At 34.5% G+C, this 69584-nt stretch overlaps 6 protein-coding genes, 2 long non-coding RNA genes and 1 pseudogene across 17 annotated transcripts in view; 2 read left to right on the top strand and 7 right to left on the bottom strand.

The window, feature by feature from the left end:
* Window positions 1-3431, bottom strand: part of LOC116023773 (probable leucine-rich repeat receptor-like serine/threonine-protein kinase At3g14840) — an 8488-nt gene extending 5057 nt beyond the window's left edge. For both annotated transcript variants that reach the window (XR_004099421.1, XM_031264786.1), the window contains exons 1-6: window positions 3241-3431; window positions 2919-3096; window positions 434-505; window positions 274-342; window positions 122-193; window positions 1-24 (exon numbers count right to left, since the gene is read on the bottom strand). The exon at window positions 1-24 is cut by the window's left edge and continues 48 nt beyond it. Coding sequence is in view for 1 of the 2 variants with exons in the window: in XM_031264786.1 (XP_031120646.1) it covers window positions 1-24; window positions 122-193; window positions 274-342; window positions 434-505; window positions 2919-3096; window positions 3241-3343 (518 nt within the window). In the remaining variant the exon portion in view is untranslated. The remainder of the gene's footprint in view (window positions 25-121; window positions 194-273; window positions 343-433; window positions 506-2918; window positions 3097-3240) is intronic.
* Window positions 3432-11076: 7645 nt separating this feature from the next.
* Window positions 11077-17274, top strand: LOC116023834 (probable leucine-rich repeat receptor-like serine/threonine-protein kinase At3g14840). Of its 3 annotated transcripts, XM_031264858.1 has the most exons (24): window positions 11077-11237; window positions 11350-11530; window positions 11954-12025; window positions 12110-12178; window positions 12266-12337; window positions 12444-12515; window positions 12615-12686; window positions 12814-12882; window positions 12960-13031; window positions 13163-13237; window positions 13330-13398; window positions 13592-13660; window positions 13768-13833; window positions 13956-14024; window positions 14110-14145; window positions 14248-14273; window positions 14359-14735; window positions 14821-15016; window positions 15146-15280; window positions 15454-15572; window positions 15696-15906; window positions 16098-16335; window positions 16599-16749; window positions 16853-17274. In XM_031264858.1, the coding sequence occupies exons 1-24, from the start codon at window positions 11138-11140 to the stop codon at window positions 17126-17128; spliced, it is 2892 nt and encodes a 963-aa protein (XP_031120718.1). In that variant the 5' UTR covers window positions 11077-11137; the 3' UTR covers window positions 17129-17274. The 3 variants fall into 3 exon arrangements, with proteins under 3 accessions (XP_031120718.1, XP_031120720.1, XP_031120721.1); XM_031264860.1 differs by lacking the exon at window positions 13163-13237; XM_031264861.1 differs by lacking the exons at window positions 11077-11237; window positions 11350-11530; window positions 11954-12025 and having other exon boundaries at window positions 12641-12686.
* Window positions 17275-17716: 442 nt separating this feature from the next.
* LOC116023799 (probable leucine-rich repeat receptor-like serine/threonine-protein kinase At3g14840) lies at window positions 17717-23749 on the bottom strand. The gene is made up of 24 exons (XM_031264820.1): window positions 23574-23749; window positions 23251-23428; window positions 23089-23160; window positions 22896-22964; window positions 22741-22812; window positions 22551-22622; window positions 22381-22452; window positions 22204-22272; window positions 22055-22126; window positions 21884-21952; window positions 21716-21784; window positions 21487-21555; window positions 21295-21360; window positions 21016-21084; window positions 20895-20930; window positions 20757-20791; window positions 20239-20612; window positions 19949-20144; window positions 19612-19746; window positions 19350-19468; window positions 19048-19258; window positions 18735-18972; window positions 18202-18352; window positions 17717-18085 (listed from the first exon to the last, which is right to left on the bottom strand). The coding sequence occupies exons 1-24, from the start codon at window positions 23668-23670 to the stop codon at window positions 17780-17782; spliced, it is 2916 nt and encodes a 971-aa protein (XP_031120680.1). The 5' UTR covers window positions 23671-23749; the 3' UTR covers window positions 17717-17779.
* Window positions 23750-27638: 3889 nt separating this feature from the next.
* LOC116023785 (probable leucine-rich repeat receptor-like serine/threonine-protein kinase At3g14840) lies at window positions 27639-34852 on the bottom strand. 2 transcript variants are annotated; one of them, XM_031264802.1, is made up of 24 exons: window positions 34708-34852; window positions 34436-34613; window positions 33370-33441; window positions 33214-33282; window positions 33060-33131; window positions 32863-32934; window positions 32698-32769; window positions 32542-32610; window positions 32390-32461; window positions 32217-32291; window positions 32051-32119; window positions 31775-31843; window positions 31585-31650; window positions 31415-31480; window positions 31290-31325; window positions 31143-31177; window positions 30691-31067; window positions 30409-30604; window positions 30119-30253; window positions 29565-29683; window positions 29219-29429; window positions 28820-29057; window positions 28243-28393; window positions 27639-28114 (listed from the first exon to the last, which is right to left on the bottom strand). In XM_031264802.1, exons 1-24 carry the CDS (start codon window positions 34808-34810, stop codon window positions 27818-27820), a joined length of 2919 nt encoding a protein of 972 aa, XP_031120662.1. In that variant the 5' UTR covers window positions 34811-34852; the 3' UTR covers window positions 27639-27817. The 2 variants fall into 2 exon arrangements, with proteins under 2 accessions (XP_031120662.1, XP_031120669.1); XM_031264809.1 differs by having other exon boundaries at window positions 32542-32607.
* A 3803-nt stretch (window positions 34853-38655) lies between these two features.
* LOC116023933 lies at window positions 38656-40230 on the top strand. Of its 2 annotated transcripts, XR_004099464.1 has the most exons (3): window positions 38656-38772; window positions 38854-38908; window positions 39976-40230. It is a non-coding gene; the product is annotated as an uncharacterized LOC116023933 (long non-coding RNA). The 2 variants fall into 2 exon arrangements; XR_004099463.1 differs by lacking the exon at window positions 38854-38908.
* A 13241-nt stretch (window positions 40231-53471) lies between these two features.
* On the bottom strand, window positions 53472-54741 carry LOC116016826 (annotated as a pseudogene).
* Window positions 54742-55275: 534 nt separating this feature from the next.
* Window positions 55276-57521, bottom strand: LOC116023912. Of its 3 annotated transcripts, none has more exons than XR_004099460.1 (5): window positions 57031-57521; window positions 56404-56463; window positions 56075-56125; window positions 55519-55944; window positions 55276-55412 (listed from the first exon to the last, which is right to left on the bottom strand). It is a non-coding gene; the product is annotated as an uncharacterized LOC116023912 (long non-coding RNA). The 3 variants fall into 3 exon arrangements; XR_004099462.1 differs by having other exon boundaries at window positions 55277-55415; XR_004099461.1 differs by having other exon boundaries at window positions 55284-55418.
* Window positions 57522-58230: 709 nt separating this feature from the next.
* On the bottom strand, window positions 58231-64695 carry LOC116023645 (probable LRR receptor-like serine/threonine-protein kinase At1g07650). Its single transcript, XM_031264648.1, has 25 exons — window positions 64544-64695; window positions 64223-64427; window positions 63939-64010; window positions 63746-63814; window positions 63587-63658; window positions 63407-63478; window positions 63180-63251; window positions 63001-63069; window positions 62846-62917; window positions 62661-62732; window positions 62490-62558; window positions 62041-62145; window positions 61765-61830; window positions 61560-61628; window positions 61434-61472; window positions 61289-61323; window positions 60782-61149; window positions 60500-60698; window positions 60266-60412; window positions 59982-60100; window positions 59662-59872; window positions 59455-59523; window positions 59286-59352; window positions 58844-58994; window positions 58231-58743 (listed from the first exon to the last, which is right to left on the bottom strand). Exons 1-25 carry the CDS (start codon window positions 64638-64640, stop codon window positions 58429-58431), a joined length of 2901 nt encoding a protein of 966 aa, XP_031120508.1. The 5' UTR covers window positions 64641-64695; the 3' UTR covers window positions 58231-58428.
* A 3633-nt stretch (window positions 64696-68328) lies between these two features.
* Window positions 68329-69584, bottom strand: part of LOC116023753 (probable leucine-rich repeat receptor-like serine/threonine-protein kinase At3g14840) — a 10762-nt gene continuing 9506 nt past the window's right edge. For all 3 annotated transcript variants that reach the window (XM_031264763.1, XM_031264767.1, XM_031264771.1), the window contains 3 exons: window positions 69419-69584; window positions 68897-69047; window positions 68329-68779 (listed from right to left, as the gene is read on the bottom strand). The exon at window positions 69419-69584 is cut by the window's right edge and continues 69 nt beyond it. In XM_031264763.1, the coding sequence (XP_031120623.1) occupies window positions 68483-68779; window positions 68897-69047; window positions 69419-69584 (614 nt within the window). In that variant the 3' untranslated portion in view covers window positions 68329-68482. The remainder of the gene's footprint in view (window positions 68780-68896; window positions 69048-69418) is intronic.

The raw sequence follows: 69584 nt of genomic DNA, 5'->3' as shown, positions 1-69584 counted from the left end.
TTGAACATATTGTTCTCCAAGTTTCTGAAAATTCATTTGTTAGAAAAAAAAATTCCTCAAAAGAAAAAGTTAAACAAAGTTTTACTTTTCTAAGTAGAGGGAGAGGAGCAAAGGAACATACAAATATACAAGAGTTGTTATATTTCCCAAGTATTTCGGAATTGGTCCCGACAATCGATTCACAGTAACAGATCTGCAAATTTTCGCTTCTTTACAATGGACACGCAGATGGCTTACACTTGTATAGCTTAGGTAACATACAGCACCACTTACATATATTCCAATTTCATAGAAGCCCATTCAGGGGGGATTGTACCACTTAAGTAGCTGCGACTGATATCACTACAGAAAATAACATTAATAATCAATAAAGCAGAGAATATGAATAAGAAGAGGTGATTATTGCATAAATGTGGAAAGTGTAGGTTGGTACATTATCTTAAGAAAGGGTAACTTCACCAAGGCAGGAGGAAGAACACCTTGCAGATCCTGTCCCTTCAAAATTCTGCTTACACAACAATACAGACTTAAATCTTTCTTTGTATATTGACCTTTCTTAATTTTGTCTTTCAACTTTTAATGGGAAAGTTGTAATTTTTGCCTCTCCATAATATGTATTATTAGTGCGTACGGAAGCCTGTGACCCTAGCCGGTACATATATTGCTCTTCCCGTACGCACTAATAATACATATATGTATTTTGTCTTTCAACTTTTAATGGGAAAGTTGTAATTTTTGCCTCTCCATAATATGTATTATTAGTGCGTACAGAAGCCTGTGACCCTAGCCGGGCCTCTCCATAATATGTATTATTAGTGCGTACAGAAGCCTGTGACCCTAGCCGGTACATATATTGCTCTTCCCGTACGGACAGAGAGGCAATATTCCTTTTAACGAGGTTTTCTCCTCGCCCTGTGACCCTAGCCGGTACATATATTGCTTTGGTTACCTATAGCTGACCGGCTCAAACCCAAAGGTTTGAGGATCGAACCTCCAACCTCTCGGCTGTAAGTAGAGCACTCTTACCACTTGGGCTGTCCTTACGGACGACAGAGAGGCAATATTTATACCATGGGAGGGGCAATATATGTACTGTTTTTTAAAATTGAGGGGCAATATTTATACCACTAATAATTCAGGAGTGACATTGATAATTGACATATTATTGAAGGGCATAAATTACAATTTTCCCACTTTTAATTTGATCTAGACTAGTCATTTGAATATTAAATTTTCAACCAATTTGGTAATCCTTTAGGGTAGCAATGAAACTAGTGTTAAACGTGAGGGCAACACTAGAATACTACAAGAAAATAACAAAATATCAACAGATTTAGGAACAAATTAAAAAAATTACAACTTAAATATATATTGATTTCTGCATTTTACCTACAGAAATCCATTGGTAAAGTAATTATATTTTGAAAAGTAGAGCTATAAGAAATATCTGTTCTAATACTACGGCCAATTTAATCATTTAATTACTAACGCTAACAATCTATCCAAATAAACGTATTTTTTAAGGTAAAAACTTGTGTGAGACGTCTCACATGTCTCTATACATGAGGCAGGTCGGATCTTTGATTAATGAAACCAAAGATCCGAACCATTAATCAAAGATCTGACCCGTCTCACGGACTTGAGACCCGTGAGGAGACGGTCCCACACAAGTGTTACCACTTTTTTTAAATCCAAGCCTTTAAAATGTAATTATTAAGATGGAAAAATGAAATGCGAAAAAAAAATTTAGTTGTCCACAAGGGAAGAATGTGTTTGTAACTAGAATATAAATAGTTACACACTCTCTCTCATTTTACCTATAGTTACTATTTTCTTATTATTTTTAAATTTAATTTTTTTGTACTTAATAATACTTTTAATGTAATTTTTAAGTATATAAATTTTATGTATTAATTCTAAACTTAATATTATGACAAAATTAAATAGTAAATAACTTAAATCAAACCTCATCACTAACCAAACCAGACACATAAAATAAGATGGGTGTATTGCATTTTTTTTAATCAATTGTAGCTAATTATAAATAATCTCTACTAAACACTTCTAAAATTTTATTAGTTAACTTTTTTTTTTTTGAAAGTTAAGGCTAAATTAAATTATGGTGATATAATAAATTTAAAATTCTACATTACTTTTTTTTACAAATTATTGTTTTAAATTTATTATTGGGTCACACTTGTGTGAGACCATCTCACGGATCCTTATCCGTAAGATAGATCGGGTCAATATGAAAATATAATACGTAATTATACTGAAAAATGTAATATTAATTAATAAATAAAGTATCCCTTACTTATAAGTGAAAATGTAATACTTTTACATTTTGATGTAAAAGTATTACATTTTCACTTATAAGTAATGTTGGCAAGTGTTTGTTACTTATAAGTAGTGAAAATGTACTTCTTTTAAATCAAAATGTAAAAATATTTTATTTTTCTTTAAAAGTATTACATTTTCTCATATAAGTAATAAACATTTTATTCGTTATTAGTATTACATTTTCAAGTATAAATATTACATTTGATCTTACATGACTCTGACTTATCTCACAAACAAGGATATATGAAACGGTCTCACATAATTTTTTGTTTTTATTACCAAACATTCACATGCAACAATACAATACTTGGAGCAACTGCAAATTGGGTCAAAACTTGAAATCCCAATTTTACCCTCACGTCATTTAATACAAGTTTCATGACTACTTTATCCGATAAACAAATTGAGTAAATATTTAATATTGGGTCAAATTAAAGCTGTGAGACAAAATTGAGGAATGGCAATAATAGATAGACCATTTTGGTAATTAATTTAGGAATTAAAAAAAGAAAAAAAAAAGGAATTGAAAAAGACAGTAATATAATATAATGAGAGAGGTGGGTAAAGGAAAAGCTTACATGCTTTGAACATGGCAAATTCCAGCAGGGAAGGTACAATTGCAGGTGAGAGTATTATTGTACGCAGGCATATCTTTCCTCTCTGGTGTCAACCAGTTTGAGTTGTTTTCACAAGGATTTAGTCTAAAATCCCAATCTTTCTTCCCCACTTCATCTGCTATTTCCTTAAGTGCGTTTACTTCAATTCCATATACATGAAACAAAATTAAGCTAGCTGTTAATTAATAAATATGTAATTCCTAGTTAATTTGCATGTAATGACAGAGAACTATAGAAAATTCATAATCTCCAGGAGAATAACAGAGAGCTAATTAAGGCTTACATTCATCTTGAGGAAGATGCCCACTCTGTGCTTCAAGAAATATGGGATAGAAGAAGAAGGAGAGTATAATTGGTATGAGGATTATGAACATGGAGGCTGACATGGTTGAATACTGGGGATTGGAAGATGATGAAGATCTGCTGCATTATTTTGCTTCCATTGAACAGTCCAAGCTATTTTTTTTATGTTTGTCAATTGTCATTGTGTGGGACTGTGTGTTTACAGTTTTTTATTATTGTACATAAAAGTTGACAATGACTTGTGGACAAGGGGACCCATAATGAGATAATTATGGATTTATTGTTTGGTTGGCAATGAGCTTTGAAAAAGTGGCTGCTTTTTGTTAAGTGACAATATATCGGGAGTATAATTTATGGGAAATAGTTAGTGGACTCTAATTTTATATTTAGGGTGGATCTAGTATGGGGCACTAGGGCGGATCTGATGCAATATTCTGTTATGGAGATTTTTGAATTAATTTGAACTTCGTTCCCACTCAAGAAAAATTCTTTATCCACTCTTGTTGATTCACAAGTTTCTAATATAGATATTTTTCTTTGAATCCACATAATGAAATAACATATTTTTGTTTATCATATTATAAAATAGAATTTGGCCCTTTCAAAAAAAAAAAAAAAGAATTTAGGAATATATATAGTAGAAGTCATGCATAATTTATATACGATGGTAATTATTCTTGAGTTTTATTGTGCAGTCACCTGATAAACATAGCCTGTGAGTCTGTGACTCCAATCCTTACAAGTCAACAAGTTCATAATTTATTATATTGTACACTAACCTAATCACCTTTCTTTTCATTTTAATCTTTGCCAAGCACCTTGTGCTCAGATGGCATATAGTGACTCTTTCATATGGGAAGTCATGAGATCGAGCTTAAGTATGTGGGGGCGTGGGGGTAAATGGACTATTTGTGCTTCATTAGGTTGAAAAAGTATGAACAAATATTACAATGTAATAGAGTCAATTTTATTAAAAAATAATAATAATAGTGAACAAAAGTAGCATAAACTTACAAGGATATAACAAATTATAGGAAATGGTATAAAGACTCTCGTTGAGCAAGTTCGCATCCAATTGTTGATGTTAATATTTTTAGGAATAAGGGTCAGGCCACTGAACTACACACTAAATTGCAATTAGGCCATCAAACTCGAAAACAATGCAATTGGGTCCCTCAACTACACAAATTTATACAATTTCATCCAAAATGACTTGTTTTACCTGATGTGCTGGTTATCAACTTTAAAAATAATATTTTAAAATAACTTTAAATAAAATAATTAATTAAAAATTAAAAATTAAAAAAAAAAACACTTCAGGCCATTCGTCCCCGGCCGGCTTTGTCTCCATGGCCAGGAGACGAAGGAACCTTCGTCTCCTGGCTATGGAGACGAAGTCGGCCGGAGACGATTCGTCTCTGGCCGGCCGCTCTTGTTTTAGAATGAAATTGCATGAATTTGTGTAGTTCAGGCCTTCAGGGACCCAATTGCATTGTTTTTTAGTTCGATGGCCTAATTGCATTTTGGACTCCCAAACTCTACTCCCTTGTAGTTACTCCCTTACTTGGCAAATATTGATAGGCTATCTTCATTATGTGGGTCTCAATAAAGATGCCTACATCAAAAAATTTGTGTGAAAGAGTTGATACTCGTAGTAAATGATGGATGGAAAGTAGGTTGAATTGGGAAAGGTGAAACTTCCCCGAGATGTCGTTCTTTAAAGATGGCGAATGAGAATTCAACAATGTGCAATGGCTAAGCACAAGTGCGTAAGAGCTGTAGAAAGCTAGGTCTCAAGACTTTAACAACGAGCATTATCAAAGTAACAAATGAAAGTAAAGCAACAAGTAGTTGTAAAGAAGCAAGTAAGCAAACACAAGTGTAATCAAGTGAATGGAGAGGAACTTGGACTAGGTGTTCCGTTGTCAATCCACTCTCATGGAATCTACATCTTCTTCTGAGCTCTACCTCTCGGTGCAAGGTGGGAAGAACTCTACCTCTCAGTGCAAGGTGGGATCGTGGAGTCTACATCTTCTTCTGAGCTCTACCTCTCGGTGCAAGGTGGGAATTGCAAATAGAGTAGACTATAGGGTACCTCTCGGTGCAAGGTGGGAATTGCAAATAGAGTAGACTATAGGGTACCTCTCGGTGCAAGGTGGGAATTGCAAATAGAGTAAGATTATAGGGTAGTTCTAATTTCTTGGCAGCTACATGCCTCCTAAACCTCTTGTGTAATTTGGCCTTCAATGCATCAAGTCACATTCTAGCATCCCAATTGCCTCCAATGAGGCTCGAACCCACTCCCTATCATATACAAGAGTCTACACAAGGTACAAGAATTCATATCAATGCATCAAGTCACATTCTAGCATCCCAGTTGCCTCCAATGAGGCTCGAACCCACTCCTTATCATATGGAAGTGCAACCGGGTGCCACTAGACCACAAGGCTTGGCAGTAAACTTAATCCTAATTCCTTATGAATTAGTGATAAGTGCATTTATGTCCATATTTTTACCCCATGTATAAACCTATTTTGAGTGATAAATACTTTGATTTTATGCAAAAAGTGCCTTAATTAGTTCCTTTGTTTATACCTTTAGGTGCATAAATTGTTGTGTTCAAAACAATTGTGCGTTTTTTGAGCATTTTGGATGCATTAGAAGTTAATGAAAGCCAAGGAGATGCTAAGAGGCCAGGATGTCTAAAATACTTCCAATGAGTCAAAGAGTGGTACATTCAATGAATTTGATCACAAGGACAAAGCAAGGCAAAAGTTGAGCAAAAGATCATAGAGTTGTAAGTTTCGCTCAATATGTCGGCATCTTAGTATTTTGATTATATCTCAGCCTAGAAATGTCCGAACCAAGTGATTCTTACGCCACTGAAGATTCGAAGGGATACAACTCTTATGAAGATCGAAAAGCCTAATTTTGAAGTCAAAAGGGTCAAAATCAGCCAACAAACTGAAATTGAGTTGCAGAGAGATTTTCGACAAGTTGAGAATTATTTTCGATGCGTCGAGGCTTGGCAGAAAGATTCAGTTTTCTTTTTGTAAATGCTCGATGAGTTGAGCCCCCCAGCTTTGCAATTTCCAACTACAAACTTGCTTCTTATTTAAGCATGAAATGAGCTCTATTTTCATGATTTTGACCCATGGTTGAACCCTAGCTATTCTCCTTCATTTACTTTCATATTTTTAGTTTAGATTATGCTTAGATTTAGGTTCTTTAACATTTTAGATGCTTGTAATCAAGATTTGAAGCTTGGATTCCAACATTTCGAGATTGTTCTTTCATTTTAGTAGATAAATTTTTATTTCTTTCTATCTCCTTCCTTTATGCCATTTATGCTTTATTATTGCGTTTTGGCAATGTTTATGTTTAATATATATGTGTGAGTAATTAGTTTATGAACTTGAGTTAGAGTTTCATTATCTATCTTGATGCTATATTATATTCTTGATTATTGCATGAAGAGAATATTTGCCTACCTAGAGTTCTTGAGTTTACGTTTATGAAAGATTTGTGTTTGTATCTTGTTAATGATTGGTATACAACATTCATTAGCATGCTTTTGGAGGAATATTTTGCTACAATGAGAGTTGAATCAAGATTCCAAGTCACTCCTTGCATAAATCCAATTTCTCTCTATAAAAATAAGAGAAATTGGGGGCTTTGATACTTTGTGTGCTTGTAGAACTTGGAGTTAATGCATCACGAAAGTGGGACAATTATTTGTTCTTTTTGTTTTTTTGTTTTTTTGGAAGAATCATTGTTTATTGATCACGAGAGTGGCGTATAGACTAGGATTCCTTTGTGCATCCCCTCAATTACTTGGTTGTGTGATTTTCCCCCAATCCTTAGGTTGTGTTATGCATCTTAGCATCTAGAAGATAATATTTCCTAGCTTAATTCTTATTTCCTTGTTCTTGTTCATCTCTTTTTTATATGTGTTTACTCTATCTTGTTTGATATTGCTTAGCTTCTTGTTAATTTCCTAAGATTTGTGACTAGTTGCTTGTGATTGCATACTACGTGTCGTAACTCCCAATTGCAGAGAATGAACAACATAATACCCATACTCGCCGTGATCGAAAATATCATGCATCAATGAGCTACACATTGTCACAATTGAATAGCTAAGATGAAGAATCAATAGAAGCATGTGAAATGAAAGTAAATTGCAATTAATTGAAATAAACAAATTTAGTTTCAAAAACAATCTTCAATCTCCAAAGAAATCTTCAATCATTTGTAGTTGGAATCCCCCTAGAATCTTTAGATCATTGTGTAAAGTTTCTCTAAGAACCCTAGGGAGGATCCTCTCTCTAAAACTTAAAGTAAAAGTCTGAACAAAGTGTAAAAATCTAAATATCTTCTAATTAATCAAGCCAACAAACTATTTCTACTCTACTAATCTGACGCTGGTACTATTGAAGTATGGCCGTACTTGGCTCGTAACAGAACTTCCTTTGCGAATCAAGCTCCCGTACGCGCGTACTCTGGGTCGTAGAACATACGGCCTGCTGCGCCCGTACCAGGGTGGGTCTTCATGCCTTTGCCACTTTTCACCTTTTCCTTGCCTCCGATCCTCTTGTAAGCACTTAGATTCCTTGAAAACACACAATTGTCCCATAGTCCTCATATGTATCTTTATCCAAAATAAGACAATTAAACCCACAAAGTAACTCCAAAAGGACTCAAACAAGACACCAATGGACACAAAAATACTCCACAAACAAAACATCTTTAGCACTTATCAAGAGTAAAAATTGAGAATAAATTTTAAGAGTCCAAATAGTATTTTGCATTTCGTAATTGCCTCGAATTTCAGACATGTTGATAGTTTTATATTATTTCAAAAAGACAGGACTTGTGACATTGGAACTTTCCTTTTGAAAATGATGTGACTTCACGGTTTGTTGTATTCTTGTATGTAAGTTGCCAAGTTGGCTCTCAAATAATTGATCATCAATTAAATTACTTTTAATTTTTAATTTTGGGAGTATATTCAAAATATGCTCCATCTTTTTTTTTTTTTTTTTTTTGAAAACATAATATTCTCCATCTTTTGATTAAGTCTATTGCATAGAATTTTCTTAGGGTGTGTTTGGTTCGCACATGGAAATCGGAATCGGAATGGATATCAAATACTTGGTATTGGTAATGGTAAGTGGAAGTATTTTGCATGTTTAGTAATAGGCCAGAGTGAAATAAAAATGATTATCAATATTGTTGTTTGGTTATGTATGATCCTATAGTGGGAATACATATTTTAAAAATAGAACAAAAAATCAAGACAATTGGTTTTAATATAAAGACATCCAAAGCACCAATATGGAAAAAAAATCTAAATAGTTATGAGAAGTGGCTGAGGAGGAATAATGGAATGAAACCCTTATTTTATTAATGAATGCATTTTTCAATTGAGGAGGTAATCAAAATCCATAATAGTATTCTAAAAACCTGTCAACCAAACAATAATAATAACTTTGATATTCATTCTTGATAGCTAAACCTGTCAACCAAACACACCCTTAGTGTGATTTACTTATTCTATATGATTTACAACTATTACAAATGAACGATACTTACCAAGTGCATATCCTCATATACGGGTTGTATGTTTCCTGCTCACCCAAAAAAAATATTCTTAGATGTAATATGACTAAGTTTAGTGATTTTTTTTTGGAAAAGAAATCAGTAAAATCTTTTAAAAACTGAGAATACTAACTAAATGTAAAAATATTTTTAAATTTAAATTTGAAAATTAAAGTTGAAATAAATCAAAAATAAAAATAAATTATAATTAGGTAATTGTAAGTGAAATATCCCAATATTTCACTGCAAAAACTCCGATGACACGGGGTAGAATTTTCATAATTATTATATTTTCCTCTTAAATATTATAGTTTATCTCGTAAGTAAACTTTCAACCCTTAAATATTATATTTTTATTTAAAAATATTACATTTTAATTCAAAATTATCATATTTTTCCTAATAAGTATATATTACACTTTCCTATTTAAATAATAATCAAATTATCAATGATAAGTATTACACTTTTTCTCATAAGTATAAAATATTATGTTTTCCGATCCCTCATATATAATCATCAATTAATTTATTCCTAATTATCATTACATTTTTTTTCACATAAATAATTCTTCAAACTTTAAATATTACATTTTTATTTTAAAAGTATTGCATTTTTTCTCAAAAAGTATCACACTTTAATTTTATTTATAAATAATAATCAATTTATCATTAATTAGTATTATACTTTTTTTATCGTAATTATCAATACACTTATTTAGACTTGACCCGCTTTACAGGGGAAAAACGGTGACATTGTCATTAAATGAGACTTATCCATGCTTCACTGAATTTTATTACATGTACTCTCGAATTTTACTCCATCATTTCTATTTCATGATATGACAACCAAAGATATAATACTTTTATTATGTGGGTCTCAAGAAAAATATCTACATCAAGAATTCGTGAGAGAAAGTAAATGTTGAGAATATTTTTCTATTTCACTATAGTTTAATATCTAGTGGTGATATGAATAGTTATGCTGTCAGACTGTCATAGTCAATGCCCTCCCCAATCCACATCTTATCGTATTTGAGATTTATTAATGGGTCATTCGAATGAAGAAAAAACAAAAAGATAAGAAATGTGATAGTACAATAAATAATTGTGGATTTCTTGACTGGAAGACTTGGATTCACATTCATCCAAAATTCTCAATTAACGTCGGCAAATTATACCGTAGATTAACTGTCCGAAATCACGTTTCTTCCTGTGTATTCTAGACAACCGTTCTGTGTAGCATTCGAATGGAGAATTAAAGCATGTGCTCCATCTAATGCTTGATTCGAACCTATAATCTTTTGCATGGCTTTGATACCAAATTAAAGCATGTGTTCCATCTCAACTAAAAGCCTAAACTAATAGTTGGACTGCACATATTATATTTATATGCTCATAAGGAGGTTGAATTCTGTGTATTTTGTGTCAATATTCTGTGTATTCTGGGCAAACATTCTGTGTATTCTAGGCAAACGTTCTGTGTATTCTAGATAATGATTATGTGTATTATAGATAATAAATTTCCTGGAGTCATTGGCGTCCGCGTCCGCGTCCACTAACATCTGTATATTTTGTGTCAATATTCTGTGTATTCTGGGCAAACATTTTGTGTATTCTAGGCAAACGTTTTGTGTATTCTAGATAATGATTATGTGTATTATAGATAATGAATTTTTTGGAGTCATTCGCGTCCGCGTCCACTAACACGTCGCAGCGGATTGGATTCCATAGGATGATTATGATTCGATTCGAATTGAATCAGAGACGTGGTAAAAATTGAGCTGAAATAGAACTATATAGATAATTTAGATTCCAATTTATTAAAATCAAAACCGGTTTTGAACCACACAAAAAGAAAAAAGAAAAAAGAAAAAATTTGATCGGAACAGTCAGTTCTGAATTATCATTTTCTACACATCAATCACTTATAGTCTATTAAAAAAAAAAAAAAGAGAGAAAAGTTCTCTTTCTTTATACTAGTAAACGAACAACAAACGCAACTTGCTCAAACAAAATCATTTTAAACCTAAGTACCTAAAAATAAAGCCATGCAAATCACATTCTGTATCCACTTGCCCTGAACTTTTTGACTCATCATTGTCAACTCCTGTTTTCTTCTTCCTATGATTCTATCTCTATTTATTATTTTATTATTATTTTTTTGGGGGGAACTATATCTATTTATTTGTTTTTTTTGGGAACTATCTCTATTTATTATGCACAATAAATGTATCAAATGACACATTCATAGCAGCAGATCTTCCCCAGAGTTCAACCATGTCAGCCTCCATGTTCATAATCCTCATACCAATTATTCTACTCTCCTTCAATGCAAGATTCCTTGAAGCTGAGAGTGGGCATCTTCCTCTAGATGAATGTGAGCCCCCTCAGCTCTCTGGTGTTTTCTTCATTATTATGAATTTTCTATACTGCTCTGTCATTACATATTTATTAACAGCTAGCTTTTGTTGAATTAATGTACATGGAAGTGAATGCACTTAAGGAAATAGCTGATCAGGTGGGCAAGAAGGATTGGGATTTTGGACTAAATCCTTGTGATACCAATAACTCAAATTGGCTGACACCAACAGATTGGGATAATCCTCTGTACACTAATAATCTCACTTGTGATTGCGCCTTCCCTGGTGGTATTTGCCATGTGCAAAGCATGTAAGCTTTCCTCCATTGAAACTTAATTTTTCAATACAGTTAGATAGTTTAACGAGAATTTGAATTGAATTTTATTGATTTCGAAAAGATGAAGGTCTAAAAGTGATTGAATTGATAGTGAATGACGAAATACAAGTTCGGGGATGACATATCACACATGGTTCTTGCCCACAAAAGGCAGAATTACCTCGCCCCTAGGGGCCCACATAGTGGAGGGTAAATGTGACTTAGCGGCCCATTAAGCGGGAGTGCCAGTTCCTGGTGCCCATAAACAGTTTACCACACTGGTGTAACTCCCATCTTGTTTCTGCCAGACTCCATCCTGTGTACTTGCCCACAGTTTACCAAATCAACTGAGTTGCCCGTACGAGCAACATCACCCATCACACATGGTTCTAATAGTCTCTACTGTTGTGTAAACAGAAATTTGAAAGGACAAGATATGCAAGGTGTCCTTCCTCCTGCCTTGGTGAAGTTACCCTTTCTCAAGATAATGTACCAACCTACACTTTCTACATTTATGCATTAATCACCTCTTGTTGATATTCTTTGCTTGATTATTAGTATTATTTTGTGCAGTGATCTCACCCGCAACTACTTAAGTGGTACAATTCCCCCTGGATGGGCTTCTATGAAACTGGAACTTATGTAAGTTGTGTTGTGTATTATAACCTAAAGTTATACAAGTGTATGGCATCTACTTGCCCATTCTAAAGAAGTGAAAATAATTTACAGATCGCTTACTGTGAATCGATTGTCTGGACCAATTCCAAAATACTTGGGAAATATAACAACTCTTACATATTTGTATGTTCTCTTGCTCCTCTCACTCTACTTACACAGCTAAAACTTTTGCTTAACTTTTTCTGAGGAAATTGTCTGTATTTTGTTGTATCGACAAATGGATTTTCAGAAGTCTGGAGAATAATATGTTCAATGGAAGTGTTCCACCTGAGCTTGGGAAACTTGTCAACTTACAATCTCTGTAAGCCTTTGTTAATCACCAGCTCAATATATGATTAGGCTGAATTTTTATTCTCTGTTCTCATATGCTTGATGCTATCTTCATTTTCGTTTTCTGTAGCTATCTTACCGCTAATTATCTCACAGGCGAATTGCCAAAAGAACTTAATGCTCTCACAAATTTAACAGTACTGTAAGTGCATTATCCATCATATATATGCATATCTCTGCTAATTTATGCACTGCCAAATTTCTCTTGTTTCTTCCTCACTTTAGGCTGATTTCTAACGTGTCCTTGCCTCTTGGGGAAATCAATGCAGTAAGCTCAGTAGTAATAATTTCACGGGAAAACTGCCTAGCTTTCAAAGTTTCAAAAACCTTCAAAAACTGTAAGCATTCAAATCTAACACTTCAAAATTGAAATTTCTTGATGGAATCATTTTTTATTGACACACATTATTGGCAGAGAACTTCAAGCAAGTGGTTTTGAAGGACCCATACCTGAAAATATTGCTGCATCAACAAGCTTGATAGAACTGTGAGTTAAGATTTCCTTTTATTTGACGATTTAATTAATACTCACTTTTTTGTTATAGCAGAAATTTTTATGGTTAAGACTTAAATCAATTCAACAAACTAAATGTAATTGCCAACATCATGAATCTGCAGTAGAATAAGTGAACTGAATGGAGGTGGTGTCTCCAGATTTCCTACATTAAACAACATGACAGGATTGAAAAAGTTGTGAGTAATGCGTTTTCTTTCCAAAAATATAAACTTAAGTTTCATAACTCCTCAATGACGGGTATTTACGCAAAAAATAATTTTGGGTGCAGGATGTTGAGGAGGTGTAATCTTTCTGGGAGGATACCTGATATATCTCATTTGACAACCTTGCAACAACTGTAATATCTGCAACTTCAAATTTCTTTTGATCCTTCTCTGCTGTTAACTAATGAACTATTAGATCTTCTGCTTCTTCAACTTATTAATATCACATACTAGCTTAATTAAGGTTGTTTTTTCTTATTGTCGGTGAAATATGAGATATCTAGTAATTCTTAAGTTGATATACTTCTTGCTTTACTGAATTTGCAGAGATTTGAGTTTTAATAATTTGGAAGGAGGGATTGATGTTCTTCAAGGTCTTGATAAAGTGCAGTACATGTGAGTAACAAATCAATTTTGATGTTAACAACAAAGCATAAGAAACATCCTTTCTATTTGGGCATCTTGATCTTTGATATACAAAACTAAATTTTGTGTTTTCTTAGGTTTCTAACGAACAACTCGCTGAATGGGCAAATACCACAATGGGTTCTAAATCGAGAGTCCAAATAGTAAGTTTAGTCTTATCAATTTATAGATAATGAGTTTTATCCGAGTTGTGTTGTATTATACATGAACTCTTCTCAACTACTCTTGTCATAAAAAGCATTAATTTGTAAAAGATGGTGTGCAGTTACATAGATCTTTCTTACAATAATTTTGAGGAGAGCTCCGTGTCACCGATTTGCACTCGAGAAACCTTGTAAGATTCTGTCTTTCATATGCATATACTCTTTCAAGTGTTCCTTCAAATATGGATCATTTTAACTTTCTTATTTTCCTATCAGAAACTTGTTCAAAAGCTATAATGGAGGACAAAATTCGTAAGTTTTAACATCCTGTAACAATCCATGAATATTGTGTCACTCTTAATGTAATTTATTCTCCAAAGATTTCTAACTAAATCTCCCTTTTGGTTTGTATAGAAGGTGTCTAAAGCAATGCACAAAAGGTAACCACATTATATCACAATACTACTTGCATCATGTATCTTTTGCTTAGTTTAGCTGAACATCTCATATTTCATTTTTCTGCAGATTGGTATTCATTTCACATCAATTGTGGTGGAGGCAATGTTTTGATTGGTGACACTACATATGATGCAGATCAAGATTCTTCTGGCCCTGCGAAATTTGTTTCCAATCGAGAGAACTGGGTAACCAGTAATACAGGGTACTTTTGGGATAGAAATTTAACACTACCTGACTATACAACAACAAATATATCTGTCATAAAGGGAAAAGACTCTGAAATCTACCAAACAGCTCGGTTGTCTCCTTTATCTCTAACATATTACGGGCGCTGTTTAGCAAATGGAAACTATACTGTGAAACTTCATTTTGCGGAGATAGTTTTGAGAGAAAATAGATCTTTCCAAAGCCTTGGAAGACGCATATTTGATGTTTATATACAGGTCTACCAAGAATTTTACAATTTAAATTGATGGCTTCAATGGTTAAGTAACGGGCATTTAACGATAGTTGTTTTATTGGTTATAGGGTGAAAGGAAGTTAAAGGATTTTGATATTGAAACTGAAGCACAAGGAGTTGACAAAGTGTTGGTAAAACAATTTCAAGCAGTTGTCAGCAATAAAACTTTAGAGGTGCGCTTTGAATATGTAGGAAAAGGAACATCAGCAGCGCCGCGCAAAGGAATATATGGCCCATTAATATCTGCCATTTCTGTAGAATCTGGTAATATTAAATCTAGAATTATGGCATAGTTAACGGACTATTTTGGAGTATATATATTTTTATATTTAGTTGCAGATAAAGAAGAGATATCTAACTGATCACTTCCATGCCCTTTCTACAAACCTGCAGATTTCAAGCCTCCCAAAAAGAGAAAGACTTTAATCATAGTTGTTGCAGTAACTTCTTCTTTGTGTCTTATTTTCACAATTCTCTGCTTCGCTTGGTGGAAGTTCTATATTAGAAACAAGACCTCACAAGAAAATGGTAATATTTGCAGGCATTTACTTTCAAATACTTTCTAATTGTGCATGGGAAACTTGGATGTTGTGACAATTTGTCCATGCAGTCATGTGCATAGAAAAAAAAAAAAAAAGTATTCATAGCAACACATTTTTTATGCAGTGCCAAATTTTTTTAAAGTAATTGTCCTGGTGCAGAACTACAAGGCATTGATCTACAAACTGGAAAGTTTACATTTAGACAAATTAAAGCCGCTACAAACAACTTTGATGCCACAAATAGGATCGGGGAAGGTGGTTTTGGTCCCGTCTACAAGGTATAGAGAGATGTGAATATCCATATAATCTGTCAATCTATTAAATAATACTTGAAACTTGTTTTTGGACATACTATAATGCTTATGTTGATGATCTTAGATTTTTCCTTGTGTATAAACTAGGGTACATTATTGGATGGTACAATCATTGCTGTGAAACAACTTTCAGCTAAATCAAGACAAGGATACCGCGAGTTTTTGAATGAAATAGGCATGATCTCTTGTCTACAACACCCTAATCTTGTGAAACTTTATGGGTGTTGTGTTGAGAGAAAGCCATTATTGCTCGTGTATGAGTACTTGGAAAACAACAGCCTTGCCCGTGCTCTTTTTGGTAAATTTGAAATCTTAATTATTTTGATTGTTAGTCAGAATTTTTTATTTAAAAAAAAACATTAGTCAATAAACTAAAGAAAGACATTTCTTTATCTATACATAACATATGCTGATATGCTACTAAAATAGTGAGGAGTTAATTTTATTGAGATATAAACATAAGTATTTTTTGTTAACAATTAACTACAGGTCCAGAAGAGTGTCAGCTGAAAATAGATTGGCCTACCAGACAAAGAATCTGTGTTGGTATTGCAAAAGGTATAGCTTTTTTACATGAAGGATCAGCAATAAAAATTATTCATAGAGACATTAAAGCCACCAATGTGCTTCTTGACAAAGAACTCAATCCAAAAATTTCCGACTTTGGTCTGGCTAAACTTAACGATGATAGAAATACACACATCAACACAGGAGTTGCGGGGACAAGGTAAGTGTTATAACAATTTCTCATCCATTTTGTTTTTAAAGTTTTCATTGTTGTTATTGTGAGAGTGATGAAAAACATATTACAAGATGGCCAACCAGGTATAAAGAGGCAAATTGTCATCTTCTTTTAGATTACCTATGATCTTCACATATTTGTTAATATAATAATTAGACATGCAATTTTGCATCTTGATGCCATATATAGGTTATGCTCTTGAGTCTTTTATGAAAATAACAGTTGCTCTTCCCATTTTTGGTCTACAGGGGATACATGGCTCCTGAATATGCAATGTGGGGCTACTTGACATTCAAAGCTGATGTTTATAGTTTCGGGGTGGTGACACTGGAAATTGTTGCTGGGAAGAACAACATGAAGTATCATCCAGATGAGGATTACGTTTGCCTCCTTGATCGGGTGAGATATCAGTACTAGCAAACTGATAATAATTCGTATATGGCAGACATGTTGAACTAAGTAGCATATTCTTATATTATGGTGTGTTTTGATGTATTTTCAGGCACTTGTTCTTCAAGAAAATGGAAACCTAATGGAGCTAATAGATCCAAGATTGGGTTCTGATTTTGACAAAGAACAGGCACTCAAAATGATCGAAGTGGCTTTGCTTTGTACTAATCCTTCCCCAGTCCTTAGGCCATCCATGTCTGAAGTAGTTAACATGCTTGAAGGCAGTGATGATATTCTTGAGTGTAAATCCGATCAAAATGAAATCAATAGTGAAGTAGTGAGAGACGGTTATGATGAAATGCCAGTCGACTTAAGTGATTCTCCTTAAAATGTACTTTTTTTTTTCTTCATATGCAAATTAACAATGAAAATTTGCATCTTTAAAAACTACATCAAGAAATTATACTTGTAAGTTGTAACATTCAATTTTCTTCCTTCCAAAGTTAAGAGCCTTGGCAGTGAGCCAATTACCAAGGGAATGCACATATTCTCTAATATTATTATGTATTCCATGTTCAAAAAATGTTGACATGGGTTTAGTTAACAAAAGAAATTTTAATGGATGGAATAACATTCTAAAAAAGACATTTTATCACTTATTAGCATATATAATTGGTTTTTGGCTTGAAAGAGATGTGCGAGTAAGTGGAACATGATTCTTGTATCGAACGATTGCTAGTTCAATTTTTGCCAGCACCTTCTAAGTCAAAGCCATAGAAGACTAGTGATGAAATAATCTATAAAGAAGAAAAAGAGCGATTTTCACATTTTCAAAATTTCGTCAATTTGATCTTCGAAAGGGTTTAATTGATGAAATTTTAAACAATTCGGGAATCAAATTAGTTGAAATTGAAAACAAGGGACTACATTGACAATTGAGGGACCAAAATGTTGATTTTCCCATTTCTTGAATTTCTTAAAGAAGCAATTTTTTATTGTTAATTTTTCTTGAATTTCTTAAAGAAGCAATTCTTTATTGTTAATTTACATTGGAGGAAAAATTTAAATTGTAAGGAGAATCACTTAATCCGAGTGGCGTTCCATCATAACAATCTCTCATTGCTTGTAGATTGAATTCATGAAGATCGGATTTGTACTCAGGGATATCATCACGGCCTTCAAGCATGCTAACAACTGCAGACATTGATGGCCTTAGGACTGGGGAAGGATTAGTACAAAGCAATGCCACTTTGATCATTCTAAGTGCCTGTTCTTTGTCAAAATCAGAACCCAACCTTAAATCTATTAGCTCCATTAGATTTCCCTTTTTTTGAAGATCAAGTGCCTGAAAATTGTGCATTAAATATAACAAAACACAACAAAATATAAGAATAGACCACTTAGTTTGATATTCTTGCAATCAATGAATTATAAGTTTGGTACTACATACTAATATCTCACCCAATCAAGGAGGCAAATGCAATTCTCATTAGGACGATACTTTACGTTGTTCTTGCCAGAAACAATTTCCAGTGCCACTACCCCGAAACTATAAACATCAACTTTGAATGTTAAGTAGCCCCACAATACATATTCAGGAGCCATATATCCTCTGTGGAGAAAAAACGAAGAGTAGTTGCTACTTGGTCTTTTTCTAGAAAGAAACAATGCAAAGTAGCATAAAAAGAAGGATGAAATTAAAAATAATATAATATTTTTTTTGTTATACACTTATACTTTACTATATTTTCTTATAATATTTCAGGAGCCATGTATTAGTTCTGTCAATTAAAAATATTTGCCTCTTTATACATGGCTGGTGATCATATAGCCTGTTTTTCATCCCTTTCACAAGGATGAAATTCTAAAATTAAAACCAAAGCTTAGCATATGAGTATTAAATGATATGCGAACAGATGCAACCTACAATTTCTTTCAACTATATGATGAATTTGGAAATACAAAATCGACAAGAAATTGTTATAAGATCTTACCTCGTCCCAGCAACTCTTGTGCTGATATGTGTATTCTCACCGTCATCAAGTTTAGCTAGACCAAAGTCAGAAATTTTTGGATTGAGTTCTTTGTCAAGAAGCACATTGGTACCTTTAATATCTCTGTGAACAATTTTTATTTCTGATTCTTCATGTAAGAAAGCTAAACCTTTTGCAACACCGACACAAATTCTATGTCTGGTTGGCCAATCGATTTTCAGTTGACAATCTTCTGGACCTATAATTAACTGTTAAGTCAAAATACTTTTTGCCTTTGTTATTGCAGTCGAAATAATTAAGATTTCAAATTTACCAAAAAGAGCATGGGAAAGGCTGTTGTTTTCCAAGTACTCATACACTAGCAGCAACTGCTTTCCCTCAACACAACACCCATAAAGTTTCACAAGATTAGGGTGGTGAAAACAAGAAATCATGCTTATTTCATTCAAAAATTCATGGTTTCCCTGTCTTGATTGCGACGAGAGTTGTTTCACAGCAATAACGGTACCATCCAATAGTGTGCCCTGATTTTACACACAATGGAAAACCATGATCATGAAAATAATCATTTACAATAAGTCCAAAAATTAAAGGCCATATTCTTATTCTCCATACCTTGTAGACAGGTCCAAAACCACCTTCACCAATCTTATTTGAAGCATCAAAGTTGTTTGTAGCGGCTTTAATTTGTCTTAAGGTAAATAGTCCAGTTCGTAGATCAAGGCCTCGTAGTTCTGCACTAGGATAATGAATTTAGAGAAATTGCTAGTGCATGGAAAAAAATGTTTTTGGGATGAACAACAAGCTTAAGATTGTCACAATGTCAAAGTTTCCAATACAAAATTAGAACGAAATTTAAATTAAATGAGGAATTTACCCCTTTGTTTTGAGGTCTTGCTTCTTATGTAGATCTTCCACCCAACGAAACAGAGAATTGTGAAAACAAGAAACAAAGAAGAAGCTGTTGCAACAACTATGATTAAAGTCTTAATATTTTTGGGAGGGTTGAAATCTGCAGGTTTGTAGACGAAACATGAGAGTGTTATTAACTAACAGAAACAATGAAAAGTAATCAGCAAAATTGGGTAAGAGTAACCATATATTAACCATATTTAAAATTTTTTTTTAAAAAAACCTATATATTTATATGTTATTAATAAAAAATCTAATTCACCTCATTGGTGATATATGCGAGTCATGACTAATATTATTACCAGATTCCACAGAAATGGCAGATATTAAAGGGCCATATACTCCTGGAAGTGGGACAACTGTTGTTCCTTTTTCAGCATACTCAAAGCGCAACTCAAGAGTTTTATCTCTAACAATTGCTTGAAACTGTTTAACTATAACTTTATCAACTCCTCGTGCTGCAGTTTCAATATCAAAATCCTTTAATTTCCTTTGACCCTATAGCCAATAAAAACGCTAACTATAGTGAAATGCATATCACATAACTATTGAAGTTAGCAATTTCAATTCAACAATAAAATTCTTAGTGGACCTGTATATAAACATCGAATACGCGCCTTCCAAGACTTTGAAACGATCTATTATCTCTTAAAACTATCTCTGCAAAATCAAGTTTCACAGTGTAGTTTCCATTTGCTAAACACCTTCCATAATATGTTAGAGATAAAGGAGACAAGCGAGCTGTCTTGTAGATTTCAGAGTCTTTTCCCCTGATGACAGATATATTTGTTGCTCTATTGTCGAGTGGTCCTGTACTTTTATCCCAAAAGTACCCCGTATTACTAGTTACCCAGTTCTCTCTATTAGAAACAAACTTTGCAGGCCCCGAATCATCATCTGCGTCATACGTAGTGTCACCAATCAAAACACTGCCTCCCCCACAATTGATGTGAAATGAATACCACTCTGCAGATTTTTTATTTTTAAAAAAACAAGCTAGATATCAACCTTAAAATGACATCAGCAACGTTAAGATTGTCACAATATCTGCTTCTCATTGCTTATCAGTAACATATGATGCATTAATGTATTGTGATGTGATGTGCTTACCTTTCGTGCAATCCATTAGACACTTTCCAATATTTCTATACAAAGCCAGTAGGGGTATAAAGTTAGAAATCTTTGGAGATTAAATTACGTTAAGAGTGACACTATATTCATGCTTTGATAGAGGATGCTAAAACTTACGAATTTTCCCCACCATTATAGCTTTTGAACAAGTTTCTGACATGAAAATGAGAAAGTTAAAATGATGCATATTCGAAGGAACACTTGAAAGAATAGATGCATATAAGAGACAGAATTTTACAGAGTTTCCCGATTACAAATTGGTGGCACAGAACTCGCCTCAAAATTATTGTATGAAAGATCTGCAAAACTGCACACCATCTTTTATATTCTATTAGTCCTTTTTATTACAAGAGTAGCCGAAAATTCATATTATGACTAGGGTACGTGCGCAGAGAAGTCCCAACTCAAACATGAAAATTTCTTGCACATTAACTCTAATATGTATGTGTGTGTGTGTATCTATAGTGTATATATATATATATATATATATATATATATATATAAAGACCAAACTTACTATCTGGAATCTCGATTTAGAACCCATTGAGGAACTTGCCCACTAAACGAGTTGTTTGTTAGATACCTAAAAATAGGTAGCACAGAATTCAAGTATGAGAAACATAACTAGAATGCTGATTAGCTTTCCTATTACAACAAAATGCCCTAATGTATGCATAACTATTCACATCAAAATTAATTTGTTACTTACAGGTACTGCAGATTTTCAAGACCTTGAAGAACATCGATCTCTCCTTCCAGATTATTAAAACTCAAATCTCTGCAAATTCAATATCATAACAAAACAATAAAGCAAAGAAGTATAACAACTTAAAGAAAAAGAAACCTTAAGCTAATATATGATATTAATAAGTTGAGGAAGTAGAACACGGAGTTCAAGTTGAAAAGGATCAAAAGAAAATTTAAGTTGTAGAAATTACAGTTGTTGCAAGCCTTTCATATTAGCTATATCAGGTATCTTCCCAGAAATATTACACCTCCTCAACATCCTGCATTCAAAATTAAAAATTTTTTGCATAAACAATTCCAATTCATAGTGGAACTTTGAAACGTAAGTTCATATTTTGGAAAGAAAATGCATTACTCACAATGTTGTCATGCCTGTCATGTTGTTAAATGTAGGAAATCTGGAGACACCATTAAGGTCACTGATTCTACTGCAAATTCATGTTGACAACTACATTTTAGTTTATCTTAATCATAGAAAATTGTGCTATAATCAAATTAAAACGTGAGTATTAAAGGAAATCTTAACTCACAGTTCTGTCAAGTTTGTTGGTACGAAAATATTTTCTGGTATGGGCCCTGCAAAACCACTTGCTTGAAGCTCTCTGCCAATCATGCTTGTCAATACAAAAAAATTTCACCTAGAAATTTCAATTTTAAAATGTTAGAATTGAATGCTTACAGTCTTTGAAGGTTTTTCAAACCTTGAAAGCTAGGCATTTTCCCGGTGAAGTTATTCCTGCTGAGCCTACTGCATTGTTTTCTCAAGGGGCAAGGACACATGACAAGTCAACATAAAGTATGGAAGTAATGAGAAAAGAGGTTCATAAATTAGGAATATGCACGATGATGCACTTACAGCTCAGTCAAACTTGTGAGAGCATTAAGTTCTTTTGGCAGTTCACCTGTGAGATAATTATCACTAAGAATGCTACAAAAAACAAAAATAAAGAACGAAACATTTAAATTCGGCATATATTCGAAAATCTTTTACAAGGCAAGGACTTTACAAATTAGCAAAAGGCTTACAGATTTTCTAGGTTGGAAAGTCTCCCCAGCTCAGGAGGAATAGTTCCACTGAACATATTATTCTGCAAGTTTCTAAAAATTCATTTGTTGTTAGAAGTTAGAACAAAACCCAAACAATAAAAATTTCCTCTGAAAAAGTTAACAAAAGTTTTAGTTGTTTAAGCAGAGTGAGAGGAGCAAGGGAACATACAAATGTATAAGAGTTGTGATATTTCCCAAGTATTTTGGAATTGGTCCGGACAATCGATTCACAGTAACAGATCTGCAAATTTTCACTTCTTTAGCATGGACAAGCAAATGGCTTATACTTGTATAGCTTAGGTTATAATACAGAAGACATCTTACAGATATTCCAATTTGATGGAAGCCCATTCAGGGGGAATTGTACCACTTAAGTAGCTACGACTCAATTCACTGCAAAAAATAACACTAATAATCAAGCAAGAATATTTTTTTTTTTTAGTACTACTGACTCTGTTACAAAATCAAGCAAGAATATGAATAATGCATAAATGTAGAAAGTGTTGTAGGTTGGTACATTATCTTAAGAAAGGGTAACTTCACCAAGGCAGGAGGAAGAACACCTTGCAGATCCTGTCCCTTCAAAATTCTGCTTACACAACAATACAGACTTAAATTAAATCTTTGTTTGTATAAAGAAAAAAAAACAGAGTAATATAATGAGAGAGGAAAAGCTTACAAGCTTTGAACATGGCAAATACCACCAGGGAATGTACAATTGCAAGTGAGAGTGTTATTATAGGCAGGCATATCTTTCCTCTCTGGTGTCATCCAGTTTGAGTTGTTGTCACAAGGATTTAGTCCAAAATCCCAATCCTTCTTCCCCATTTGCTCAGCTATTTCTTTAAGTGCATTTACTTCCATATACATACATTCAACAAAAGCAAGATATATAAGCTTTTAATAATTAAGAATGTAATTTGCATGCAATGACAGAGTATTATAGAAAATTCAGAATATATGATGAAGAAAACAAGAGATTAGAGAGCTGAGGGGGCTCACATTCATGTTGAGGAAGATGCCCACTCTGCGCTTCAAGAAATATAGGATAGAAGATGAGTATAATTGGTATGAGGATTGTGTACATGTAGGCTGACATGCTTGAATTCTGGGGAAGATCAGATCAGATCAGCTTCAGTGTTGAATTATCCAACATATATATGATCATATATGTTTGTGTCATTTAATATATTTAATGTACACTGAGTTGTGGGACATAATAAAGTTATAATGAGTTGTGAGCAAGTGGCGTAATCCTTGGAGCAAGTGTGTCATTTTATTGCTTGGTTGTTGGATGGTTCAGTCTGTACCATTCCTAAGAGCAGCATCATCAGTGGTGATCAGCTTCAGTGGTGATTTGCTGTAGTTTTGACTGTTTATCAGAATTTGGTCTGAAGTTTGTCGAAATTTGGATTGACTTGTAATTACATGTCACAAATGAATTAAAAGGTTTATTTGCTTCAAAATAATAAGTTGAATGGCCTAATTGGAGTTTTTTAAAATTAAAGGACCTAATTGCATAATGTATTATAGTTTGAAGGTCTATTTGACTCTTATCTTTTTTTTTTTTTTTTTTTTTTTTTTTTTTTTTTTTTTTGGTTTGAGTTAATCATCTAGAATTATAACTTATTAAGACGTATGGACCTTCTAGGTTTCTCCTACTTGCGTTTTCATTTTTTGTCTACTGAATATTGATTGACAGACTTGTCATTGTCGTATTTAAGACATTTCAGTGCTTTTGTGTATTCATGGGGCCACCAACTTTTATACAAAAGTCTTCCAAGTCTTCCTAATCAACTAAATCGTACGGAGTAATTTATTTTCTTTCCAAAGACAAATAGATAAATCTCAATACTAGTAAATTAAAATGAAATATGAACTTATTTCACTTTCAAACACTTAATTACTCCATCGGTCCCATTTTATCTGTTTTACTTATTATTCATTGGTTAAACAAACTCTTTCTTCTTTGCTTATTTCTATTAGCATTTTCTTATAATTTTTAAATTTAAATTTTTGTATCTAATAGTACATTTAATGTAGTTTCTAAATATATAAATTTTACATACTAATTCTAAATTTAATATTATGGAAAATTAAATTGTAAATAATTGTAGTCAAACATCGTTAACCAAACTCGACACATAAAATGGGACGGAGGGAGTATAATGTTATTTATATTTTTAATTTTTATTTATAGTGACTAGATGGACTTATAATTCAGAAATAATTGAGGAACAAAAATGTAATTTTTATATTTTAATCAATAAAACATATTTCATAAATATGTAAAGAGTTAATTACCGATTTGGTCCATCGATTATTGGAATTTCACTACTTTGGTCTTCAATAATTTTTCTTATCCAATTAAGTCATTGAATTTGAAAAAATTAATCAATTTGGTCCTCCGTTTATTTTGGTGTTAAACAACCGTTAAATTGGGACCAAATTGATAATTTTGCTATAGTCAAGGGACCATTTCGATAATAAATTTTTGATTGAAATGGTCCCTTGACTATAGTGAGATTACCAATTTGGTCCCGATTTAACGGATATCAAATAGTAAAATAAATGAAGGACTAATTTGATTAATTTTTTCAAAGTCGAAGACTTAATAATTAGGCAAGAAAAATTGTTGAGAACTAAAGTGGTGAAATCCCAATAGTCGAAGGACAATTCAGGCACCGCATGGATTGACAAAAAGAAAATCACTAGCTACTAACTTAAGAAATCCATTGTTTTCTCTCATATTTCTTGACACGAAAATTAAAAATTTTACATTAATTGATTAATTAATAATAATAATAGTAGTAGTAATAATAATAATAATAATGAAATAATTTTATTTCTTTATACTTGCATAATAATCGTCACGTTTCAATGGCAAGATATTAAACTTGGTCCTTCAAGCCGTAGTTATACAGTGAACCATGTCCACACAACACTTAGTAAACCATAATGGTCTAATACGATTATCAAATAAAAATGTAGTAGAGTTAAAATGCTACTTTAATTTAGTATTGCTAAAATGAAACTAGCTAGTGTGTGAAAAATAAACCTAGAAAACAGAGCTAATGCAATAACATATAATGTCAAATGAAATTATAATATAATTAAAATGATATTTTAGTGTTGTTATAATGAAACTATCATATTGAGTAACCGGATAAAATTTGTAAGAAGATCAAATGTCACAGTGTGACTAAAGTTTTAAGACTAAACATAATTAATTTATAAATTTATAACTAGATATAGCCACAAATCAACCAGTAGAGAAAACCAAAACTGAAAATTTCACTTTCTAAATACTAGTAAACGAAGAACAATTGCATCAAAGCCATAAATGCATGCAGTAGTTCCACCTTGCAAGGTGGACTTGGGTCCAACACGACATCGTTTCACAATTTTTTTAAAAAGAAAAATAAATAAAAAAATTAACGGCGTTCCTCATCGTAACAGAACACAAACTCTACATTCACAGATCCTATATTCCAGAAAATTTCACATTCACACATTACAGGGCAACTATATTACCACTGATATGCATTCACACATTAAAAACTCTATATTCACAGGTCCTATACTCCATGTTCACAACTTGGGAACTCCACATTCACACATTACAGGGCTACAAGTTGCTAGAACTCAACATATTCATAACTCAACATTCACAAACTCAACATATTCATAACTCAACATTCACAAATTCTATACTCCATATTCACAATTTGAAACCTCCACATTCACATATTTCAGGGCTGCTAGAACTCTGTTAACTCTACTACAGATTCACACATTCATAACTTTACATTCATAACTTTACATTCACAAATTCTATACTCCATATTCACAAATTGAAACCTCCACATTCATACATTTCAGGGCTATATGTTTAATAATTTTTTTAAAAAAAAAGTGAAACGGCGTCATATTGGACCCAGGTCTACCTTGCAAGGTGGACCTAGGTCCACGGCATAATTTGCGAAATGCATGTATCTTTCTAATTAACTTGCTCCAAGGGTTACGCTCAAAACTCATTGTCAACCAAACAGTAAAGCCATAAACATATCATTCTGGCCTGCCTTCACTTGCCCAAGATGAATTATGAGTCTAGTATTGATTGAATCAGTTGAATGATTAACTGAAGATAATACAAGATATAGACTCAAGAATTCTATACAAAATAGATGTCTAGAAGTACTGCAACACTAAGTATAATAATCTCTAATACCCAAAACTCATTGGCTCGTTTTCTTCTTTCTATCTGCATGCCTTTATATATTATGTACAGTAAATGTACAACAAAATTATATATGGATAAGGTCCACATAGCATTATGGATCCTGGTCTAAAACTACGTCGTTTTAGATGTAGTTTCCGTTTTATGTTAAATATTTTCATCGGTCATTGCTCTTTAACTTTTCAAGCGTTTCTCTTTGAGAGATGTACACAATAGCTTCTTCTTCTTCTTTTTTATTCCACAAAAGAAAAAAAATATTTATTTATTTTACTAACATCGATCTGCCGATACTCTAAATATATGATAGTTTTTGTTCCCGGTGCAATAATAAGATGCATGATAGAACATCTACAGAAAACCTTAACTCATTAATGATAATGGTCTATCGTTGATAGTTCAATGTCCCTGCTAAATGATCTGTCAGCATTTTTTGGAATGGTTAGATCCATTGGATACGACAATCCATTGATTAAGATTTTCTGATTGAGATTTATCGCTAAGACAACCATGTCTACAATGGTTGTCTATTTTGGCCTTTACAAGTAATCATATCTCAACAAAGATCATTGCAAAGGTTTTGGGATTCTAATTTCCTAATCTTACAGAAAACATAATCAAAATCTATACAATACAGTTCCTTACAAGATTAAAAACAAAATAGATTGAAGTAAAAAAAAAAAAAAACATAAAAATAACACTATAGTTTTTTTTTTTTTGAATACTACTAACTCTATTACAATGCAAGTATCTGTTCATACTACTTTCTCAACCTATTGAAGCACAAGAGTCAGCATTGCCCCCACTGAGGCTCGAACCCAAAAGTAAAATAAACTCACAAAAATAAGGGTATATAATTTGAATAAATTCAAAGTAATTTAAATTTGGTCAATTATTGGATGCTACTTAGTACTTACATGCAAAAATACACGGAATCATAAAGTAACATCATTTTCAGAAGACATGCTCTACATTTTGGATGCAATAATATTTCACTATATAAATTTGCTTACAAAGAAAATTCTACTTTGTTGGAAGAAGTACTCGAGCCGACCTGCATTTCATCATAATTGTCCCTCATTACTTCAAAATTGAATTCGTGTAGATCGAAATTGTACTCAAGAATATCAGCATGGCCTTCAAGCATGCTGACTACTGCAGACATGGATGGTCTTAGGACTGGAGAAGGATTAGTACAAAGCAAAGCCACTTTGATCATTCTGATTGCTTGTTCTTTGTTGAAATCAGAACCCAATCTTGGATCTATTAGCTCCATTAGATTTCCTTTTCTTTGAAGAACAAGTGCCTGAAAAGTGTGCATAAATACAACAAAACACAGCAGAGAATAAGAATCAGCCACTTAGTTTGTAAGGTCTGCAATGCATGTATGAGTTTGCTAGTCTTGATATATATATATATATATATATATCTCACCCAATCAAGAAGGCAAACGAAGTTCTCATTAGGACGATACTTCATGTTGTTCTTTCCGGCAACAATTTCTAATGCCACCACTCCGAAACTATAGACATCGGCTTTGTATGTTAAGTAGCCCCACATTGCATATTCAGGAGCCATATATCCTCTGTAGAGAAAAAGTAAAGAACAACAGTTCATATTCTTGAAAAGTTAGGTTCAATGCAGAGCATAGAAAGAAGTTTGGAGATTCAAAATTTTGGCAAATGTGAGCAATTATATCAACCTATGGCAACAAGATGCAATGTTGCAAGCCTAATTGTTCTTTTAGAAACTATTCTAAAAGAAGAAGAAAAATTGCCACTTTATTCAAACAATAATTCATACATGGCTCGCCTATGACCTGTTTTTCATCACTTTCAGTGCATCAATGAAATTTGTAGAAGACAAAAACTGTTTATATTTTGGTATATATGAAATTTATGACATGAATAAGAAATGAGATGGAGATGCAGCCTACAGTTTCTTTAAACTATATGTCTATATGATGAATTTGGAAATACATAATGGACAAGGAATTGTTATAACATCTTACATTGTCCCCGCAACTCTTGTAATGATGTGTGTATTCCCATCATCCGTAAGTTTAGCTAGGCCAAAGTCAGAAATTTTTGGATTGAGTTCTTTGTCAAGAAGCACATTGGTGGCTTTAATGTCCCTATGAACAATTTTTAATGCTGATTCTTCGTGAAGGAAAGCTAAACCTTTTGCGATGCCAACACATATTCTTTGTCTAGTAGGCCAATCTATTTTCGGTATCCACTCTTCGGGACCTGTAATTAACCGTAAACTCATAACACCCATATTTATCTTGATACAATAGATGACTAAAGAAATTTACATTTTTCTAGTAGCATATCTTATGTATATATAAGGAAGATTAATGCCTTTGTTTATTGTCTAGCAGCAAAAATAATTAAGACTTTGAACTTACCAAAAAGAGCATGAGCAAGGCTGTTGTTTTCCATGTACTCATATACCAGCAGCAGTTGCTTTCCCTCAACACAACACCCATAAAGTTTCACAAGATTAGGGTGTTGTAAACAAGAAATCATGCCTATTTCGTTCAAAAATTCATGATTTCCTTGTCTTGATATGGATGAGAGTTGTTTCACAGCAATAATTGTACCATCCAATAGTGTACCCTAGTTTTATACACAAGGGGAAATCCCAAAACATCAACATAAGCATCTATAGATGATAGTAAGCCCAAAAACAGAAGTGTTGATATATGTAGGGTAACTCCGTACTAAAAATATTGTGAATATATTTCACGATACCTTGTATACAGGTCCAAAACCACCTTCCCCAATCTTATTTGCAGCATCAAAATTGTTTGTAGCGGCTTTAATTTGTCTTAAGGTAAATAGACCCGTTCGTAGATCAAGATTTTGTAGTTCTGCACCAAAACAACTTTAAGAAATATAATTGCTAGTGCATAAAAACTTTGTGATGATGCCTCTGCAAGCACATCTTCAACAAGCTTAAGTTTGCATTGTTTTGTGATGACCACCCCTCCTTCCCCTCCCCAAATGAACTCGGAGTCTCTACTAGGAATGTGCACTGAGTAATTCTCGCATTGTAACCCTAACTAGCAAAGAACCCTAAGTACGAGATGATAAACAAGTCTAGGTTTTCCATAGTTGACCGGCTCAAACCAAGAAAGTCAACAGGCCGCTCTGCTAAGAGTCGAACTTGTAATCTTGTGGTTACCAAGTCAACAATATGACAAACTTGGCTGAAGTTACCCGACATGCAATGTGTGCATATTTGATACTATGTCAACTGTCAAGTGAGTGCATGGACAAATTAAATTGTTGCAAAGTCAAAGTACCGTTTTCCTGTGAGGTCTTTTTTCTGATGTAGATTTTCCACCAAGCAAAACAGAGAATTGTTATAATAAGAAATAAAGAAGAAGCTACTGCAACAGCTATAATTAAAGTCTTTCTCTTTCGAGGAGGCTTGAAATCTGCAGGTAAAAATGGCATGAGATTAAATTACATTTTTAAAATTTATATGCAGCATAATCAATCAAAAACAATAAAAATAACTAAACAAAGACATGCATGCAGGTTAAAGACTTTTAGGGAGGATTAAACATTTTTCCTATATTGGAGAGATTACCAGATTCCACAGAAATGGCAGATATTAAAGGGCCATATATTCCTCTACTTGGGACGGCTGTTGTTCCTTTCCCAGCATACTCAAAACGCACCTCTAGAGTTTTATCTTTGACTACTGCTTGAAATTGTTCAACCAAGGCTTTATCAACTCCTTGTGCAATGGCTTCAATATCGAAATCTTTTAATTTCCTTTCACCCTAGAACCAATAATAAAATCACTATAGTCAAATGCACATCATTTAACAATTGAAGTCCTCACTTGAAACTGTAATTCTTAGTTCACCTGTATATAAACATCGAATATGCGTCTTCCAAGGCTTTGAAACGATCTATTATCTCTCATAACTAGCTCTGCAAAATGAAGTTTCACAGTATAGTTTCCATTTGCCAAACACCGTCCATAATAAGTCAGAGACAAAGGAGACAAGCGAGCTGTCTGGTAGAGTTGAGGGTCATTTCCCTCGATGAGAGATATATTTGTTGCTGTATAGTCAAGCAGTGTTTTATTTCTATCCCAAAAGACCCCTGTACTACTGGTTACCCAGTTCTCTCTAGTGGGAACAAATTTTGCGAAGCCAGTGGAATCTTGATCCGCGTCATATGTAGTGTCACCAATCACAACATCGCCTCCGCCACAATTGATGTGAAATGAATACCAATCTGCAGAAAAATGAACTAGACATTAGTCATACAATGATATACAGAAAATGGCTAACACTTTGAGGATGTGCTTACCCTTCGAACATTGCAGAAAACACTTTGCAGCATCTCTATACAAAGCCAAAAGGGAGCTCATGTAAAACAAAATCTTTGGGGACTAAATTACATACATTATCAATATATATGTACATATATGCTTTGTCAAAAGATGTTAAAACTTACGAACTTTCTCCAGCCTTATAGCTTTTGAACAAATTTCTGATAGAACAATGAGAAAGTCAGCTAAAATGATCCATGTTTGAAGGAGCACTTGAAAGAGTAGAGGTATAAAAGTGACAGAATCTTACAGGGTTTCCCGACAATTTGTTGGCACTGAGCTTTCATCAAAATTATTGTAGGATAGATCTATGTCACTGTACACCAACTTCTAAAATCTGTTAGTGCATGCTTTTCATGACAAAGAATAGTTGAAATCTCAAATATAATCAAATCATCTAATGTATAAGACTGAACTTACTGTCTTGAATCTTGACTTAGAATCCACTGAGGAATCGGTCCACTAAGTGAGTTATTCGTAAGATACCTAGAACAACAACCAAATGCAAGTGTAAGAAACATAACTAGAATGTTGTTTAGATGTCTATCAGAACAATATGACCAAATAGATTATACATAATTGTTAACATCAAAATTAATTGTTTACTCACATGAATTGCACTTTAGCAAGATCTTGAAGACCATCAATCCCTCCTTCTAGATTATTGAAACTCAAATCTCTGCGAATTCAATATCACAACAAAATAGTCAAGCAGAGTACATCAACAAAATAGTCAAGCATTATATCCCTGAAAATGCCAAGTCTTTTCATGTTATGTAAGCATTAAGTTTAATATATTTTCAGCTTATACTTCAGCTTTCTCTTAGGCGATACGAAATTTCCACACAGAGAAGTATCAAATGAAAAATCAAGTTTCAGAAATTACAGATATTGCAAGCCTGTCATATAAGCTATGTTAGGTATCGTCCCAGAAATATTACAACTCCTCAACATCCTGCACCCAAAAATTATTGTTTGCATAAATAACTTCGACTCATAGTGGAAATATGAAACTTAAGTTTATATTTTTGGGAAGAGAATGTGTTACTCACAACTTTATCATGCTTGTCATGCTTATTAATGTAGGAAATCGGGAGCCTCCGCCTCCATTTAGATCACTGATTCTACTGCAGATTCATGTCGTTGCCAATTAAACTTCATTTCGTGATCTAAACCATAGCAAATTATGCTATCATCAAAATCGTCAAAGGAAATCTTAACTCACAGTTCTATCAAATTTGAAAGTACAGAAATACTTTCGGGTATGGGCCCTTCAAAACCACTCGCTTGAAGCTCTCTGCAAATCGCGTTTGTCAACTAAAAAAAATGGTTGCATCTAAAGATTCCAATTTTGAAGTGTTATATTTGGATGCTTACAATTTTTGAAGGTTTTTCCAACTCTGAAAGCTAGGTAGTTTCCCAGTGAAGTTATTACTACTGAGTCTACTGCATTGATTTTCCCGGGACACATCACAAGTCAACATAAAGTATAGAAGAAAACAAATAAATTAAGAATATGAATGGTGCACTTACAACTCTGTCAAATTTGTGAGAGCATAAAGTTCTTTTGGCAATTCACCTATGAGATTATTAGCATTCAGAATGCTACAGAAAGGAAAAAAAAAAATAGAGAAATGTCAAACAAGTGATAACGAAAATTTCATATTTAATTTAGCTAGTGAAGGGAAGGATTCTTACAGATTCTGTAAGTTTGAAAGTTTCCCAAGCTCGGGTGGAACAGTTCCATTGAACATATTGTTCTCCAAGCTTCTGAAAATTCATTTGTTGTTACAACAAAAACCAAACATTTATTAATTCCTCAAAAAATATAATGTTAATTAAACATAAATTTTACTCATGTAAGTAGCTAGAGCAAGAGGAGCAAGGAAACATACAAATATACAAGAGATGTTATATTTCCCAAGTATGTTGGAATTGGCCCAGACAATCGATTCACGGTAAGAGTTCTGCAAATTTTCACTTCTTTACAATGGAAAGCAGATGACTTACACTTCTATAGCTTAGGTTATAATACACAGCACAACTTACAGATTTTCAAATTTGGCAGAAGCCCATTCAGGGGGAATTGTACCACTCAAGTAGTTGCGGGTGAAATCGCTGCAAAAAATAATACTATTAATCAAGCCAAGAATATGAATAAGCAGAACAGATAATTGCATATATGTAGAAAGTGTAGGTTAGTACATTATCTTGAGAAAGGGTAACTTCACCAAGGCAGGAGGAAGAACACCTTGCAGATCCTGTCCTCTCAAAACTCTGTTTACAAAAACAGTATAGACTATTAGAATGATGTGTCCTAGTAAACTAAATACTTTGTTAATATATGCATATACATATACATAATACACACACATATATAATATTTTGCATACAAAGAAAATCATCTTTAAGAGTACAAGATCTTTGGCGCAATATGCATATATTTTTTTGGAATGTGAGTTACACATGTACTAAACTTTATTTGGTTGTTTTATCTTTTCTACCTAACTTGTAATTTTTATTCTACTTGATATAAATTTTCATTGTTCAGTCATATCATTTAGTTAATTTTGACTTGATTCATAAAAAATTATAAAAATATACGGAGTAGAATACTATATATGTAGTATATACTATTCATATAAGACTTTACTGTTACCATATTGAAGTCAACCATTTCTAGTAGAATCACTTTAATACCAAAAGAATATTACTATTGAAATATATGTAATTTTGTTTGACTTTTCTCCAATACCAAAAAAAAAAAAAAAAGAAAAAAAGTCATTTGTCATTGGCCTAGTACGTGAGAAATTTTATGACTTGCTTCCAACCGTAGATGGGGGTTCGATCGCGAATTGGCTCAAAGTCTTACTTAAAAATTGTTTTCAACCGTAAGTAGGGGTCTTGATCCCTAATTGGCTCGATTTACCTCATCATGCATGAGTTTGGGGTGAGTTTATGGGATTAAGGATATAGTCTGGCCTGGCAAAGTTGAAAAATAAATAAATAATTTGACACTCATCCTACCCTTCCCCCATCCCAGCCAACCAAAACTAAACTAAACATCAGACTTACTACGACGTATAATATATACACTAACATAATACAAGTTTAGTTTAGTTTGACTAAGTTTCTTAACCTGAACAGGGCTTTGCCAACAACTGGATCAAAATCATTGCAACAAAAATGGGATCCGGGAAAGAAGAAATTACATGAGAAATTGAAGAAGAGAGTAATATAATGAGAGTATTGGGTAGAAGGAAAAGCTTACATGCTTTGAACATGGCAAATACCATCAGGGAAGTTACAATTGCAACTTAGAGCATTAGTGTACAGAGGCATATCCTCCCTATCTGGTGTCATCCAGTTAGAGTTGTTGTCACAAGGATTTAGTCTAAAATCCCAGTCCTTCTTCCCCAGTTGATCACCTATTTCCTTCAGTGCATTTACTTCCATATTCAACAAAAGCTAGCTGTTAATACATATGTAATTTGCATGTAATTCATAATCACCAAGAAAACAACACAGAGCTGAGGGGCTCACATTCATCTGGGGGAAGATGCCCACTTTGTGCTTCAACAGATATAGGATTGAAGAAGAAGAAAAGTATAATTGGTATGAGGATTATGAAGATGGAGGATCGCATAGTTGCACTCTGGGGAAGATCTTCTGCAGTGTTTTTCTAACATTGAATTGTCAAACATATATGTTTCGCTATGTGTCATTTTATATATTTATACACAGAAGAGAACAGCTATTTGACAATGAGTTTTGGGCAAGTGGCAGCACTTTCATTAATTATTATTATTATTATTATTTATTTATTTAACTACAAATTTTCTCAATCAGTATATTAGGACGACACTAATCACCCTTCTATGTCAATATAAGACTTCAACGGTAACAAAACATTCCCTCATCTTAATCGTGCCTGGAGTGTAATCTTTTTTTTTTTTTTTTTTTCTTCTCTCTTTTTCAGTTTCCATCGTTCATTTTTCATTTTCCATTTTGGCAAAAACTTGTGTGAGGCCGTCTCACGAATAAGGATCCGTGCGACGGTCTCACACAAGTGTGACCCTTCTATTTTTAATGTTAAAAAATGGTTTATCTGCACTCATTTTTCTTTTTATTTTTCTCAAAAGTTTCATTTCTCCAGTTAATTGTTGTTACTTTTATAAAAGAATTCTCATCCCTTCCTGAATGTTGAATAGAATGTTTTGAATATAAATTCACTACATAATATAAATCGTACAAGTGAAAAAACAATGGGCTATTAGCCTATTAATTACTTTTCAATGTTCAAAATACTTGTTCTATTTCTTCTGTATGTAGGAAACTAAATCAAATACTTACTGTTGAAAACTTATGTTCTATAAATATTTTATGCATGTAATTATTGCATTAAATCATCTTTTCTTATAAGTTAACAAATATTCAATACTAACCGGCTTAGTTGGTGTGAGTGACCGTACACCCTCATCTTTTAAAAGAGGTCGGGAATTCGAATCCCCTCTTGTATAGAAAAATCAAACTGACCAACACTTTGTCCCTTAATTGGACCCGCATGGTACCTCATACAGTTATAGTTTTTTTAAAATAGAAAAATTACAGTTTTCTGTCACTAAATTATACTTGTTACCACTTTTTGTTTGTTAATTATATGTAAAATGACTTCTTTTACCCATGAGTTCTGTTTGATGAGTTTGGTTAAGAACTCACTTTGCAAACAATTAAGAGATGAATGAATCCACTTCATAGACAACTTGAAAGAGAAAACTTGTGACAATATAATTGAGAGACAAGTGATGAATGAATCCATTTCATAGACAACTGAAAGTGAAAACTTGTGACAATATAATTGAGAGACAAGTTAGGATCATTATGAAATTCTTAATATAGTATCTGTTTATAACTATTTTTTAACCTACTGAAACACAAAGAGTCAATACTACCCAAGGTCTTGGCAACTATGAAATTCTTTAGTTACCACACAAAAAAAAAATGAAGGAAACATGAATTATAATCTAGTTTTAATGTAAATGAAAGTGAAAGCATATATATGCCGCCGGTTGGGTCAAAGGGTCATGATTGTAGGCTCGTCCCCATCAAATCTAAGGAAGACAAATTTTCTACGTTCCCATGCACTCTTTTCATTGGGCAGCGTTTTAAGATTGTCGTAGACTTTAACCTCAACTTGTCTCAATTCAAATTACATTAGTTAAACAAGGAAGGCCAAGTCTATACGAAATTAGAAAAGGGTAAAAAAGGAGGAAATCAAGAGAGCAAACTGCAAAAGGAGAGCAACAATAACCCATCTCTATATTCATAATCATTAATCTATAAAAATTTAAATATCCCACAATTTGATCATGGGCATGTAATTTGTAAGTCTGTTGAGACATATTCCGTGATTTATTTCCTCTACCAATCTCTAAAACATGAATGGTGTAAGGCTCTAAAGTTTGAGGTTCAAACTTATAAAAAAAATAAAAAAAAATTATATAAGAGGGAATCTATGTTAGTACCACTAATTTATGTCCATATTCCTATACTTGTTGAGTTGTATATTGTGTTATAAATATTTCATTGCTACTTTTTATCGAATAAAATTGTCTTTATAGTGTTAAACTTCCGTTATTATATATTAACTACTTCCATAATTATATTTATTCATTTACCATTTTTTTTTTTACATTTACCACTTTTTAAATGCTACTCCTTAGCTTTTTCTAGTGTAGACATAATATTCTAAAAAAAAAAATACTACAACAATTATTAATCATAACATGACTATTACCCAAATTATCAATTATACTTTTTAAAATAATATGAGTTTTACGACCTTTTTAAAATTTAGATACTATATTTTTAAAAAATTTATTTTAATATAACTATAATTTTAACACTAAGTACTAATATTAAACATTTATTTTGTTGCATCGCGTATAGCATGACTAGTAGTAAAATAATGGAGGTGGAGCCAGGGGTATGCAATAAAATATTGTGTCTAATTATAATTTTACGTAATATTTATTTTTATTTTACATCATGTGTCTTATTTTATATGACTTACTCATATAATGAGACTTTATTAAAATTACTTTCAATTTAATTTTTTGTACCATTGAATTTATCGTTAGTTCTTAAAAGTTATATATGTAATTTAAAAACTCTATTCAATGTTCTATTAAATGCAAGAATCTGAATTTAAAAATCATAAAACTTTGTTAAAAAAGTAAGTAAAAAATGAAAATTAATTTATTGAAGCACAAAGGTCAATGGCACCTCCACTAAGACTCGATATCATGACCTCTCATATGTTTTTTTCTGTCCGTTTAACGGTTCAGGTACACCCACGTTCGCTCCGAGAGCTCACTTGTGCGTGTTCTCTTGAAATTCTTCCCCACAAAGAGAGCTCACTTGCCACTTGAGCTACCACATTGGGTTATATTATATAATAGTTAACAAGAGTTAGATTCTAATACGAATATTAAATTTTTTGGTATAATCACTTACCATCATAATTTTCTTCCCAAAAGATTGAATCTCCAACTCCAAGGGTTCCCACGGTCCAACCCGACAGAGCATATGTGAGGATGAAAATCATGGTAACTCAGTTGAACACATACAGAAGTTTGATCCCTGGTCTTTCTTTTCAAATTTCACCCCCTTTGATTAAATGAGCTGTCCATGTAGACAACTTACCATCACAATTTTAACTACGTGTATATGTGTTTTTTTGGGTACTTACATTTTAAAAAAAAAATATTTTCTTCTTCTTTTTCATTAATGTCTTACTTATTAACATCATTGATCTCAAGTCAATCTGCATGCCCAAACGTGCATGAACAAAGAAACAAATGAAAAGTTGACTGCAACCGAACTACTACTTTCCAACCAACTCATTAAAATGCACAACGAATTATTGTTATTATTTGGATCAATTCAAAGTAATATAAGTTTGAGCAATTAATATTATTGCTTGTCGACTTACGTGGAAAAATACAACTAATAACCACAAAGTCAAATCATTTTCAAAATAAACTGCTTCCGATGTCACCAGTCAATTATTCCTTCCATCGAATTTTAAGAGTTAATTATCGAAATGGTCCATTGACTATAACGAAATTATCAATTTAATCTTTGACTATTTTTTGACCAATTAAGTCTCTCAACTTTAAAAATCTTAACCAATTTAGTCCCCCATTTGTTTTGTTGTTAGACATCCATTTGTCCATCCAAACTTTTTAAATGATATTATAAATAAAGTCTTAGTTAGAACTTTTTAATGATATTGAGTAATGCTAGAGATCCTTAATATTTTTCCCTTCCAGTCCTGTAATACCCATTGTAAGCAAAATAATTATACTTATAGTTATTAAATGAAGTCAACAAATCAAAGCTAGCTTCTAAAATTTGACCTAGGATAAAATTACCAAATTACCCTTTTCTCACCCTTAAAGGTTAAGAAATCACTTGGGTTGGATAAAGTCTTCATTTGAAAGAAGATAAGAAGATTGGCTATAGAGAAGGGAAGGAAAAAGTCTTGAAGCTTTGATCTCCATCCTCTTCAAGCTTAGGTCTCAAGTAATTTTTGGAGTATTCAAGGTAAGTTTGACCTCCATATTTCACTCTTTTTGAGTTGTGTTTATCATTGGAGCCCTAAGAGTGATGCTTTGAAAATATTAGGGTTTTGACAAGGAGTATTTGGGTGAGCTAAATAGCTAAGATTTGGATGTTTTAGGTAAGTAGTTAACTCTTCTCTCCTTATTTTGCAAAACCCATAACTTATTTGGAATCTCTACCAATTGGAATACCCATTTTAGGGTTAGTTTGAGTTAACAATATGTTGGGCTTTTGATATAGTATGACTCAAGCTATTTATGATTGTTAAAGTGTGAGTTCACTATTATGCGATTTATGAGTTATTAGTATTAATTTTAAGTATATGTTTGAAGAAGTGCTATGATATGTTTTTGGACTATTAAACTTGATTATAGATATCTTTGGGCATGCCTAAGTATGGATTTTGTGAATAGGTGAACATGACCTTTTGGACTTTAATTGTAAGTGTGATTTGTACTAAGGGGTTTTGCTATAAGAGAGGATCAAGTAAGTTATTTGGCAATTATTAGTTTATGAAGTCAGATTTGTTTTGCCAAGTTATGAGCTATACGGATTTCATATTACTTTTGGATATGCACTTTGTTATGTGGTGTATGTTAAGAAAACGATTTTTGCTACAATGGACTATTTGATTATAAGAATTATTTGGAATGTTTGACCAAACTCATGAGGCAACCTACAATTTGTTATTTGTTTTGTTTGGCTTGGAACGTTCATAAATGCTCATTCCGAATCGTCGAGCATGACTCATTCCGAATCGTCGAGTCTTTACTTTTGAATTATTTGTTGGAACGTTCCATCCTGCTCATTCCGAATCGTCGAGCCTGACTCATTCCGAATCGTCGAGTCTTTTTAGATCATTATATCGATAATGGCATATGCCACAAGGTATAATGGTGGGTGTAGGTTGCCAATGAGTCATGTGTTAAAGAATGATTTGAGCTTTGAAAGTATTGTGTTATGAAATAATGTTGATGCCGGTGTAGCTAAAGCTAAAGTTGCTATTTTGAAGAACCTGTGTATGGTATGATGGAATTATATGACTTCGATACAGTTTGAAGATCGTGATTTGCACCTATTAAATTACTATAAAGCTTATTATTTTTTAAGGTTACTTGATCCGGGGTTGAACAGAGTATCACTTACTGGGCATTAGTTCATTAATTCTATTTCCTCATGTTCCAGAGTAGATAAGGAGTACAGTTGTGATTAACACGAGCACAAGTGGTGGGGTCTTGAAGGTGGCTTTTGAAACTTGGATGCTTAGTCCTAGTATTGGAGCTTATCATAGATTTTTGCTTGTGTTGGATAATACCTTTGACCCTTTGTATTCTTGATAACCTATTATGCATGGTTTTTGGTGCTTGTGATGTATTTTAGACATACTACTCTTGATTGTGAATATTTAATAGTGGTGAATTGATAAGTTCTTGGGAAGAACTAGTTCTTTACATATTGCCATTTTGGGTTGTGGAATTATTATGTAATCAAGTGTTGTTATGAAGGTTATGAGAAGTAGGTATGGTTAGACTTCGTATTGTTGCAGGTTTTCATGCATGTCCTAGAAGTGGGGCGTGACAAGTCCACCCCCCCACCCCCATGATGTAGAAGCTAAGCATCTAATTGGTAAGTAACTTCTATTTTGAATTAGTGGTAGGGTTAACTAATTCATGGCATCTAATGAATTAATGTCACATCAGGGAGAATATTGGAGGTGAAATTTAAGAGTGGAAGAAATCATTTTTCAATAAATGCCATATTTGCTTACATTATATTTTCGATCAAATTTCTTGTTGCTCATATGCATTTTGGCCAATAATTTTATTCTTTATTCAATTATTAATCATGTCTAGGTGGTGAGGATATGTTAATTCTTAAAATTGGGGAGTTTTGAGTTTAATTGGAGGAGTTTCAAAGTCGTAGTCTAGATACATGGAAGGTTCCAAAAGACATGAGAAGCTATAAAAGTGAAAGAACAAATTAAAAGTACCATTGTTGGAACGACCCGAGACTCAAATTAGCAAGGAGAACGAAGAATTTGGGGTTTTGCAACAATCTTTGATGGCCACAAACACCGCCACAATTGTGGTGGCAAGATCTTTGACGTCTAAGCAGACATCACCATGGATGTGTCTGTCCCTACTGACAACGTTCCCAGTTGTTTGCCTTGCCATATGCTCACCATGACAATGGTTGGAGCCATGGTCAGGGCTTTTTCTTCTTTATTTATATATAAAACTTTACCATGCGTTTACTTTGTGCTTTTGGATTTCCTTTATGAATGTGTGCCTAAAGACTTCGTGGGTTCAAGTTAGTTTGATTTTATCTTAGGCTGAATTTCATAAAGGGGATTTTGTTTTGGGAATTGCTAGGGTTTTGAAGTGTGTTAGTTGTTTGAATTTGTTTGATATTGTATACGATTAAAGCCTTATTATATGCTATAACATATAGGAGATAAGAACCCAAATTTAATAGAATATCGAGAAATTTCATGGAATGAAAAGATCTTCATTATTTAAATCCACATACTAGTTAGATTGAACTAGAAATTCAAAAAATAATCATTTTGCAATTTTAGCAAATAATCTGGCAAATATATCTATTGATCATACTAATCATAAAAGAGAGACTAAGCCCCATATACCTTCCCCAACTTGGATCAAATATATCTTCCAATACTCCTTGGCGCTATTAATACTCTATGTATTTGAGTCAGATTATGACTCCCTATTTTAGGCTTCCTGTGATTCCCTATTCTAGGCTTCCTGTGATTCCCTATTCTAGTCTGCCTGTGATTCTCTCATTATATATATCCCTCTAAATTTTTCAGTTTTGCAAAGATATCCCCAAAAACCTCCCAGTTCCATTTTTTCAGGACAGCCCTCAACCTTTTCAGCTTTGTCATAAATGTGTACATGGCATTTCCTTGCACCTCCTCCTCCCAAGATCTTCTGACCACTTCCAAGAACTGTTCATGCTCACACCACACATTTAGAAATGTGAAATTCTTTCTACCCAGTTTTTGTTTAGTCTCCATCTTTATTAATAGTGGAGAGTGATCAGAAGTATTTTTTGACAGGTGCTGGACATATGTTTGTATCTCATTTTCCCATTGTTCATTTATTAAATATCTATCAAGCCTCTTCCATATTGCATGCTCCCCACTCCTCCCATTCCACCATGTGAAAGTGTTCCATAATATGGCACCTCCCTCAACTCTGATTCATCAATGCAATGTTGGAATTCCCTACTTTTGTCCATATTATAAGCAATCCCTCCCATCTTTTCATCAGCATTTAAAATGCAGTTGAAATCTCCCATGACTACCCATGCTCCATTACCTACCTCCCCCTCAGCTAGTTCCCTAATTCCCTCCCACAGTTCCCTCCTTATCCCTCTAGGATTTAGGGTAAGGTTTAGGGGTTAGGGTTTCAATTTAGGGGTTAGGGTTTGGGTTTAGGGGTTAGGGTTTAGTGGTTAAGGTTTGGGGTTTAGGGTTTCAATATAGGGTTACAATTAGGGTTAGTGTTTCGATTTAGGGGTTAGGGTTAGATTTAGGGGATAGGGTTTCAGTTTAAGTGTTAGGGTTAGGTTTAGGGGTTAGGGTTAGATTTAGGGGTTTTTTTTTTATTTTTTATTTTTATCAAAATGTGGCAAAGCCATTACAATCAATGGCCCCAAAGTGACCTCAAAATATACAAGAGGCCCTAGAGGGTTAGATTTAGGGTTTAGGGTTTAGGTTTAGGGGTTAGGGTTTCAATTTAGGGGTTAGGATTAGGATTAGGGTTAGATTTAGGGGTTAGGGTTAGTTTTAGGGTTTAGGATTTAGGGTAAGGTTTAGGGGTTAGGGTTTCAATTTAGGTGTTAGGGTTAGGTTTAGGGGTTAGAGTTAGGTTTAGGATTTAGGATTTAGGGTTTTTTTTTTTAAAAATAGTCATTGTATACCAAACTCAAAGCAAATGTCAAGTACATGGGCCCAAAAGTGACCCTTCCATAAACCGGGCATAATGCCTTACAACAATGCCATAAACCTATCAAAGTCTCAATATCATGACTAATAAGTCAAGCATCCTTACCTCCAAGATCAAAATAAGCTATCAAACAACTATTCCATCAAGCAATCAAACAACTATTAGGTTTAGGGGTTAGATTTAAGGTTTAGGGGTTAGATTTAAGGTTTAGGGTTTAGGGTTTAGGGGTTAGATTTAGGGGTTAGGGTTTTTTTTTTTTTTTAAACCATCCTTCATTTCATTTCTAAAACACAAGAGTCATACATGTGATCCAAAAGTGATCACCAAACACAAGAGGCCATTCGGCCTTACATACTTATCATAGCAACTAAAACAACATCTAGGATCAAAGCCAACAGACCCTTACAACCCAAAATATCCTCTCCTGTGCTCCTTCATTCCCACATTGTATACCTTACCAATCCATCAAGCTAGTCCAACTCATCATGCATCAATAGTCACAAAGTCTCCTTACCATTCTCAAAGGACCACTTCTAACCCCTTAATGCTCATTCATGATCCATGCCCTGTACATCATATTGGGACCGATGCCCTCAAGATCCTTCTAGGTTATTACCCTTAATGGACTAACTAACCCCACCTGGCACAGAGCTCTGTGGTTTATCCAGGGGCATTAATAATGCCAGCCATTAAGCAATAACACCCTAGCAACCCTACTCAAAACCACCCTAAGAGATGACACAAACACCCTATGTACAGATCTCTGCATGGTTATCACAAGGTGTTTTTTGTCGTGTACCTCAAAGCAATGGCATAAGCAGGCAAACAAGCCACCCTTAGAGGTAGAGAAGAACTACCCTCTGCAGATCTCTACAGTGTTACAGGGTAATTCCCTTAGCCTCCCCTCTAAGCAATGGTAAAGATCACAACAGCTTTATCACATAACATGCAACTTTTCCTTTCTTCTTTATTTTCATTTTTCATTTTTCATGTTTCATTGATACTTGCCTTCCCCATTTCAAACCAGACTTTCTAAGACAAGGAGCCTCAATAAGCACTCCTAATTCTGTGTACAAACTGTGCTAGATCATGAAGAGCATTACAGATACCCCCCCCATAAACTACCCCAGGTCTGTTGTGACTTTCCATTGCTGCATATAAGCCAAACTCACTTGCTGCAAAGGTTAGATCTACAATGTACCAAAGAAAGTTTACAGAAGAAGCTACCTGTGCTGCTGCTGCCCTGCTGTCATGATCCCTTGAGCTTTTGATTTCTTGCAGCAACTGCAACCCTACAGCTGCCCCATCATCATACCTGGTTCCCAGGTTCTGTTGTGATCCTTCATCAATGGGGTGGTGAAGTGTGGGAAACAGATCCAACTGGTGCAGCCTCAGGCAGGAGCCCAGCACTCCCCCCTCATCAGCCCACCTGCTTCTGTCATGGTCCAGCCAAGTCATGCCCAGGGGCAAAAGCAAAATGTGGAATGCCCTCAAGGCCTAACAGCTGTACCAGATGTCTTGGCAAGCTGCTCTCCTTTTGAAAGACCACATTCCAGAGTTCACACCTATCTGTTAAGCAGCAAGCAAAGCAATTGACCATTGCATTGCATACATTTGATCTCACCCTACCCATCTGATTCATTGCCTTAAGGAGCTCAGGCTCATCAGATTCCAATTCCACCCTCTCTATCTTCTTCCTCCTACACCAAGCCCATATGTCCTGTTCCATAATCTTCCTCATTTCCACAGCATTACTAAACAGGTTCTCAGAGTAGACCCCAGCTAAACAGAATTGTCCTCTTGCATTCCGTATGATAAAACCACAACTCTTCCTTCTTGTGGCAATAGCCAAGTTAACCTTAACCCAGCCTCCAACTGGTTTACACCAGTTGCTCCTCACCACCACTCTCTGCACTCCAAACCCTTCTGCCTTTCTAAGAACAACAGTCCAAATGGGAGGGAAAGGATCCCACTCTGGCCACCTTCTAGCTATGCACTCAGTCACTGCTTTTGTTATTTGAAATTTAATCCTTGTCACTGCAACCTTCTTTCCTCCATATTTGCACTGGGTGAAGCTGACCCATAATTCCCAAATAATGATCATTGGCAGTTTTTCTGTTATGAACTTCAACAACCTATTCTGTTTCTTTTTCTTCCACTAGGCATAGCATACTTGTTCCAAGCTTCTTGTATGAACTTTGATTCCCAAAGTTGCTGCAAACTAACTCCATATTTCTTTTGCAACCTCCCCTGTACAGAAAACATGCTGCAAAGTACTCACAGCAGGTACAGAACAGCAACTACATCTGGATACAATGTGATACCCAAACCTTGTTAAAACATCATCCATTGGCAACTTTCTTTTGAAAACTCTCCATACTAAGAAGGAGACTTTCCAAGGCACATGTTTTGCCCAAATTCTTCTCTACTCCAATGCCTGTAACACTCTCTTTCACCATTCTGATTTCTTTCAAATTTTTTTGCTGCTGCAAAGGTAAAATTCCCACTAGATTCTGGTCTCCAAATAGCCTTATTTGGGACTCCTTCTCTCAGGGTTAGTCTGATTAATTGCCTTCCCACCTCTTCTTACAGTCCCTCCACTTCCCATCTTCCTTCTTTAAAGAAATCCTTCACCTTTTCTTTTGATCTTGTTTTCCCTCCAATGTTTAATCTCTTTGCCAAGGCACCTTCCCCATCCCAGTTGTCCCACCATAAACTCACATTACCTTCCCCTATCTTCCATATTATCTCCCCTTCTACCCTTTCCCTTGTCTCCACCAACCTCCTCCATATGTGGGAATCTTTATACTGCCAACTTTTATACACTGAGTTTGATCTGCTGCAGTACTTAGCCTCCATGTATTCCTTCCACAATGATTTATCAACCCTAAAGTGCCACCAAAGCTTAATCCCTGCAGCTGCAACCATCTCCTTCAAACTACTAAAGCCCACTCCTCCCTGCTCAGTTGTTTTTGCCAATGAATCCTAAGCACTCCAATGGTATTTATGCTTCCCATCCACCTCTTCCCAGAAAAAATTTGCAAAGATCCTCTCAATCTGTTTGATAACAGCCTTGGGAAGATTAATTGCACAGAAAACATGCATAGGGAGGGCCTGCAACACTGATTTGATCAGCACAGCTTTGCCTCCCTGTGTTAGGAGTCTAGTGTGCCAACCTCTGCATCTTGCTGCAATCCTGTCAATTAAAGATGAAAACAAATCCACTCTCTTCCTTCCCATGTAAATAGGGCATCCTAAATATGTAAAAGGGAACACTCTATGCTGAAATTTTGTTATAGCCCTCACCCTGCTCACATCTTCACTCCTCACCTTGCTATGCATATAAAAACCACTCTTGTTTTTGTTAACAAGCTGCCCCGATTGACTCTCATAACACTCCAAAGTTTTCATTATTTCCCTCACAGCCTCCCCTTTCCCTGTTGTGAAAATGATCATATCATCTACAAAGGACAGATGATTGATCCCAGGTCCCCCCTTTGCCTGTGTAAACTCACTCCCATTCCGATTCAACAAACAAGATAAAAGTTCAGCAGCAATTATGAAGAGACTAGGGGACAATGGGTCCCCTTGTCTAAGACCCCTAGTGGAGTGAAAAAACCCTGTTTGATTTTCATTGACAATAACTGAATACCAAATGTTGTTAATAGTCCTGTTCACAAGATCAATCCATTTTTCACAAAATCCAAACTTTTCTAACACAGCCAAGACACATTTCCAGGACATCTTGTCATATGCCTTGGCCATGTCCAATTTTAGGACCACATCTTTGTTTGCAGCAGACATACCCTGGCATAGCTCCTGAGCTAGCAGAATATTGTCTATAATGTTTCTACCCTTCACAAACCCAGCCTGATATGGACCAATCAGCCTAGCAAGAATGTCAGCCAATCTTGAGACCATGATCTTGGAGATTATTTTATTACAAAAGTTGCTTAGATTGATTGGTCTATAATCTGCAAAAGTAGCTGGGTTTTGGGACTTTGGAATTAGCACAATTGCTGTGTGAGTGTAGAATTTGGTCAAGGGTTTCCCCTCAAAGAAATTTGAAATTACCTCACAAAGATCACCTTTGATGACCTCCCAACAGCTCTGATAGAATCCTCCTCCAAAACCATCAAGCCCATCAGAGCTGTTCGGATTCATGCTGAACACACTGCTTCTGATTTCCTCCTCTGTGGGTTTTTCCACCAATTTTTTATTTTCTTCTTCTGTTACTTGCCCCTGCAAACAATCAAACACTGTTATATCAAGCTGAGATTCCTCAGCTTCAAACATTTTCTGAAAGAACTCTACAGCCAGCCCTGCCACCTGATTCTGATCCTCTACCCAGTCCCCCTCCTCATTTTTTATTTTGTGAATCACTTGCTTCTTCCTCCTTTCTCTCACCAACCCATGGAAATATTTTGTATTTTTGTCACCTTCCTGCACCCATTGGACATGTGCCTTTTGCTGCCAATATCTCTCCTCTCTCACCATTGCCTTTTGTAACTCAGCTTGGGCTTTTTTATACATGATTAAGTTTTGATTAGAGGAATCATTCCGCAGAACCACCTCTAACTCCCTCACCCTTCCCTCTTGCTTTTTTACATTCTCAAATATGTTCCCAAATGACTCCAGTTCCACTTTTTTAGTAGACTTTTTAGCCTTTTCAATTTTGTTTGGAATCTGTACATTGCATTCCCTTCTACCCTTCCCTCCCATCCCTCCCTTACAATGCTCATAAATTGTTCGTGGTCACTCCAGATGTTCAGGTATTTGAAAGGCTTTCTCCCCATTTTTATTTGTGGTTCAATGTGAATGACCATTGGAGAATGGTCAGAGGCAGCCTTTGAAAGATATTGTGTGTAAGTTTTCAGTTTTTCCTCCCATTCATCATTCATCATACACCTATCCAACTTTTTCCAAACTGCCTACTCTCCATGCCTGCCATTCCACCATGAGAAAGGCCCTCCATAACTTACTACCTCCCTTAGACCAACCTTATCAACACACTCCTGAAATTCCCTGCTTTTTAACATATCATATGGCAGCCCTCCCTTCTTTTCTTCTACATTCAGAATGCAATTGAAATCCCCCATCACTGCCCAACCCTCCTGGCCCTGTAAACCTTCAAATATATCCCCTATTTCTTCCCACAACTCCCTCCTCACTCTCACACTACAACTTGCATAAACAAATGAGATACACACCTCTTTTTCCATTCCTACACTCCCCACTCTTACTGTGATGATCTGGTCTTTCATACTAACTACAGAATTAGTTGTCTCTTCTGTCCAGAACAACCAAATTTTGTCATTTCCAATACACTTTGTCACATCCCACCCTAGGGCCATACTTACTTGTTTTCTGTAATCCTCTCCCCTCATTGGTTCAAGGAAGCAGACCAAACAAGGTTTATGCAACCTCACCAAGTTTCTTATCCTGTAAGGGGAGCCTTGGGAGCCAACTCCCCTCACATTCCAACAGATTAACTTCAACATGTCTCCTTACCACCCACCCCAGCCACAGAGGCACCAGCCTTCTTTCCCCCACTTCCTTTTTAATTCTTTAATTTCTTTTTTTGAGCTCTGGTCAGCTTGGTTGGTGTGGCATTCATTTCCTTTAAGAGAGTCTCCGCCCCTTTCTCCACCTCCTTCACTCTGATAGCCTCTTAATCTCCCTCACTTTCTTCAACTGAAGCAACAAACTCCTCATTTGAATCAATCTCTCTCTCCTCTGTACCTGAACTCTCCTTCTTTTATAGGTCCCCTGGATCCCAGTCCACCCTGACTTTGTTCTGGTCACCTAGATCCCCATCCCCATCAACATCAACACCCAAAGCCCCATAGTAACTCTCTGAGCCCCATCCCTTATTCTTTTCAACACTCACTTTTTTCCCTTTTCTGCTCTTGTCTCACCCTTCATTCTTTTGCACATACTTTTGATCCTCTCCCTCAGAACTCACTCCCCTTCCCAAACCACTTGATTCCCCTTTGAACAAACCCATTTGAGCCCCTTGCTGCTGTTTAACAGCAGGAGCCACATTCTTTTGCTTCTGCTCAGTCTGCTGCTGCATGTTCACAGCAGTCTGAGTGGTCTGATTCTGCATAGCCTGTTGTTGGGTCTCAGTAGGCACCTCCCGGCCATGTGTCCCTCTTTCATTAGTCTGTGGCCATGTCTTATGCCCTTTATTAGGTCCTCCTTCCTTTTTAGGCATGTCAGCTCCTGTGTTCCACTGAGACCCCCTTTCTTTTGCACCTGCATTAACTTGCCTACAAGACTCTATAGCATGATTGTTTAAAGCATTTTGTACAATAGGGAGGAACCCTTTCATATTCCAGCTTTTGAACATAACCTAAATCCTCTGATCCAGGCTCATCATCAAACCCAATGAAAATCTCATGGATCAGAGGCTTTAGAAGGTCAACCTCAACTTTGATCCTAGCATAGCTAGGTCTAGTGAAGTGCAGGGTTGCATAATCTGGTGCTAGGAACCTGCCAATTGGCTTGCTAATCTGCCTAAGAGAGGCAAGATTAAAGCAGTTAGCACTGAGTTTAGGAAGCTTTACCCACACTGGAGCAATGCTGGATTCTCTCTCAGTAGAAAATCCCATGGACCATCTGAATAACCTCATTTGGAACCTACCAAACATGATCTGTTCTTTCATGAAGATATTCAGACAGTCACACTCCTGAGAAAAAGCCAATGTGACATGCCTAGGATCCACCCACCCTATCTCAACAGTCCCTTTTAAAATGAATTTGTTAGCAAACAGTTTTCTTATTTCTTCTAAGCTAGGTCTACCCCAAGAGAATTTGCCAATAAGCAAGTGATTTTCCACAACATTCATTTGTTTTGTTTCACTTCTCTTGAACCTTATGGCAGGCAAACCCCTATGGGATTCAACCTCTTTTTCAGAAATGGAAGGCTGTGGCAGCCCATCAAAAATACCTCCCTCAGTTTTACTTGTATCACCCTGAAACAGTCCTGAAGCCTTTCTATTCATGTTCCACTGATTTTGAGGAGGATTCTTGGCATGTGCTGCCACCCCCTTCCCTTTGTCTGGACCCAATGAAACCTTTTCAGGCACATTATTCCTAGTCTGGCCAGCAGATGTCACTTGGACATTTTCACAAACAAGTGCTTTGCGGCCAGGAAAATTATTCCCAGATTTTGCCTTTGGCATTTTCACAAACAGGACCCCTTCGAGACTCTACATTGTGTATTTTCTCATCAGGGATGCTATCTGGAACAGATTTACCTCTTACCAAAGTTCCATCCACATTGACACTAGGGATTTCTTGCTACTTCCTTCCTTCTGATTCATGCTTGACGCGTGATTCCCTTGGAGGTTTCAGAACTCCCGCTTTCCTTTCCCGCGGAACCTCCTCCGGTAAATCAAATTTGACTCCCTTGATTGATATTCCATCCCAGCAAAAGCCTTCTCTGGTTTGAAGGTGTCATTGATTTTGTTTTGTAGTTCTTTCTGAAATTCTACTCCCAGATTGCTCTTCTTAATCATCGACTCTGTTTTCTTTTCAATTGCCTTCGCAACTTCCTCCATCATATGTTTCGCAAGTAATTGCTCCATTGTTTTCTCTCCTTTTTTTGATTCCTCTTGTAGATCATCCAGAACGCCCGGACTAACCGGCCATTCCATATTTCCAATCTGCACTTTAATTGCATAGCCGGAGCTCCCTGATGATCGGGAAGATGAGCCCTCATTCTTTGTTTCCACCGACTGACTTTCTCCCAGTTTGCCATCAGATTGGTGCTCGATTGGATTAAAATCCTTTGAATTTAACTTTCGAATCATTATTTGCATCGCATTATCCAGCTGCTGGATTGTTTTCATCCGTCCGTCACCCTTCACATCCATGCCATAATGTTTCATCAGATTACTCCACAAAGGCATGGATGATTCATGATCGGTTTGCTGAGCATTCTGTGATTCCGCTTCTTTTTTTCGGTGACATAACCGTCTCTGGACCATCATACAGCGATGGCTGGGGTGGTGTCTCCGCCGTCTGAGCAGGTTGCTCCTCCATCCTGATGCGATTTCTTCTTTTCGGCAATGAACAAATGAATTCTGAAAGAGAACTCAAATGTGCGTAGGAGGCCGAAAATTCCAAATCCTAGAGAGAGGTGAGAGCGTTTCTAGAGAGAGAAAGATTTGGTGCAAAAGGTGTTTTTTAGGGGTTAGGGTTTGGGTTTAGGGGTTAGGGTTTAGGGTTAGCGGTTAGGGTTAGGGCTTAGGGGTTAGATTTTGGGGTTTAGGATTTAGGGTTTCAATTTAGGGTTTGGGTTTCGGTTTAGGATTTGGGCTTAGGGTTTGGGTTTAGGGTTTCGATTTAGGGTTTAGGGGTGAGGGTTTAGGGTTTAGGGTTTAGGGTTTGGGTTTAAGGGTTAGGTTTAGGGTTTAAGGGTTAGGTTTAGGGTTTAGGTTTTCAGTTTAGGGTTTAGGGTTTAGGGGTTAGGTTTAGGGGTTAGGGGTTAGGTTTAGGGTTTAGGGTTTGGGTTTAGGGGTTAGGTTTAGGGTTTGGGTTTAGGGGTTAGGTTTAGGGTTTTGGTTTTCGATTTAGGGTTTAGGGTTAGGGGTTTAGGGTTTAGGGTTAGGGTTAGGGGTTTAGGGTTTAGGGTTAGGGTTTAGGGTTTAAGGGTTAGGTTTAGGGTTTAGGGTTTGGGTTTAAGGGTTAGGTTAGGGTTTAGGGTTTCAATTTAGGGTTTAGGGGTTAGGTTTAGGGTTTAGGTTTTCAATTTAGGGTTTAGGGTTTAGGGTTTAGGGTTTAGAGTTAGGGTTTAGGGTTTAGGGTTAGGGTTTAGGGTTTAGGGTTTAGGGGTTGGGCTTAGGGTTTGGGTTTAGGGTTTCGATTTAGGGTTTAGGGGTGAGGGTTTAAGGTTTAGGGTTTCGGGTTTGGGTTTAAGGGTTAGGTTAGGGTTAGGTTTAGGGTTTAGGTTTTCAATTTAGAGTTTAGGGTTTAGGGTTACGGTTTAGGGTTTAGGGTTTTTCAATTTAGGGGTTAGGGGTTAGGGGTTAGGTTTAGGGTTTAGGGTTTGTGTTTAAGGGTTAGGTTTAGGGTTTAGGATTTAGGGTTTAGGGTTTAGGGTTTCAATTTAGGGTTTAGGGTTTAGGGTTAGGTTTAGGGTTTAGGGTTTAGGTGTTAGGTTTAGGGTTTAGGTGTTCAATTTAGGTTTAGGGTTTGGGTTTTCAATTTAGGGTTTAGGGTTTAGGGTTTGGGTTTAGGGTTTAGGGTTTAGGGTTTGGGTTTAGGGTTTAGGGTTTTTGGGTTTAGGGTTTTAGGGTTTTAGGGTTTAGGGTTTAGGGTTTAGGGTTTATGTTTATGGTTTAGGGTTTAGGGGTTAGGGTTTAGGGTGTAGGGTTTCAATTTATGGGTTAGGGTTAGATTTAGGGGATAGGGTTTAGGGTTAGATTTAGGAGATAGGATTTCGATTTAGGGGATAGGGTTTAGGGGTTAGGGTTTCAATTTAGGGGTTAGATTTAGGGTTTAGGGTTGAAGGTTTCGGGTAAGGTTAAATTTAGGGGATAGGGTTTAGGGTTAGGGTGTAGGGTTTACGGTAAGTTTTAGGGTTTAGTGGTTAGGTTTATAGTTTAGGGTTTAAGTTAGGTTTAGGGGTTAGGGTTTAGGGGTAAGGTTTAATTTTATTTTATTTTTAACCAAAGGACCTTCATTGCATATAAAAATAATATGTACAAGCAAGAGCCCAAAAGTGACCACTTACTAAGACAAAATAGGGCAAGGCATTGCATATAAAATGGGCCTAAGAAGCCTAAAAGATAATGCTAGAGTTTAGTGTAAACTGTTTAGGGGTTAGAAATGCATAATGAGCAGTAAAAAATAAAAAGAATTCTTAACTAATCAAATAAAAGAAAGAGCATAAAAATGAGACGTAAAGAACCCATAAAATGAACACAATTTAGTACAAAATTAACACGTATGGACAATGATAAAGTTATTGATGAAAATGGACAAATGGACAATCAAGCACATACGTCACTACAAAATATTTGGCATGTAAAAACAATCTATTACCCATATTGTTCAATAGAAGTGATAAAGTATATCTTTTGAGTTTTGAGAGAACATATCGATATAACATGTTTGCACACAACATATTAACACACCAACAGACGCCTGTTCTTAATTTTTTTTTTAAAATTTTTAAACTATAGGCGCATGTTCTTGTGTAAGAACATATTCTTATAGTATAAAAAAATTTAAAAATAAAAATAGGCATCTAGAAACAAAAGCTCTCCCTATTACAGTACTTTTTTTAACCATATTCAACATAATTTAATTTAATCATCCACAATAATCAATTCAATCCATCAATCGATAATAATCTATCCTAATTAACTAATAATCATTATAACAATCCATCAATCTATAATAATATATCCTAATTAACTAATAACTATTATAACAATCTATCAATAATATAATATTCAAACTATACTCCACCATTCCAGGTGTAAAGGAAATAGATGATGAAGGCACTGATTTTAAAGCAAATTAAATATTTTCCAACAACAGCTACATGAAATACAACCTACAACATGTGTGTGTACTGTGTGAAAGTATAAGCCATATGAATTAAAAAGACAAATAGAAATTTTTTACTCTAAGGGCTACTGTATAATTATCGAGAAAATAAGAGAACTATAGTTAGGTAAATATTTAAGCAAAAAAGACATCACAAGTGAGACGCATAAAGTCCACAAAATATTCTGTCCAGTGTCCACAAAATTTATAGCTATTATGAGAGTTTGCATCTAAGCTAAAAAGAATAGTGAACAAAATAAATACCTGCTGCTTAAGAGCAATCATTTTCTTTAGCCTTTGCCTCATTTTGAGCATCAATTTCATCTTTGATTAGTTCGTCAACTTAGCTAGTATACTCTCGGATGAACTGCAAGAGATAGAACCATGAGAATGGCATGGGAGTGTTCTACAAGCCATAAATAAAATACAAGTCCAAAGGTTCACTTTTATTCTTCTGTCAAACTTTTATTTACACTCTTTGGCTATAAGGTATCTGCAAACTATGGATGATAAAAATATATAGCAACTTAGAATTAATTAAATCCTAACATTTGATTAATGCCCTCATAAGCTAAGTTGGTCAAACTCAAACAATAAGCAAAGGGAGGTGAGAGCAAGAGAATGAGAGTCACCTGCAATAGATAAGGGAAGGCAAAGTCTTTAATATTGTTCATCCAGGCCAACTCGAGAGCAACATCTGGGCGAATCAAGTCGTAACAAACAAAGAGGCATGAGGCAAAGCATTCCTTCTTTCCCTGCAAAAGCATAGCAAACACATTACTTACATCCACCAACAGTTCAAATTCTAATGCCCTTTTCTCTAGAAAGTAAATTTTATTAACATGTTAAATGAAGAGAAAAAAAAATCATGTTGTTACCTGTTCAATGAAATAAACCAGCAACTCCTCAGCAAGTTCACAGTTACCAGATTGCGAGGCAGAGAAATCTGTTCTTTAAGTCTTGAGCATCAAAATAATTTGCTCCAACCTATTAAAGGCTAAGACTATTTATTATGGTTTTACTGAGAATAAACAACTTTGAGGATACAGGTGCCTAAATGCTATAGCATCATTACCTGCTACAGTTGAGCTGTGAAAATCACGAAACTGCTAAATGAATGATATATTTCTGGAGAAACATACATCAATATTGCTTCAATTCTATATTACTATTATTATAATAAAATATATCTAATCTCACTTCATGTAGCATATTTAAGTATTTCCATCCTATAAAGTAACAATTAAAAGGACCCACAATAAATTCGCAAACACACTTAACTATGCATATAAACAAGCTTATACTGACTTCCACCAAAAAATTTAAATGTTTAGAGAATGAAGTTAAAATAAAATATGTATGCTTACTCCATTTTACATGATCTGGTGTTGTCGGCAAAGAATGTTGCAGCAGCCATAATTAGGCAAATATCAACAATTGACAAAGAATTAGGCAAGTCAAAAAGGGTTAGGCACCTACCAAAATATTTATTATTTGGTCCCTAAACTTTGGACTAACTACAAAATGACCCCAATTTCTCAACTATAAATAGGGAGGTCATTTGCCATTCTTGTCATCCCAAATCATTCTATTCTTCCCTCATATACTAGAGATATTAGAGAGTTTGTTGAGTGTATTTCTCCTTCCTAGCAAGAGAGAATTATCCTTGTTTTCTCCTTGTTAGTTAGAGAGTGGTTGTAACTCCTATTTTCTCATAGTGAAATTCTTCTACCCTTGCCCGTGATTTTTACCCTAATTTGTTTAGGGGTTTTCCACGTAAAATCTGTGCCTCATTTATTTTTCTTTCTCAAATTATTGTTGCAATCTGATCTATCCCACTTCCGCGGGCGCAACACTGGTGTGATTCCAGATCTTCTCATTTCACTGAACAAGTTGATGGCTTTGAAGCACTTGCAATGGGATCCATAACCGCCAATCATAGAATTCCACGTGACCAAGCTTCTACCAGACATGTTAGTGAAAATACAATCTGCATATTCCAAGCATCCACGTTTGATGTACATATCAGTCAGGGCATTTTCCACTTGATTATCTTCTTGAATCTGATATCCTTTCCTTTAAGTAGAGCTGCTACTGATGAAACAGCATCCGGGATTAAGCCATGCTTTACAAAATATTTTATTGAATGAGTAAAAGCTAACAAGGAAGGTGAACAAATGGGGAAGCCTTTTACCTTTCTCAGGATGTCCACCACCCATGTGTGGTCCACCTTTAGTGCAAGGACATTGAGAAGATCATTAATCAGAACAGGATGCTCTTGCAAATAGAAGTGGACAGCCTTGTAATACAGCTCCAGTGCTGCTGCTCATCACATGCTCGGATAAGAGGAATGTTAAGACAGGTGGAGAACAATTTAATATGTTCCATCAGCTTCTCATGACGGTATCTGGCATACAATACCCCAAGCTCTGTAAAGATACCCATATGTGCACTCTCCAATCCTAGTCCACTTTCCATAAGAGAATTAATTCATTGAAACAACCTCTGTTTTGATAGAATTCACTCACTTCTTCTAAATCATCCACCTATTAAATCAGCTTCACAAGTGTGCTCGCCAATTTTCCCCAGCTAGAAGACCAATAAGGACAGCACAAGGATCCTAGAAATAGGAAAAATATTAAAATAAAATAAAATAAAAAATAAAAAGGAAAAATTGTTATTATGTAGGAGACTGAAATTAAAATTTGAAAGCTAACAACCACAGAGGAGGTCAGGAAGAAGGCACTCACAGTTTTGTGACCATAGTAAGCACGGTAGTATTGTGCTGTATAGTAGAATACCTGACAAAGAGGAAACATCACTTCAGAATCCCACATCATTATCAGCCAATTTACAAGTTCAAACAAATTGGCTCCAAACCAATTTTTGATTTCCCCCTCATTGCAGAAGTGAAAATGTCAAAAAGATTGCATGTAAAACTATAGCATCTTAGCATGAATGAAGTAAACATGCTTAGCACTGAATTTCAATATTGTAAAAACAAATTCATAAGTGATATAAAAGCAGAAGTTCATCAGCATTACTTCATACAAAATTATCACAAGGATTTGCAACTAACCTCCTCTGGGTGGGCAATTGCATAATCATACTGTACTCTTGTGGCTTCATCTTTCAGTATCTGCAAGTAAAGAATCAACCTGTTTAATACCACCCACAAAGGCAAAGTTTCTCACCCCTAACCTACCAGTCAAATATGGTGACACTTGCTTAATCAATAAACAACATAGTAGAAACTACAGATTTTTAAAATGATCAGATCCATTTTCATCTGAGACAAGATAGTAGAAACTACAGATTTTAACATCCATATTCTTCCTTATAGAGGGAGATCCATCAAGAAACTACTACATTTTTTCCACCAAAATGTATGTTAAGCGGCAAAGATAGCATCTATTACTCACTGGTGAATTAGATACTACATTTTTCCACCACAAATGCACAATTGTCAACCAAATTACCAGTATAAACTGAAAATAATCCATCAGAAAAAAATTGCAGAGTTAAAAGCAAGCGCAATTTTTACAAAGTACTACCTTGATTCTGGATCAAGATTTTTATATGGATGATTAAACAAAGAAATTGAAAAAGGAAGGCAAGACTCTGAAAACAACAATTGATAAGTTCATCAAATAAAATTGATTCACTGCATTGCAAAGTAGAGGAAAGGATCGTAATAGAAAATCACCAAGAAGATCGTAACAGTCGTCTTCTTGGGGACGCCCCGGCCCGAAAGGGAGCCGCCGAGGACATCCAATTCAATCAATCACTTTCACCCAATTCAATAAAGAAAGAAAAAGAAAGAGAGATTTCAAAGATAACGGATAGTCTGAGAAAACAGTGTGTCTGTGCGCGTGAAAACTGAAAAGAAAGAAAAAGAAAGAGATATTTTTGGAGTGGCGAGCGGGGCCGAGGAGTTGTGGGTTGAATTTTCCGTGGCGAGGATATATATATATATATATATAGGAGCCGAAGACCGAGAGAAGTTTAGTGTAATGCGCGGTGGAGGCGGAGCAGGTGGAAGAGCACATATGATTCCATGCACAAATTGACATAATGTTAAGTGTCCAACTTTCTCATACTGTACAAAATTAGAAAGTAATTGAAATTAAATGCATATATGGATCTCTTTAGTAACATAATTAGTTTATCAATCAATTTTGATTTATTTAACGACTATTAGCTGCTTGACTTGGTTAAACACTTAATATGAGTGTTTGATTAATTAACTTTTTGTAATTAGTTTTGGATTGAGACTTATTATATTTTTAGATTAGATTAGATTATAATGGAATAATGTCAAATAAACAATCCAAGTAGACATTTATTGTGTGATCCATGGTATAATTTGTCAACGTCTTGATTGGCATGTGGGAGTGAGTTGATGGGTATGGATGTTATGTTAAAAATAAAAAATCCAAAAATAAAAATCCCAAAATTGAACTTTTTAATGATATTGATAAATAAAATCTCAATTAAATATCAAAGGTCTTGTGGTTGAACAACATGGCTGGAGCTTCTCAAATGAGAGGTCTCAAGTTTGAACCCTAGTGCGAAGACATTGACTCTTTGTGCTTTAGTAAGTTGAGTATGTATGAACAGATACTCAAAAAAATTAATCTCCATTAAACTTTTTAACGATATTGATAAAGGCCATATTGTAAAAACTGTGGAGTTTTGAGTTTAATTGGACGAGTTTCAAAGCCATCTAGATACATGGAATTGAACGGCTCTAGGAGACATGCATGAGGCGCTATGGAAGTAAAGAACGAACAAATTAGAAGTATTATGGTTGAACTCGGGATTCAAATTAGCAATGAGAACGAAGGATTTGAGCTTTAGGGACAATCTGTTTATGGCCAAAGACACCACCATGGACGTGCAGTGGTTGAATTATCACGTTGCAACTTGATTAATTTATAAACTTCTTGTATCTCACACGCTTAACTATGATCCAAATTGCTCAAACAAAGTGATTACAAACTTGTAGAAAGTGTATTTGATACACACCTGAAATTATTGGTTCTTGTTTTTCCTGGTGTTTTTATTTCTTACACCAAAACCCAATATTAAATAAAACTAAGGACTAGTTTATTTCCTTTTTTAGATATGTGCAATCTGAGATGTTGGGAGAATCACTTGAATTGGGTAGCATTTCATCATAATGATCTCTCATTGCTTCAAAGTTGAATTCATGTTGATCGGATTTGTACTCAAGAATATCATCATGGCCTTCAAGCATGTTGACTACTGCTGACATGGATGGCCTTAGAACTGGTGAAGGATTAGTACAAAGCAAAGCCACTTTGGTCATTCTGAGTGTCTCTTCTTTGTCAAAATCAGAACCCAATCTTGGATCTATTAACTCCATTAGGTTCCCCTTTTTTTGAAGATCAAGTGCCTGAATATTGAGCAATAAATCCAGCAAAACATAGTAATAGGCCACTTAGTTTGTAAGGTCTACAATCAATGAATTGAGTTTTGTAGTACTGATATCTCACCCAATCAAGGATGCAAATAAAGTTTTCATCAGGACGATACTTCATGTTGCTCTTCCCCGCAACAATTTCTAGTGCCACTATTCCGAAACTATAGACATCAGCTTTGTATGTTAAGTAGCCCCACATTGCATATTCAGGAGCCATATATCCTCTACAGATAAGGAAAGAGTAATAGTTCATTTTCTTGGAAGATTCAATGCAGAGAAGTGTATAAAGAAGTCAGAGAACCAACTTTTTTTTCAGAATGAAGTAATTAGTTTTTTCAATTGAAATGTAACTTTAGCAATCAAATTTTTTAAAATAAAGTTGTTTATTATGTATGTAGTTAAAGATTTGGAATAAGAATAAGTAATGAGAAGCAGATGCAGCCTACACTTTCTTTCAACTATATGAAGAATATGGAAATGCAAATGAACAAGAAATTATACAAGATAACACTTACATTGTTCCAGCAACTCTTGTGCTAATATGTGTATTCCCATCATCATTAAGTTTAGCCAGGCCAAAGTCTGAAATTTTTGGATTGAGTTCTTTGTCAAGAAGCACATTGGTGGCTTTTATGTCTCTATGAACAATTTTTATTGCTGATTCTTCATGTAGAAAAGCTAAACCTTTTGCAATACCAAGACATATTCTTTGTCTGGAAGGCCAGTCTATTTTGGGTTGACACTCTTCTGAACCTATAATTAACTGTTAACTCAAAACACTTATATTTATCTTGATAAAATAAATCAAACCCTCTCTAGCTATTATATAAAGAAAGAAATTTTTATTTTTATTGTGACTAGCATGAAAATTATTTATGATTTCAAATTTACCAAAAAGAGCATGAGCAAGGCTATTGTTTTCCAAGTACTCGTACACCAACAGCAATTGCTTTCCCTCGACACAACACCCATAAAGTTTCACAAGATTAGGATGCTGCAAACACGAAATCATGCCTATTTCATTCAAAAATTCACGATTTCCTTGACTTGATTTGGATGAGAGTTGTTTCACAGCAATAACTGTACCATCCAATAATGTACCCTAAAATCAAAGATCATTTACAAAAGCATCTATAAAATAAGTCCAAAAGCAAAAGCGTTAAAGAATGAATTTACAGAGACACATTATGGATATTCATATTTCTCTATACCTTGTAGACGGACCCAAAGCCACCTTCTCCAATCTTATTGGTAACATCAAAGTTGTTTGTAGCCACTTTAATTTGTGTGAAGGTAAACAGACCTGTTCGTAAATCAAAACCTCGTAGTTCTGTACAAGAACAATTACTTTAAGAATAATTACTAGTGCAAGAAAGAATGAGTTTTGGGATTGAATCTGCGTAGCACATAGATTGCATGCATAAATTGTCACAATTTCCAACTTTCTCATACTGTACAAAATTAGAAAGTAATTGAAACTAAATGCATATACTACCTTTTCCCGGCGAGGTCTTGTTTCTAATGTAGATCTTCCACCAAGCAAAACAGAGAATTGTGAAAGTAAGAAACAAAGAAGAAGTTACTACGGCAACTATGATTGAAGTCTTTCGCTCTTTGGGAGGTTTGAAATCTACAAAATTGGCTAAAAAGAAACAAAAATATTAATAAAAACCAAAATATATAATTATGTGCTATTAATTAATTATATGGAAGCCATAACTAATTTTACCAAATTCCACAGAAATGGCAGATATTAGAGGTCCATATGATGGTCTTATCATATCTAGGACTGCAGTTCTTTTCCCAGAATACACAAAGCGCACCTCTAGAGTTTTATCTTTTACAATTGTTTGAAATTGTTTAACCAAAGTTTTATCAACTCCTTGTGCTTCAGTTTTAATTTCAAAATCCTTTAATTTCATTTCACCCTGTAGTAAATAAAAGCACTATAGTCAAATACACAACGTTTAATTATTGAAGTCCTCAATTTAAATTGAAGTTTTGAGTTAACCTGTATATAAACATCAAATATGCGTCTTCCAAAACTTTGAAAAGATCGATTATCTCTAATAACTATCTCTGCAAAATGAAGTTTCACTGTATAGTTTCCATTTGCCAAACAACGCCCATAATACGTTAGGGATAAAGGAGACAAACGAGCAGTCCTGTAGATTTCAGAATCCTTTACATTGATGACAGATATATTTTTTGCTATATATTGATCTGTATCAAAAAGGTCGTCCCCTGTATTACTGGCTAGCCAGTTTTCTCTATTGAAAAAAAATTTGGCAGGTCCAACAGAATCTTTATCTGCGTCATATGTAGTGTCACCAATTGAAACGTTTCCTCCACCACAATTGATGTGAAATGAATACCAATCTACAGTAAAATGAATAAAACAAACTAGACATCATCCATACAACGATATAGAGATAAAGTTAAAGGTTATTGCATGTCAGTGCTTATCAGCAACATTGATGCACAAATGCATTAATGTATAGTGATATGATGTGCTTACCTTTCGTGCACTGCTTTAGACATTTTCCAATTTCTCTATAAAAATACAAAAGGGGATCAAGTCAGAAATCTTTGGAAACTAAATTACATTATGAGTGTCAGCATATTCATGGTTTGTTAGAGGATATATGTTAAAATTAACTTACTCATTTTCCTCTCCTCCATTATAGCTTTTGAACAAGTTTCTGCTAGGAATTGAAAAGTGAGAGTGCTAAAATGATCCATACTTGAAGACTTGAAACAGTAGAAGCATATAAGAGACAGAATCTTACAGATTCTCCCGATTGCAAATTGGTGACATAGAACTCTCCTCAAAATTATTGTAAGAAAGATCTATGTAACTGCACATTGCATGGTCGTTTAAATTCTATTAGTGATTTTTTATTACGAGAGTAGTTGAAAAGAGTTCATGTACAATACTACAAATTAAATTATAACTCCTATAAAACTCATTTATCACAAGACTGAACTAACTACCTATTCGGCCAAGAGTTTAGAATCCATTGAGGAATTTTTCCACTAAGCGAGTTGTTCGTTAGAAACCTAAGAACATATTGCATATATAAAATTTAATTTAGTAATATTGAATTCACACACAAGAAATAACAGAGAGAAGTTATCCTCAACTGAATCACAACAATGAGAAAAATAACTAGAATGCTGATTAGATTTCTATTATAACAAAATGCCCAAATATACAGGAATTTACTTATGCAAAATCATTAACATTATAATTGTTGATTTGTTACTCACAAGTACTGCATTTTATCCTCAAGCTCATTCTCATTAAGCCCTTGAAGCCCTTGAAGACCTTGAAGACCACTAATCCCTCCTTCAAGATTATTAAAGCTCAAATCTCTGCAAACTCAATATCATAACAAAACAGGAAAGTAGAGAAGCATATCAACTTAAGAATTACATGATAATGCACATTTCACTGACAATAAGAAAAAAACAACCAAGCTAATATATGATATTAATAAGTTGAGGAAGCAGGACATGGAATTCTAATCCTCTAATTAAAAAAAAAAAAATTACACAAACGAAAAAAATTCTCAAATAATTACTGGATAATTTATTTATTGACATGATTTTTCAGTACAAAAACCAAACTTCTACTATATTCGATCAATTCCTAAGATATGGAAAAAAAAAAAGAATCAATTTCCTCACAAAAGTAGTTCAGAAATTTAGTTACTGACATCATTCTCAATTTTGTCATATGATGTAAATCAGGTAAATTCCCAGAAATGTTACACCTCCTCAAAATCCTGCACCATAAAAATTATTTTTAATTTCCATAAATAACTTCAATCCATAGTGGAATTATGAAAATTAAGTTCATATTTTTGGAAAGAAAATGCATTACTCACAACTCTGTCATATTTGTCATGTCATTTAATGTCGGAAAACTCGAGACAGCTCCATTTAGGTCACTGATTCTACTGCAAGTTTGTGTGGTTAACAATCATATTTTAGTCTGTTAATCTTGACTATAGAAAATTCTGCTATAATCAGAACTATTATTAATTAATTTGTAAAGAAAATCTTAACTCACAGCCTCGCCAAGCCTGTCGGTACAAAGTTATTTTCAGGTATGGGTCCTTCAAAACCACTTGCTTCAAGCTCTCTGCCAATCGCATATGCTTCTCAATAAAAAAAATGATTTCATCCATAAATTTCAATTCTGTAGTTTTAGATATGAATGCTTACAGCAGAAGAAGGCTTTTCAAATGTTGAAAGCTAGGCATTTTCCCAGTGAAGTTATTACAGCCGAGGCTACTGCATAAATTTCCCCAAGACACATGACAAGTCAACATAAAGTATAGAAGAACGACAAATTAAAGAGGTGTATAACGGAAGAATATAATATGCATGCATGATGCCCTTACAGAGCTCCTAAATTTGTGAGAGCATTAAGTTCTTTTGGCAATTCACCTGTGAGATAATTATCACTAAGAAAGCTACAGACAACAAAAATAGAGACAGCATCAAATAAGTCATAAAAAAAATTTAGAATTTAACCAATATTATATTCTAACCAGTGCTTTCAAAAATATATATATATATTTTAACCAATGATGAGAATGATTCATATATTTGATTAACAAAAGCTTACAGATACTGTAAATTGATAAGATTCCCAAGCTCTGGTGGAACAGTTCCATTGAACATATTGCTCTTCAAGCTTCTGTAAATTCATTTGTTGTTACAACAAAACCCAATTATTAAGTTCCTTATATAAAGGTAACAACAGTTTTACTTATGCAAGTAGAGTGAAAGGAGCAAGGGCACATACAATTGTATAAGAGTTGTTATATTTCCTAAGTATTTTGGAATTGGCCCAGACAATCGATTCACATCAACAAAGCTGCAAAATTTCACAACATTAGCATGCATGGAAGAGCAGATAGCTTAAACCTGTATAGCATAGGTTATAGTACACAACACAACTTACATATTTTCCAACTTGGTAGAAGCCCATTCAAGGGGAATTGTACCACTTAAGTAGTTATAGCTCAAATTACTGCAGTAAATAATACTATTAATCAAGCAAAGAATATATATATATATATATATATATATATATATATATATACACCAATAAGTCTAGCAGATTATGGCATCAACATAGATAGTCGTCTTGTTACATTATCTTGAGAAAGGGTAACTTCACCAAGGAAGGAGGAAGGACACCCTGTAGATCCTGTTCAACTAAATATCTGCTTACACAAAAAGGAAAAAAAAAAAAAAAGGTCATGTTCCCCAAATTTACAAAGTACATTATTTTAAAGCATAAAGTACATACAGACACGAATAAATTAATACGGAGCAACAAGTAAAAAACCCACCAAAGACTCACTTCCAAGAAAAATGTCACAATCTTAATTGAGCCGTAACATAATGAGAGAGTTGGATAGAAGGAACAGCTTACAAGCTTTGCACATGGCAAATACCACCAGGGAAGCTACAATTGCAATTGAGAGCATTAGTGTACCAATGTTCCGTATCTGGTGTCCTCCAGTTGGAGTTGTTGTCACAAGGATTTAGTCTAAAATCCCAATCCTTCTTTCCCACTTCATCTGCTATTTCCTTAAGTGCATTTACTTCCAGATCGATACATGAAACAAAATTAAGCACTTTTTGGTGTTAATAAATATGTAATTTGCATGTAATGAAGACAGAGTGAGTATTAGAGAAAATTCATAACCACAAAGAAAACAACAGATCAGATCAGAGAGCTGAGGGGGCTCACTTTCATCTATAGGAAGATGCCCACTCTGTGACTGTGCTTCAACAAATATTATTGCATTGAAAGAGTGTATAATAATTGGTATGAGGATTATGAACATGCTTCAATTCTGGGGAAGATCCAATCTGCTGCAGCGCCGTTGTTCTTACATTCAATTCTTTAACATATTTATTTTATACATATATAGAAGGATAGATATAGTCATATACAAAGAAAAGATGAAAACAATTGTTGACATTTGATTGACTTTTGGGCAAGTGGCGTGGCGAGACCAACACACTCTCAAATCTTACTTCTTCAATTTACTCTCTCATTTGGCGGGTTCTGATAAGTAAATTTTTTCATGTGAGTCCCAATACAAGTGCCTATATTAAGATTTTTTGTGTGAGAGTAAATGGGGGGTAAAAAATGTGAGTACATATAACATTTTCCTTTCAACACTATGTTTTCTTCTTCATCGCGATCTCATGAATTTTTACTTGTAGGGTTGGTCAGATGTAAATATAATATTTATACTGAAAAATGTAATACTAATTAAGAATAATAAAGAAAATATTGATTTTCATCTCCCTGGAAAATATCGGGCCTGTTTACCAACAGAAAATTGTTTTCTGTTTTCTGTTTTCATTCTCTGTTTTTCATTCTCTGTTTTCAATTTTTCAGTTTTGAAAACTTGTTTACCAGTACTGTTTTTCGAAAATCATTTTCCACTTAGTTAATTATGTACTCTATATATACACACACAGAAATTAAAATAAATAAAATGACTAGCAATTAATTAAGATTAAGTTATTTCATGACAAAATGTTATTACAAAACATTACAAATGTCTTCACGTACTTGTAGCAAAACATTACCAAAACATTACAAATAAAATTGAGTACATCATCAATTATTATAATTTGCCCATATTGCATTTGCAATGTCCTCACGTACTTGTAGCATTTGTTGTTGACTCATATTTAATTGTGTGGTATCATTTCCAACTCCACTAGTGCTTCCACCATCATCATCCAAAATCATATCTTGCATGTACATGCTAGCTAATTGATCATCCATATCGTTCACCCGTATGAAATTGTGTAATGCACAACATGCAATAGGGATTTGGCTTTGTCTAACCAATGGGTAAGCATTAATGGACTTTAGAATTGGAAATCTCGCCTTTAAAAGTCCAAAACATCTCTCAATCACATTCCGCAATGATGAGTGTCGATAATTAAATAGAGCTTGCTTGTTTTGGATTCGTCCTTGGCCACGAAACTCATTCAAGTGATAGGCCTCCCCGCGGTATGGTGCCAAAAAACCAGGTACATTTGGGTAACCACCATCAACAACGTAGTAATAACCTATTAATTCAAGAAATAGACTATACTTAAAGACGTACTAACTTATCGATTTAAATTAAATTTAAATACGCTGTCCGTCGGGGTTTTTTTTTACTCTTTCATTCAAAATTCTCAAAAATTGTATTACGGCTGTATCGGGCCATTTTGCCTCTTCCTCATTTGTTTCTTCCAAGTTATTCATCTAAATGTAAGTTATAATAGTAAATCAGCATGTAAAATACTCTCTAGTTCTAAAACTAATCAAAACTAATTAATGCATAAACTCCTCACTGCACTGTACTGACATGCACCATCATTTTCATGCACTGACAACATATTAAGCTAATGAATAAGATCATATAAAATACTGCACTGATAAAAAATGCTAATGAACCAGAAAATGCTGCTAAATATGTTGTCTTGTCTAATGCTTATGCACTAGAATTGGTGTAAAGTGCTGCCAGTGACCTGCACTTAAAGGCAGTAGAATTGGAGATGTGACCATTCCCCAGTTTTGGGCTCACACAGGACTCTGGAATTGGCAGGTCATAATACACTCACAACCCTTCTTGATTCCTAAAGTTGTTTCAAAGAAAACATAAACTCAACAATTGGAAGAAGAAAAACAGGAATCTTGAATGCCATGTTGATTAAGAATCCTAATGGTTTTTTCTTCTAAAATGACCTGCACTTAAAGGCTAGTAGAACACCAATCAAGCATCATCCATGTTCCAACACAGCTTAATCACTGCCAAGAGTAATGGTTTTTTCTTCTCTAATTTTGTCTAAGTTATTTTAGAATTTTAGAGAGTAATGTCATTCAATACCTAAACCCATATGGTATGGGTAGCTATGTATGACCCTAAACCCACAGAAAACACAGAAATCTGTACAACTCATACACCATATGTAGCACACCCAACTATCAATTAAGCAAAAAAATAAAAAACACATACGAAGACAAACCTAAATAGAACCAAGCAGCACATTGCTCCAAAAATACATTGTAAAATTGCACATCATAAACAAAATATACTGAAATGGTTTTGAGATCAAGAAGGCTTACCCTAGATCGAGGTGATGGGCACGATCCAACAGACGACTTTGGTGAATCCGTCTTGGGAGTGAACTGACCGTCGTATGACCGTCGGAGGAGAGCCGCGTCGGAGGAGGGCAAAGTTCCGTCGGAGGAGAGCCGCGTCGGAGGGGGCAGAGTTCCGTCGGAGGCAAGCCGCGTCGAAGGATAGCCACGCCGGAGGAGGGTAGAGTTCAGTCGGAGGAGAGCCGCGTCGGAGGGGGGCAGAGTTCCGTCGAAGGCGAGCCGCGTCGGAGGAAAGCCACGCCGTCGGAGCCGTCGCCTCTGCCTCTCTGATCCAGGTCGCCACTGCCTCTTTGGTACAAAGAGTAAATGAAGAAGAAGAAAGCGTCTCTGCCTCTCTCCTCTCTGGTACACTACTTTGAGGAGATGAAGAAAAGGAAAGAAAAGGTGAAAGAAACTTGTTGCCAGTAGGAATCGAATAAATGATCTCACCCAACTTTTCACTGTTAGGCACTGTTCATTCGTGTTTTCAAATCAGAAAACACCTCTTTAGGATGTTCCACTTTCCCTAATAAATAGAGACAAGTTCTCCAATTTTCAAAATGAGAACAAAAGTAAGTAAACGTGTTTGACTTTTTTTTTTCCTCAAATTTCCAGAATTTTCAGAAAATCAGGAAAATTTCCTCCAAGTAAACACACCCGAGTTTCTTCTTTGTAAATTTCTGCCAACACCTCGATATTAAAAATTACGAAGTGCTCACATTATTTAATAAGTTCCCTGAAAGTATTATATTTGAATGCTCAAATATAGTGTTGTAATATATTTTATCCTAGAAGACTAGTGCTATAATGCTCTTAGAATTGATTTCTCGGGAGGTAGCGAATTTAATTTTAAGAAGAGTGTGTATGTGGTACACCTAACTCGAATTTCCATTTGGGATTATTTTCTAAAATATTAAAATCTCGTTTATTATTTATTTTATATAAATAAATTTGTTTTTATTGACTTATTCTTCCAACATATTTAATGTAGTATTAGTTAATAAAGTTTATATATATAAAAAAAACCATATTAAACGTCATATTACGTAAAAAAAAAAAAGTCGAATTTAAAAATTATAAAAAAAAAGTGTTAAAAAATAAGCAAAGAAATAAAGATCAATTGACCAATGTATACTTGTTATATTAATTATTATCTTCTAAATAATAGAAAATAACATTCTTAATTTTGTGTTTATAGAGGTTGACTAGTCTTCGTGATTATCATAGCAATTTTAAAAAGTTTATAATAAGATTTAATATAATAATGACAAGATTTTAAAAATAATAGAAAATGTGTTTGATATATATCATAAGTTGTTGTGATAACTTGTATATTGTGATTGCTTAGCTTTATTGTATACTTATATATTGAAAGAATATACACACAAAGATAATATATGCAGTAGATCAAATTACAATTCAGATTACATATGAAAAACTTTAACTACGTACGAGATATTTTGATAAAGAAGTGCAATAGTGGGAGAGTCTAATATCTTACATTTATAAAAGATTTTTAGCATGGTAATTTGCTTATGATGAAAAATCTACTTTGTTGGGAGAATCACTTGAGCGGATTGCCATTTCATCATAATGATCTTTCATTGCTTGAAAATTGAATTCATCTAGATTGGGATCATATTCAAGAATATCATCACGACCTTCAAGCATGCTAACTACTGCAGACATGGATGGCCTAAGGACGTGTGAAGTATTAGTACAAAGCAAAGCCACTTTAACCATTCTGAGTGCTTGATCTTTGTCAAAATTAGAACCCAATCTTGAATCTATTAACTCCATTAAGTTCCCTTTTCTTTGAAGAACAAGTGCCTGAAAATTGTGCATAAATACAACAAACATAGTGGAGTAAGTATAAGAATGTGTTACTTATTAGTTTGACATGTTTGCAATCTAAGAATTAGGAGTTTGGTAGTACTCATATCTCACCCAATCAAGGAGGCAAAAGTAGTTCTCATTAGAATGACGCTTCACATTGTTCTTCCCGGCAAGAATTTCCAGTGTCACTATTCCGAAACTATAGACATCAGCTTTAAATGTTAAGTAGCCCCACAATGCATATTCAGGAGCCATGTATCCACTATAGAAAAATAATAATAATAATAATTGTTAGTAATTGGTTCAGTGTGTCGAGATCAAAGTGTTTTATTATATTGTTTTCTTCTTGAGACCGAAGTTCCTAACAAGCTAGATGTGTAGACCTTCACTATTCTAAAAAAAAAAAAAAAAGTTGACAAATTGACTCTTGATAACTGGTTGGCCATCCCATAGTCTGTTTTTCATCACTTTCACAATGGCAATGAAATATTTTAAAACAAAACTGTTTATGCTATATAGTAGGAAATTTGGGGTATGAAGAATTGAGAAGAAGCATATGCAGCCAGTAGTTTCTTTCAACTATATGATGAATTTGAAAATACAAAATGGATAAGAAATTATTATAACACTTACACTGTCCCAGCAACTCTTGTGGTGATGTGTGTATTCTCATCATCAGGTTTAGCTAGACCAAAATCAGAAATTTTTGGATTGAGGTCTTTGTCAAGTAGCACATTGTTGGCCTTAATGTCCCTATGAATAATTTTTATTTCTGATTCTTCGTGCAAGAAAGCTAAAC

Source organism: Ipomoea triloba, chromosome 1, assembly GCF_003576645.1.
Source record: "Ipomoea triloba cultivar NCNSP0323 chromosome 1, ASM357664v1".
Taxonomy (NCBI): domain Eukaryota; kingdom Viridiplantae; phylum Streptophyta; class Magnoliopsida; order Solanales; family Convolvulaceae; genus Ipomoea; species Ipomoea triloba.
Note: the sequence above shows the minus strand (reverse complement) of the source record. Positions and strands in the feature narration are given on the sequence as shown.

Bases quoted from the DNA above. Each gene is read 5' to 3' on its own strand.
- LOC116023834 (XM_031264858.1), top strand. From the start codon at position 11,138: ATGTCAGCCTCCATGTTCATAATCCTCATACCAATTATTCTACTCTCC. The intron at 11,531-11,953 runs GTAAGCTTTCCT...TTGTGTAAACAG, and splicing joins ATTTGCCATGTGCAAAGCAT to AAATTTGAAAGGACAAGATA. The intron at 12,687-12,813 runs GTAAGTGCATTA...AAATCAATGCAG, and splicing joins CTCACAAATTTAACAGTACT to TAAGCTCAGTAGTAATAATT.
- LOC116023799 (XM_031264820.1), bottom strand. From the start codon at position 23,670: ATGTCAGCCTACATGTACACAATCCTCATACCAATTATACTCATCTTC. The intron at 22,813-22,895 runs GTAAGATGTCTT...GAAAATTTGCAG, and splicing joins TCCATCAAATTGGAATATCT to ATCTGTTACTGTGAATCGAT. The intron at 18,086-18,201 runs GTGAGATATTAG...CACAATTTTCAG, and splicing joins GCATTTGCCTCCTTGATTGG to GCACTTGATCTTCAAAAAAA.
- LOC116023785 (XM_031264802.1), bottom strand. From the start codon at position 34,810: ATGCGATCCTCCATCTTCATAATCCTCATACCAATTATACTTTTCTTC. The intron at 31,178-31,289 runs GTAAGTTTTAAC...GGCTTTGTATAG, and splicing joins TATAAGGCTGGAGAAAGTTC to AGATGCTGCAAAGTGTTTTC. The intron at 28,115-28,242 runs GTGAGATATATA...CACACTTTTCAG, and splicing joins TCGTTTGCCTTCTTGATTGG to GCACTTGTTCTTCAAAGAAA.
- LOC116023645 (XM_031264648.1), bottom strand. From the start codon at position 64,640: ATGTTCATAATCCTCATACCAATTATTATACACTCTTTCAATGCAATA. The intron at 63,479-63,586 runs GTATGTGCCCTT...ATGAATTTACAG, and splicing joins ATAACAACTCTTATACAATT to AAGCTTGAAGAGCAATATGT. The intron at 62,146-62,489 runs GTCAGTAACTAA...TTGAGTTTGCAG, and splicing joins ATGACAAAATTGAGAATGAT to AGATTTGAGCTTTAATAATC.